Source organism: Vicugna pacos, chromosome 25 (genome assembly GCF_048564905.1).
Source record: "Vicugna pacos chromosome 25, VicPac4, whole genome shotgun sequence".
NCBI classification, from domain to species: domain Eukaryota; kingdom Metazoa; phylum Chordata; class Mammalia; order Artiodactyla; family Camelidae; genus Vicugna; species Vicugna pacos.
The window spans coordinates 10,041,726-10,113,814 of NC_133011.1; the positions used below are offsets into that span (position 1 = coordinate 10,041,726).

The 72,089-nt window shown below is 40.6% G+C and overlaps 1 protein-coding gene and 1 long non-coding RNA gene across 3 annotated transcripts; one reads left to right on the forward strand and one right to left on the reverse strand.

Moving 5' to 3' along the window:
- Window positions 1-5,911: 5,911 nt before the first annotated feature.
- On the reverse strand, window positions 5,912-22,253 carry PABPC1 (poly(A) binding protein cytoplasmic 1). 2 transcript variants are annotated; one of them, XM_072949520.1, is made up of 16 exons: window positions 22,095-22,253; window positions 21,756-21,984; window positions 18,555-18,748; window positions 18,247-18,362; window positions 16,026-16,156; window positions 14,318-14,412; window positions 13,795-13,932; window positions 13,488-13,583; window positions 10,147-10,419; window positions 9,817-9,907; window positions 9,082-9,192; window positions 8,820-8,974; window positions 8,220-8,304; window positions 7,578-7,708; window positions 6,918-7,011; window positions 5,912-6,359 (listed from the first exon to the last, which is right to left on the reverse strand). In XM_072949520.1, the coding sequence occupies exons 2-15, from the start codon at window positions 21,946-21,948 to the stop codon at window positions 6,919-6,921; spliced, it is 1,902 nt and encodes a 633-aa protein (XP_072805621.1). In that variant the 5' UTR covers window positions 21,949-21,984; window positions 22,095-22,253; the 3' UTR covers window positions 5,912-6,359; window position 6,918. The 2 variants fall into 2 exon arrangements, with proteins under 2 accessions (XP_072805621.1, XP_072805620.1); XM_072949519.1 differs by having other exon boundaries at window positions 16,017-16,156.
- A 498-nt stretch (window positions 22,254-22,751) lies between these two features.
- Window positions 22,752-29,897, forward strand: LOC140689244 (uncharacterized). The gene is made up of 3 exons (XR_012064122.1): window positions 22,752-23,431; window positions 24,691-24,764; window positions 29,589-29,897. It is a non-coding gene; the product is annotated as an uncharacterized lncRNA (long non-coding RNA).
- The last annotated feature ends 42,192 nt before the right edge of the window (window positions 29,898-72,089 follow it).

Here is a 72,089-nt window from a genome sequence, read left to right on the forward strand (position 1 = left end):
CTTCTAACAGAATCATTACCATATTTTTCTTCAGGTCACTTACCCTCTCTTCCATCTGGTCTGCCCTGTTCCTAATGCTCTCTACTGCATTCTTCATGCATCTGTTCATTTAACGCTTCAGCTACAGAACTTTTTTGGTTCTTTTTTAATAATTGAAATATCTTGGTAAAGAACTCGTGTTCGTTAATTTTATTCCTGAGTTCATTGAATTATGAGTTTTCCTGTAGCTTACTGAATTTCTTCATCAAAGCTATTTTGAATTCTTTGTCAGTTAGATGTCAATATTCTGTGCCTTGCGTTTAGCTGGTGGAGAATTTTGTGTGTGTGATACCGTATTTCCTGGATTTTTCACGTTTGTAGGTATGCACTCCAGTTTTTGCATCTGAAGCAGCAGTCATCTTCTTAACTAGGGTTTTATGTCCTCTTTGGTTCTTAAAATTCAACAGGCTGGCTATTAGAATCCTTTCTTTTGTATCCCAGGCAGCTCTATAGCTCAAGATTGTGGTTCTCTCCTTTGCCCACTGAGCTCGGCCTGTTGTGTGTGTCTACTGGAGTGGGCTCGGGATGCACTCAGGAGTGTGCACAAGGAGTTGGCAGCAGAGTGGAAATGAGTTTGGCACTTGGGGCAGTGGGGGGTGCCTACAGCCTGGCTGGAAGTGGGCGGTGGGGATCCTTGAGTTGGATACCCTCCAAAGTTTGTGGGTGGACTTTCTGCTGAAGTCCTGAAACAGACATCAGGAAATGAATTTCTTTAATGCCCTTTGATATTCTTACATGCTTCCTTACCTTTTTCCTTTCTCCATCATGAAGTTCCCGCCTCAGAAATCTGGGTGCTGCTGGAGAGAAGTGGGTTTCTCCAGCCAAACCCCGCACAACTGTGGTAGCCAGGCATTCACTCACCACTTTTGCTTCCACCTACCTCCTCTGTGGGTGAGGTCCCCACTTCCCTTAGAGGTTGCCACTGCTACCACCGGAAAGCCCAGCCCCTTGCAGTGCCCTCCTGGGGAGGGGGCTGCCCTCGTGAGTGCTTCCCTCTTCTCTGCATCCAAACTTATCTCTGTGTCTACGCTGCTCTGATTGTGTGTGGGAATCTCCCCTCAGGCAGGCTGAACTTCCTCCAGTTTGCTCTTGCTCATGGGTATCTGCCCAGTTTTGCACTCTCCTGGCTCTTTTTACCCCCATCATGGCAAGTGCTGGTGGAGAAGGGGCAGGATCACCAGCCTGTCGATTGGCAGCGCTTACTAAGGAACTGTGAATTTTGGCACAGGTAGGCTGGTGTGCCCCTTAATGTGCAGAGGCACTTCTGTTACAGATGTCTAGTTAGTTGTTATAAAAGGAGACAAAAGAGGGATGACTTAGACAACCATGATTCTTCTGACATCACTTTAGTGATCTGAGACCAAGTGAAAACTAAGTTTAAATGAGAAGGAAAAAAACAAAACTGTCCTTTAAAATTAATATCCATTAATATAACTGGTAAAGAAAATACAAAGAATTCCTTCTGTTGGATTTTTTTTTAGCATAAAGGACTAGCAAGAGAAATAAAAGTTAAACTAAAACAAAATGAAAGTTAATAGCACAGATTTTGGAGTCTGAGAGACTGGAGTTGTAGATTTGGCTTTGCCACTTACTAGCAGTATGTGTTAGTTAAATAGAACGTAGCTAATTTGTTGAAAATTTCTTCTTTGGCAACAGCAATTGGCATTTTATCTAACGTATTTGTTGATAGCTGTTGAGAAAAGATCGGTATCTTCCTAACTGGCAAAGAAGTACAATGTGTGATCAGAAGGTTAATTCTACAAGTTTTATAAAAACTCTTATGATAATTAGAAGGTCTTAGTTAAGTCCATTTGTGAATTCTGAGACCCTAGAATGAGAATGTGAATAAGCTCAAAAAATGTCACAGGGTTGCTGAAGGAAATGTCTGAGATTCCAAGGCAATCTAAGATGCTAAGAAGGGAAAATATTCTGATTTAGAATTTTTAAGCTCAGCTTGGTTAAAGACATCATTTGAAATTTTTTTCTAAGTGATGACTTTCTCTTTCGCTTAGTTTTTGACTGTCCTAAAATGTGACAACAGAAAACCATCTGTTCTGGCTTACTACCACTGTGCTTCGGTACACCTGTCATTCCGTCTCCCAGCCCTAGGCTGAAGGTAGCCCCATTACTTGAGAGTTTGTGGAACTTCACTTTTTCATAGTTCACAGGCTGTTCACACAAAGCCTAACAGCATGAAGTGCAGAGCCTGAGGATCTGGATTCAAATCCCAACTTCACCACTTACTATGTGACTCTGGGTAAGTCACTAACCTTCTTGAAGCTTTTGTTTCCGTAGCTGTAAAATGGGAATGTGTTATTGACCCAATCTCACAGGGTGGTTGTAAGAATTAAATGAAATAATGCCTGTAAAACACTTCACTGGATAAGTAAACACGTAGCACATGTTCAATACTGAAAAGCAAGCTTTTCAATGTTTAAAAAAAAATTGTTTTGAACAATGCCCCACCTGTCTGAAGAATACCTGTTGTTCACAGGTGCCCGTAACTGCCATCTCCTGGTGCACACGAGCCCCATTCCTATGACAGATGGTGTTGTAAATAATCACCAACATTTTGTAAGTGATTACCTACAAAAAATTAGATCTATTTAACTATTAAGTTTAAAGATTGAAAGGATGTATTTAGCATCTGACTCATTTTACATTACTGTAACTTTTATGCTGTTACTTCAGAAAATGGTCATGCCTTTGATTTCAGTAGTTTGGGAAATATTAGTATTTGGGGGATGACACATATTCAAAATACTTTAGAATGTCAGTCTGGTATGTTTACCCGGCAATTTGAAAATGAGAATAAAATATTCCAAGCACCACACTTACTTCACTTGGGGCTGGGGTTATTTTGAAACAAAACCCCATCACCAATCACAAATCCATCTGCTCATATATACCTTATCAACGGTTATTTTGTGGAATCTAAAAAGTACTCTTGTAATGTGAAGAGCTTTTTCTCTACAGAATGTTATTGCAGGCTAATGAATAACCTATGTTTTTTCACATTTTCTGGGGGCACTGTTAATAACAGTAAATAAATCATTTTTCTATCTTTATAGATAATCCCCCCAAACTTGCCATGATTGTGGACAGGTAAAAAAAGCAACACGTAAAATTTGAGTCACCCCCATATACTACCGTGTGTATACACAGCACTTGTAACTAGGTGATTGAGAACACAAAGTGACATCTGAGATGTATCAAAGTAACTAACAACCCTTAAATTTAGATGGTCTGGGATAGGTTATATTCAGACAAGAGTGGGTCACTAGAAAGAGGGAAACAGGAATCCATCCAACTGGTCTCCAGCAGAGCAGCATGCACTGGACCATCACAGCTGGACGGTGCTGGCCACTGTGTTGGCCAGCTCCACCCACCTTGCTTCCAACTTGAGCCAAACTTCTGGTTTTACTTTGTCTCCATGAGAACTGGTCTTACAGGGAGAATGCACATACTAAACACCAGTATCCAGATCCTATTCAAAGTCATTTACTCACTGCAAATGAATAGGGACCATAATTTTACATCAAAAGAATAAGCGAATTTAAAAGTACTCTCCAAAACGTCACTCATTTGTGATCCATTAGCTTGACAGGACAGAAAGAAGCATAATCAAAGGTAGTACCCTGTAAACAAGGCACATCACTGTAGCTTATTTCATCCACACAAGGTACGTGCTGAACTAAAGAAAAGGAGATTCTAGGCTAAAAAAGCAGTCTCCCAGTGGCCATTATACCTACTACCCACAGAAAAAATGTTTCAATTTAGTCTGTCTCAAATCTTCCAATAGAAGCAGCCATACATGTGCCTCGTAAGCTGTGGTAGTAGTGTCTGCTGCTTTATTCTGCTTCATCTCAGATGCTGCACAAAGCTGGATGGTTTAAAATAAACTATAGACTATGAGCCATATGTTTATCAGATACAACTAGTCAGTTCTCGTTAATTGTGGCAGTTATGTTTTGTGAAGTCTTGCTAACAGTGAAATTAGTAAACACTGACTCATTGGCCCTAAGGGAAATAACAGGGTTTCGTACCTGTAAGCCTGTCACATTTTCACAATAGATACATAGCTTTATGTGTTTCTAATGACACCTTATTTAGTATGTATTAAACACAGAACCCATAGCCAACAGCTCTGCAACTTATGCTCAAATGAAGCTTATCTAACATTTTATCCAAAGGACATCACAGCCTTCAGCACAGTATGATTTGGGGGCCACTTAAATAATCTGTGTCTGTCACACACACACCCACACCCACACCCACAAAACTGTTAAGGATGTGGCACTAATCAGACTTCGAAAAGGATACTTGTTTATATAAAATAAGGCAGGCTTTTTTGATTCAGCTGGGAAACACGTTCGTTTCAGGTGACACAAATTTTTCAATGCTCTCTGCGTGTTTGCAAATGACTGAAATCTATTCTTTGCACTGACTTCGGGGGTTACAAAAATTTTAGTGAGTAGCTGGATTTGCAAACACAGAATCAAGTAAGATCAACTGTTTTTTTCCTAAATCAATTACAATGTAGTTTTGTTGGCTCCTCCTAACAGTTTGCTACCTCTAAGAAAACAGACATTTCAAAAACAGATGGAGACGGTGCATCTTCGTTTTTATCACACAAGAAATACAAATTCCAACTATCCAATGTAAAGCCAGCTACTGTCTGTGCAAACCCTATCTGCAACACTGGACTTGGAATGGTTTTCAACCGTAAGAACTTTAGTCTAAGACACTTTAAAAGCTGTATCTACAAAGTCTGCTCCTTTAAAACCAGGGCTTGAACCATTTGTCCTAAAATTTTAAGAGATACAGAATATTACTTCTCTGCCTTTCTAAAGCACTGAGGAAAGCTTTCTTGGTGACTCAGAAAAATTGTTTTTATCTCAACGAACTGCCGGCCCCTTAAAGGGCAAGACTGCGGTCAGGCAAAATACAAAATGATCATTACAATGCCTACCAGGTGCACCGATTCAAGCCACGGGGTACCAGGTGAGACTTGTGTGTCTCCCAAGTTTTAAAAGAAGCCGACGTGAAAAGCACTCCAGAAACAGGAGTATTGTAAGGCTTCATCATGCAGGGAGGGCTGCCACTGTCACAGCCAAGGCTGTACTTGGATTTCTCTGCTCCCAAAGGTAAGAGTTAGTACTGAGAGAATTCTAGCATGGTGATTAGATAATCAGATGTGCAATTTAGAAACCTGCCTCTGGTAGTGTATGTGTGTAAGAATGGAACAGAGATTAAAACTAGACCATTCTCAAAAATGCATTAAAACAGCCAGGGGTATCTGTTTTATGCAGATGTCCTGGGCCCTGGGCCCCAGTCCTGATCTTCTAAATCCATTCTCCAGATGTAGACGTACTTTGGATAAGGTATTAGACTGAGATAAGTCACAATCATCAACTATCAAGTTAAAGGTCTTTTAAAAAGTAAGGCTTAAAACTAATCCTAACTTTGGTACATTTAATACAGCTAGTCTTTGGTATAATTTTTATTATTACCTACACCCTCCTCTCCAACAAATAGAGTAATTGTTACTGTTTTATACCACATAAATGAGGCTTTAAGCTAATTACCTTGACAGCCTAGAAAACAACATATAGTCAAACTGGCATCACCTCAAAAGATGTTAAGGTCATTTAACAAAAAATACATGCCTTGATTCAAAAATTCACATGGAAATCTAAATTCAGAAAATGCAACAGAGGAATTGTCCCATGCTTCTTTTCCATAAAACTGACACGTCTTTGAAAAATAACAGTACCTTTCTCATGAAAGAGGTTCTTACGCCAATTTCAGCTTATCACCTATTTACGGAGGTCAGCTACAAAGGTAAATAAAATAGCATAAAATCACTGTGCACTGTTTAAGGAATTTTTATTAAAGCAAGAATTTTATAATCCAAATTACGTTTCCTTGCTCAGTTATCAATTCTGTTATTTAAAACAGAAGTGACATTCTGAGCTATTCCACAGTAAAGAATTACAAAATTAAAGAAAGGAATGCTTTAAATTTTTGTACTCTGCTGAAAATTCTTTTTTCCAGGGTCTATAAAACATTAATTTGTTTTTATATTTTACTATTTTTTTGTAGTTTTTTGTTGTTTTTAAATCAATATGTAATCTAGGACTAGCATTATGTTTGCTAGACCTGGCATTTGCTCGGTACATAATGTTCAAAGTTTCCTTTCCTTTTTTTATTTATTTTATATTTTGCAATGTTTTTTTTCCACAATATTTAAGTTTTTCGATGTTTAGGTATTTTTCTTCGGTGAAGCACAAGTTTCTTTTTCGTGGTCCCTGATCAATCTGTAAATACGGGGAAGAAAAAGATTATGATCACTGAATTTGTTGAGACAAAACTTAATGATCCCAACCACTAAAAAGAATGGATCATTACATAAGTGATACATACATTTATATATTATTGCATACCTTAAATTTGCATAGTATTATGTCGAAGAAAAATAAGAGGACCAGTACTGGCTTGGTAGCAGTAATGCCCCTGGCCAAATCAGTCTGCAGCCCATTTCTATTTATTTATGTGTTGGCTGTGGCTGCTCTCACATAGCAACAATACAGGCCAAAAGGCAACTGTCACTGCTGCCACCCAAGAAAATGTATAAGCTATGCAAAGAGCCGACCCCGTTAAAGACATCTGATACAAATGACTATACAAAACGTTTGAAAGCATCACCCCCAGGATAACAGGTAAAATTTCCTTTAATTATTGTATTTGTACTTCTCTTTGAAAAAAATTAGCAATACATTTGGATTAATGGTAAAATGAGATGTTGCTCTATTTCAAAATATGTTCAAACTGTTAAAATAGATGAAGCAAACCAGAAACACAGGGGGAAGGCTCACTTTAAACAGTTGGAACACCAGTGGCACTGTTAACTGCTTTCTGGGCAGCCTCTTTAGCTTGGTGGGCTTGTAGTACAGCTACAGCTTCATCAACCTGAAACAGGAAAACAAATTGGTTCTCAAAAGTAGTCATTAAAAGGTAATTCTGAACTGACAACACATTGGCCAACAAAGGCAAACTCCTTTTCTCAGACGAAAGTGGAAAGAACTGTTATTAAAAAAACATTCCAACTCAATCTTTATCTTTCGTGTTCCATTCCACCACTGCTCTAGAATTGTGAGCCTCTTGTATCTTTTATTCTCTCCCCACCAAAAATCCCCCAAAGTTGAGAAATAGCAGCAAATATCCCCATCCTCCGATAAAGCAGCAGCACAGATAAGGGAGCGTGGACGCTGGAGTTAGAGACTGGATTTGAGACAAGCCCTGCCATTCACTAGTTGCTCCGTGTGCGCACAGGGCAAATTATCCAACCTCTCTATGCTTCAGTTTCCCCACCTATAAAATGGGGGTAATAGCACCATAGGTTATTATCAGGATTTATAATTAATATTTTATAAAACTCTTAGAACTGTGTATGGCTTGTATAAAAACACTTATAAATGTTCTATAAAAGAATGTGTAGTTAAGAAGCTGCCAGATAAATGATGAATTTAAATTACTTTAGAACGGAGAGACTCTGGAGACTCGAGCATATGAAGAAGTTCTGAATTATCAATCTCCAACAACATGCCAGTGATTTTACCAGCAAGAGAAGGGTGCATGGCTTGAATTAGAGGGAAGAGCCGTTCACCTAGGAACAAAAACATTCAAAAACTCCTTCAATCAAAAATGTCTTAAGGCATCTACCATATTAAAACTGGGGTTTAAGAATCTCATATATAGCAAATAAATGCTAACCCATAATCCACCACTTCAGTATCTTTCATAAGAAGACTGTTATAAAACAGATTAAGATCCACCACAAGGCAATTAATTCTTGGCAGTATCCGTTTGCCGGGGAGAAAAAAAAGGAAGCTATATTACTATTAAAGTGTTAAATCTGTGCTCAGACAAAAATCAGAGTGGTTTACTCATCTGTTTCAGATTCCTTCTTCCAAAAATGTGATGGGATTCCATCATGGCAAGTAATGCCCTATTAACCTATCCATCAAAGGCAACATTTTAATAGCTTTCTAGACTCTAAATTAATTAGGCAGGCAAACTGGTGTAATCACCCATGCCAATTCAGAGCCTGCCACCCCAGGTGTCATTTTTAGGTGCAAGTGTCTTCCTATCTGACTGGGTGGTACAAAGGTCCTTACCCAACATTTGCTTCTGCTCTTGCGGAGGGGCAGATGCCAACATGGAAGCAGTCAAAGGCTCCTGACCTTGTACATGAACAGCAGGCTAGAAAGAAAATAGGAAAATTCCTAAGTTTAAAGTACAAACAGTCATCACTGCAAAATCACTGGATATAAAGACAATTATCTGAACACAAACAGAAGCTGGGTGAGCTAAGTGCTCAAATATTATGAACACATGAGACACTGACTTTTCTTTTTTATCTAGAATATACTCTAGAACCATATTTCTATTATGATCAATGACAGTCTCAGTTCCAGAGTTCAAATAAAAAAGGGTAAGCCAAATATCACAAACTAAACTTTATTTCACCCTTCCTTCTAACTATGCCAAACAAAATTTTCAAGTCACGTAAGTACTTCAGGATGCGGACTGCTGAATGCTTGTCTAGTTCCTAGAGTCTGATGTATAGAAGACATTTTTACATACTACCAATTAACGAGACCTCAATTAACAAGATGTTCTAGCTAGCTTAATCTCTCTTGTACCATATAGCTGTCTTCAATGTCTGACTGTGATAAAGGACTGACATCTTTATGAAGAAATCATTAAACCCACACCTGCTGCATGGTGACCTGTGGCTGTGCATTAAGATGCTGCTGAGGATTGCGGACGCCCGCAGCGTATTTATACTGCGGAACTGTGCGAACAGCAGGAGTAGCTGCAGCGGCAGCAGCTGCAGGACGTGGACCCATCGTCTGTGTTGATGTGTTAGCTTTAAAAAAAAAAAAAAAAAAAAAAAGAGAAGAAAAAAGGTTGTATTCACCTTGCTACTTCAAACTGGAGACCAACGTTTACAGGAAAGGTTAAGGTAAGACTCACCAACACGCTGTGTCGACATGACTCGTGGAACCTGTGAAGAAGCTGGTCTCATAGTACTAAATGGTGGTCTAGGAGCGGCTGGGCGGATAGCACCGGGCATATTTTGGAATGCTACATTTAAAGATATGAATGCACGTTAACGGGAAAAACTCACCAAAAGTGTTCATGCTGCTTTTTTAGAACTGAGGTTTGCACAAAAGGCTAAAAATGATCAAATATAAATACCATTTAAAAAACCTTAGCCTCCTATATCTGCCATTCCCCCAGACTTATCAGATCAGAGCATCAGTTAATAAAAAATTTACATTCATACAAAAACAAGTACTTATTAATAGCTGAACACAATACATGAACCTGGCCTCAAGTGTTCTGCAATACAGCATTGTTCCATAGGATAAGGCTGAAAATGCCTGGACCCTGGTCCTCGTAAAATAAGATCTTTACAACTACTGCCTGTTTTAAAAATACAAAATTGAGTTGGATGCATTCTCAAACTTGTCATAAAGGAAAATCAAACCAGCACTGAAGTTACTCTCTCAAAATAAGACAGAAATGGTGAAGCATTTTATGCTTCTTTTCAAAATACAAAATGTTAGGATCCCCAAAATGAACACTTGTAACCATAAATTATGAAAAGCAACAGTTAACATACTGTGGGGATGTAACAGCAAATTTGCCTCATGTATTGTTTTTAGTCCAAACCCTTCACAACCTAGGGAAAAAAAAAGAGCTTACGATGAGGTCTGGCACCCTGAGCAGTCCAGCGAGGACTTGGTCTTAGTTGAGCAATTTGGCTAGGAGGATAGTATGCAGCACGGTTCTGAGTCTGCAGGAAGCAAGCAAATGTATCAGCCTCAGAAAAAGGCAAATAATGCAACCAATTATACGTTCTCAAACCATCTAGCAGATCCTCACCCAGTAAGTCCTTTCCAAATCTAACTGTAATTCACGTCTTAACGTTTTCATCCTAAGGCTTTATTAGTTTTTTTTGGGGGGGGGCACAAAATACTAGAATGACCGAATAGGAAAACCTGCATGAGGTATTCGTTTTCTTCTAAAACCTACCTGTGGGATAGCTGCCATGAAGTAACCTGAAGGAGGTGCTGGCTGGTAGGGGTTGATTACGGGGTTGGGCACAGCTCTTACACTCGCCATTCTCTGCATATATTGGTTAGTGAGGTGAGCCTGGCGCTCTTCTTTGCGCTGAGCTAAAGCTACATACAATGGCTTGGTGGCCACAATTCTACCATTCATTTCTGTAACTGCTTTAGTGGCTTCTTCTGGGGAGGAGAAACATACAAAACCAAAACCTTTGCTGCGACCACCCTCCATCATAACCTGTTAAAAGAGAAAAAAAGATTAATGCAATGGTAGGATGAGGCACAGAAGGGAGAACATTACTATTTAGTCAGTTTTAGCCATGGACTCACATTTAACTAAACTCTGTCAATGCTTTCATTATGTTTTCCGTAGTTTTTCCCTTAATACCAAAATATTAAGGGTAAACTACATGCATGCATGATCCTAGTCAAGCAAAAGAGGAAGTAAAGTGGTGGAGGTACAATAGCAACTTTCAGGTCAATCGATTTTCAATATTAAGGTTTCGTTTCTAAGCACATGGAAGGCCTACTAAACTTAAGCACCACTAGAAACACAATTAAAATCTGACTATTCTAGCAATTCAAGCTGACAAGATGCTTTATTACTCTTTAGAGGAAGGGAAAGTGGTTGAACTTTGTAAGATCCACATTTAAAAAAAATTTCACATTCAGGACCATAAGGGCTATAAATATTGGGAACATAAACAATATTCAGGAAGCTTCCAATGACTGTGAAGATCTTTTAAACAAGCAACGAGGAGAAGCAAAGACGTCACTAGCCCTGCAATGCACACAAGCATGCTATCCAGCTACCGTGATAGCATGCTGGTGGCACAGGGACAAACCAAGCAGCAATAAAAACAGAGTCCAATGATCTTACATAAATGTGGAATCAAAACAACCAAAAACTGGACTCATGGATACAGGGAACAGATTGGTGGTTGCCAGAGAAGCAGGGAGTTGGGGGAAAGGGGTGAAGGTTGCTAACAAGTACAAACTCCCAAGTATAAAATAAGTCATGCGGGTATAATGTACAACATGGGGACTACAGTTAATAATACTGTATTATATATTTGAAAGCTGCTAAGAGATAGATCTTTGAAGTCATTACAAGAAAAAAACTTTTTGTAACTATGGTAATGGATGTTGACTGGACTTACTGTGGCCATCACTTTGCAATATATACAAATACCAATTATGTTATACACCTGAAATAATGTTTTAAGTCAGTTATATCTCAAAAAAAACCCTCAAAAAACCCAAAAACAACAAAAAAACCAGAGTCCAGAAACAAACCCATGCAATTATAGGAATTTAGTATGTTGAAGCTAACACTTTAAAACAGTGAGGAAAAGACAGACTTTGGACTATCCAGTACATGGTACACAGGGATAATTTTGAACTAAGTTAGATCTCTTATTCATATCTCATTGAAAAAAATCCAATTGCCAGATTCTGAATCTGAAAACAAAATGCAAAAATACGGGGAAAATCTAAGATGACACAAGAACCCCAAAATCTTAAGTGGAAGATGTGGAGAAAATACTTGCAATATAAAACATAGGGCTGACGTGAAATTCTCCCCAAATCAATAAAGATAACCAATGCAATACAAAAACATGTCAAGAACAGGCAAACCCAGTAAACACACGAAAAGCACATCTTATTTAAAAAGATGTATACCATTTTCTACTAAATTGACAGAGCTAGTAGTAATTTACCTTGTTAAGTCTTTTGGACAATCGTATTGATTTTAAACACACATACCCATTAACCAGCAATTTCAATTCCAGAACTTCATAAATACTGACATGTGTGCAAAGATATATGTATAAGGATATTTATTAGCATGTGGGTCTAACAGTGCTTACATGCGAAGCAACCCAAACGCTCAACAACACAGATACAGTAGAGTTGTTATGGTACATCTATACCATGACTATTCAGCCCTTAGCCAAAAAATGAGAAACACCTGAAATTAGTATGTACCTAGATCTACTGTTAAGTTAAAAGGCAAACTGCAGAATATGTATACTATGATCCTTAAACTGTTTAGATGTACACAAGAACTGCACAAGCATGGAAAATATCTGGGGAGGCCAAACTACTTTTGGAGACTGAAAAAGAAGGGAGGGGTCACCTTCTACTTTTTACCCTTCTGCCTTGATAAATTTGTTTTTTTCAGCAAACATTATCAAATTACCATAATGACCTCCTCCTCCAGAATAAATTCTTGCCAAATTTTTCACCTCCTTGCCAACAGTGATATTATGATCCAAAGGACCTCTCAAAAACGACTTAATAAAGACCCTTCTTTGTAAAACACACGTGCTGCATACATTTGAAATAAACTGATGGACAATATTCAATTTAAATGATTTTCAGGGAACATACTGAAATAAACACACTCGGGAATAGATACTATCACACAAAAGCACTGGCTGAATAAAACACAGGACAACTACATCACTTTCACTTCTAGGTGTATTCCTCTACTGTGCCGACAATACTTCCTCACCATTGTAGAAGTTTCCTCTGTCAATGGGGTTGCCAAGCAGATAAAAGATAAGCCACGAGGTCATTCATTCCAGAGCACTGCGTTTTAATTTTTCCTGTGCTCTTCTGGGAATCTGGTTAAAGTTTTAGACACACTTCCCAACCCCGCCCCGAAATACACATGCATAAAACTTTATATACAGAAGGGTTCCTGGACCATGGTCACCAGAAAAACACACCTAAGCAGAGGTTCTTACATCAAAATTCCAGAATTTAAACTAGAATCTTACTGCTGTATTTCTTAACTTTTGATTTCAAATAAACCAAGTATATGAGCTCTGTCTTTACTATTAGTGGGCTTTAAGTTTGACTCCCCAGAATGAATTGTGTAAGTGAACATAAATTAACCTGATGGAAACAGTTATGGTTCCCTAACAGACTGCCTTCTTTAACCAGTAAAATAACTAGTTTAACAGAGCATAGAACCGTGCATATCATATAATGATCAATTACTAACTATGGTCATTAAACACAGCCTTCCTCAGGAAAGAATTCAGAATTCATTATCTTCAAAAAATAAATCAGCTACAACATCCCAGTCAAATCTGAATATAAGTTTCTGTAGCAATGAAACAAAAACATGATTTTCTGAAAAATGAAAGACTGATTTTTTTTAGGGAAGAAAAAACTATCTGGCTATTTATTTACAAAGAAAGAAAAACTCTCCAGGACAAAATATGAAATTTATACAAATTCATCTATGTACACGGATTTTTCCCAAATCTTAAAAAAGCACATCATATGCTTTACCTTTGCACTAGTGATTGTACCAAACGGAGAAAACTCTTTCCGGAGACGTTCATCATCAATACCATCATCAAGATTTTTCACATAAAGGTTAACACCCTAAAAAAGAGGAAAAAAAAAACTGTAGAAAAAGGAAAAAGCGAACTACAGTGGTACTGAAACACACTTCCTATTAGCTTATCCCATGCTTGGCCCACATTTCTTCTCCTTTTCTTCTCTCAAACCCCCCAGTTACCTGGCAGTAGCTGAAATGAACATAAAATAGCTGTCATCTCTGTCTTATTTTTGCTTCTTCAGTTAAAAAACGAACCTGGTATCTGGTGATCCTATCTTGCTTCATCTGTTCAAATTTGCGCTTAAGTTCCGTCTGCCGTTCCACTTTTTTCTGGGCTCGACCAACATAAATTTGTTTTCCATTGAGCTCCTTTCCATTCATCTCATCCACAGCCTTACAGAAATCGCAAAAAATTTAATTACTAACTGGCAATACAGAAATTCATTTTTTAACAATGTAGGATATTTGTTAGATTATAAAAGCTGAAGATGGACCCACCACAAAAATAAACAGGTTTTATGACAGTATAGATTCCCTATTTACACTCTCAAGACTAATATATAAGATTCAAGTAATTCAAAATACACATTGAGACAAACATTTAGAATAGCCATTGGTATGCAAGTATCTTTCAATACAAGAGCAACTCAACTTTATACCACCCATTTCTTACTATAAAATACAGAAAACTCACACTGCCTTTGATTAGTATATTTTAAAATATATTTACATTTAAATAAATATATAAATACATTTATTTTAAAATTTAAAGTCTTACTTTCTGTGCATCTTCATGCCTTTCAAAGCTTACAAATCCAAAACCTTTGGATTTTCCACTCTCATCAGTCATTACTTTCACACTTAAGGCAGGTCCTAAAAAATTTTTTTTCACATGATTCAAAAGATACTCCATACAACATTTAGTTTATACAGTTCAAGTTTCAATATATAAACTAATGAAAAATATAAAAATGGAGATTAAAATAAAATCCCAAGCCCCCAGAAATTTATTCCTCCTCTAACCACCCTCTCCAACAATGGGCACTGAATACTCTCCTTAAAGACTCTCTATTAAGAAGCTAACATTCTATTCCCTGAAGCATTCCTCCATTTAAGGAGATATGTTTTAGACAACTGTAAAAGATGCAGTTTTATTCTTAGCACTAGCACAAAACAGATGGCTTATTTTAAAACAGTCTGATTTTCTTTAACAAGGTTTTGAGCCCTGGCTCACTTGATTTTCAACAGGGAGTAGAAGGAAACACAGGGTTTGCCCGTTAGGAAGACACAGCAGAATCACCTGCAGGGAGTGGCATGTTTCTGAAGACACATCGTCCCCCAACTCTGTCAGTGAAATAGACTTAACTGAAGTGGGTACTATCTCAGGTGGGTGGGGGGAAAAGGGTTAAAAATCACATGACTACAGAGAAATTACAAGATATATGGGAACAGATACTGTTTCTTTTGAATGTGCCTCTGCCCTAAAGCTAAACTTCCCAACTGGCTATGAAAACAGCCAAGAAAATATCTGACAAATCTGCGTATTGATGGTCAACCCACACAGCATTTATTCATTAAGGATAGTTAACAATCCAACTTTAGAAACAGCTTCTAACTAAAACAGAAGAAACAAGACATGAAATATACAAAAGCCAGCAGCCACTATTTGGAGTAAGATGCAAGAAATGATGTCACTTATTTTCCTCATCTTATACAATTTATCTTTGTGCAAACTGAAATTTTTTGCTCAAAGTAGAGGGTTCAATGTGGCATGCCAGCTTGACAACAGAAAAATATCAATTTCCTAATTCTTTACAATTTGAAACACTTAAGGAAAAGAAGGACACCTGCTTAAGTTCAAAAGGAAAGCAAAGGATAAGGGGCAAGCAAATCATCTGCAAGACCACAATTTTAAAGTTCATCATCTGATCAAGTACATAACTAGAGTTTAATGAAGTTACTCTGAAATTCAAGAAAAGAGCAGTTTAAGATCCCATGGATTCAAAAGGCCATCCCAAGGAGCTATCACTGGAAAATATGGATCTTTGTCTTTGAAAGTCACTTAAAAAAACTGCTCAAACGTGATGCTGAGACTGGCCAAAATATCCTAAAGCTGGACAATTATCCTGTCCCATAATTAAAGACTACATTCCAACCTACATTGGCTGTCACAAGCAATGCCTCTGATGAGATGGGATCTGTAGGTGCATAAAACCCAGCACAATTTAACACAGCAAAACCTTTAAAAATCTGTTTCAATTACAGTGATACCTTACTGTGCTATTAACCTTTAAACTGGATAGAACTTTTATATGCTACCCTGTAGTATAATGGACTATCAGTAGCTTAATCCAAGTAACTATAAATGTTTTAAAGTACCATGTTAAGTCTCATTCATTTTTTAGTATAAATTAGCCAAAACTTAATGTTGAGCATTACTCAGAACTGACTATAAAAATTTAATTCAGACACATTACCAAACTTGCCAAAGAGATCCTTAAGGCGCTCATCATCCATGTCTTCTCCAAAATTCTTGATGTAAACATTGGTGAACTCTTTTGCCCTAGCTCCAAGTTCTGCTTCTCGTTCTTTACGAGACTTAAATCGTCCAACAAATCTAATAAAATATGTAAGAACTATAAAATTAGGTTCTATTCTATGACATTCAGGTTAATTAAGACTGACCATTGATTCTGTAATAGTTACTGATAATTTCAGATCTTTAATAAAGAGCGCACTATAAAACAGAAATAGGGCCTTAAGTGAAGAAATGAAACTATCAAATGTAAGCACAAACCTCTTAACTACAATCACATAAAGCTTTTCTTAATACACACTCCTCTCCTTCCCTTTTAGCTAACCAGGGTTAAGGAGATTTGTCCATCAGTACACGAGTGGGTGTACGCCTGCACGCCAATGAGAAGATACAAAGGCTTTCCATCATTGCCGTTTCAACATGGCTCTTACACTTTGTTTGCAATCTTCTAAAATAGAAATTTAAACTATCAGGTTCTCTACTCTATCACACAACAGCCTGGAAGAAATTCCTTTGCAGCATTATCAACAAAATGTGTTTTAAAAATTTAGGTTTTTCCCTAATATAAAAGTAGAACATGTGTCATTAAAGATTGTAATATACATCAAAGTGGAAAAAAAAAACCCTCTCATATTCCCACCCAAATCATGACCGACTTTTAATAGACTGTTTTGTTTTCTGTGTCTAAGAACACTAGTTCAGCACAATTTATCACAGGAGATTCCCATAATTTTATTTCCTTAACTCCTGACCCCACACCCTATATGGCAGTACTTTCCCACATTATTAGTTTTGTAAATGTTCTCAATGCAAACATTATTTTCTATAGTGGACAGCACGACTTTCTGCCTTGTACATAATGCCGCAACTTCATGAGACTTTGGTATTTGTTCATAGGATAGAGCTGCAGAAACAGCATTCAAGGGTATATAAATGATCTCAAGTTTATACCTACAAACTGCTTTCCAAAAGGGCTTTATAACTTTATACTCAAAACAACAACGAATCAAGTTATTTCAATCTTTTTCCATTCTAAAGCATTGCCAACAGTCGTAAGATTTTCATCTGGAAATACTTATGACGCTGAATATTCCCCTCATTTAAAGATGTACTATTTTTAAGAATTAGCCTTTGTAAACATTGTTCACACTGAGGAGCTGCTGGTTTTCCTAGACTACACGGAGTTTTTACATATTACAAAGTCTTTCCTTAATCATGCAACAGACATAGAATTCAAACAGGTTAACACCATGGGCATGACTTCTTCATGTATGGACTGACCACACCACTTGATGCAGCGGTTTATAAGAACCACACCTGAAGAGTGATGTAGCTGACTTGTAAGAACCAAGCCCACTTTGTGTGCAATCACTGCAGTTCATACAGAACATGAAGTCACATATTGCTTACAATAAGACTTTACGGCTGAGTTTGCTCAGATAATTAAGCAAAGTCCACCGGTTGTGAGGATAAAAAATTTGAGATTTGTTATTTCTTTGGGCTCATAAGATCTGTATTTTTACAACCTGTAGCAGAATCAGCCTTATAGGTTTCATCAGTGCCATGATTTTAAGTCTGCAATTTTTAAGAACAAGTTTACTTCAGGAAAGATTAACCATTCTGGTTTAATCCCAATTTATCTTTACATGGGGAAGGGTGCCAAAAGGTGTTGAAACAACAATCTTTAAACTACCATCAATAAACTGTGGGAGTACAGCCAAGGGTCACCATGGGCTCTAAATTTAGACCACTGGGTTTGCATCCCAGCTTATCTGTCATACCAGCACGTAAATACAGGCAAATTATTTCAGCCACAGCTTTGAATGCAAAATGGACTAATCACTACCTTGGGAATTATGATTAAGTTTCTGCCTGGATTCCTGGTTTTCCAACTATGCACTTATTTTAGAAAGCTTTATTTATATCCCGGCATACCTATCTTCCCCTGTCTTTTTCTTTTCGGTTTGAATGCTGACCAATCATATTAGTTCACTGTTATTTGTATGTTACACTAAATATGGAGGAAAAACAATTATAACATCCACCAAAATGTGGTATTATTAATTTTCACTCTAGCTCTATCTCCTTAAGAATATATTACCTGTAAAATGAATGAATTGATCTGAACTATTAAAAACTGATTTGAAGTATGATTAAATGTTTATACTTACACTTTGCGATCATTTAGAAGCATCCCATTCATTTTTTCAATAGCTCTTTCAGCTGCTTCTTGTGTCTCAAAATGCACAAATCCATAACCCTTGGAACCATTTTCATCACAAACCACCTAGGGAAAAATGTATACCAATTTTTCATTATTTGCTATTGATTTAACATTTTTCCAGAGTTCAGAGATAACTTGTCAGCCATTTGGGAAATAAAGATATCCATTAACAGAGAGCATAGTTGCTAGTTTAAAGAATAAACTACAAGTAGCTAAAACACTGTAAGTATGTTTACTTGTCACATTTTTGCTTACCTTACATGAAAGGATGTTACCAAAAGCAGAAAATGTATCATACAGTGCTTTGTTATCAATAGATTTGTCCAAATTTTTAATGAATATGTTGCCCACTCCACTTTTGCGAAGTGATGGATCACGCTGAGACCACATGATGCGTACTGGCTTGCCCTTTATAACATCAAAATTCATGGTGTCCAAAGCACGCTCCGCTGCAGAAAGGACATTTTCAAAGTAAACGTTATTTTGAAACTTCTACATCCAACTTAAAATTATTATAAACTACTGGAGAGGGAATGGTTGGGCACATGGTCCCTCTACCTCTTTACATTTCAAAATGGCTGGACCTTAACTCATACCAGTCTAGATTTTAATTGTATAACACAATAACAGAAACCCCAAATTTCCCAATGTTATTGGATGACATATTATTGATAACTAATGTATTTCTGAAACAATCTCTTCCTTTAACTGCCATGAAATTAAAAGCACCTTTCTGATCCTAGTCAACCTAAAACCGAGATTCCCCTTCACAATCTGCTTAATGAGCAATATGAAAGACACTCGCAGACCACCCAGAGTAGTTTATGGATTTTCAAGCATTTTAAACTTCTTCCCTATTACTTGGCAAAACTGACTGTTTCACTGCTTATCACCGTCAGTATTATTAAAAGGAAAAAAAAAAAACAGTCCATTTTCTTAAAAAAAAAAAAAAAGTCCCTGACTTACTGGGGGAATTTCAATGATTCATGGCTTAACTTCCCATGGGAAGGTAAAAAACATGAAAGGCTTTATCCATTCAGATCAAGATGTGAATCAGGCCTTCAAAAACTAGTGAAACGGGGCATACTTCACTTTAGTAAAATACAAAATTTCTGAAATACCAGGCCTACAATATTCACAATTCACTAATAATACTTTATTTACATATAAAACCAATTTTATCTTAGATCACTTATTTACTCAGGGAACTCATGATTAATCAATTATTTCTGGATAGTGCTAGAAAACTTAAACTATCCTATGATTTCAGAGTCTATGAAGGACCAAATTATGTGCACCTGTACCGTTAAAGAAATTCAGACTCCGAATGGAAAAATGTATCTTTAAGTACAAAAAACTAGTCCCTAACAAGGGCGAACACAGTCCATTTGAATGAAGTCCTGAAACACCAATTTTCACAAATTCCATGCTAATTTAACTGTGAAGTTAATGAGAGGGCAAATTTTCCGGCCACTTCTTTCTATAAATGAAAGTTTCAGTTTCTAGAAGATAGTGACAATCAGCTGTCAGCTCATTATCAACTGACCACACCTACTCAGCTCCCCTAGTTTTTTAGCTGACTTTGCTTGAGCTTCTTTTGAATGAGTCACCTCTTCCTATTAAACTGGTCACTTTCAGAAACTACTCTAAATGTAGCAACAAATAAGAGAAGGGAAAATTGAAAACCACTGGAAAATTTAAGAGAATACTTTGTATACATAAAAATGAAATAAATAGAAGGTAGAAAGATGCTACCTTCTTTTGAGCAGTTACAGTACTGGTCTACTGGCACAGACTGTTAATAGTGTACTGTAACCATGGTAACCTGAAGTTCAACTTTTCAAATCCCAAGAAATTTTAAGAATTGTTTTTTTCAGACTTATAACTGTTAAATTTAGAAAGAATAACAGCCACTTTCAAGAATTTCCATTTTATAGGCTCTAGAATTTATTCTAGTTTTCTCTGTCAACCCTAGTTTGCCCCCAAAATATCTTCCCTGATCTTATTTCATCTTCCATTCTGTGATAAACCTTGTCCACAGTTGGGAAGAACTGTTACAGAGTGACATTTGGAGCTACTGCCTATGGAGTGAAAGGGCAAGAAACCTGCAGTGCAGTTTTGTAACTTCTGGTTCGGTGTCACTAAATAGCCTGCCTACCCCAAAATCTCTAGTGAAAAATTGATCATTAAATAACTCAAGATCTGTTAATGAAGTAACTTTAAATCCTACCCTTATGGCCTTTCCTACAAAAAAAATTCCTCATATTTTATACTTGACATGTATTCAAGCAGCCTGGAAAAAGGGCAAACTTGGGCCATAAAATCAAGTGAAAATTATTTTTCTAGTCAATTGATCCAGATAGAAAAATCCTGGCAACTCATCAGGCCATATTTCTTATGTTTGCCAAAATTTGGATTTTTCTGCAACTGTTTAACTTCAAATCAAAAATACAAGGTTAGCTGCATCTTTTCCCCATAAATTTCAAGCTAATTCTGTTACTTTGTGACCAATCTTTCCCAATAATGTATAGATATTCTGGACTACTATAACGGTCCAGTCCACAGTACACTCAAAATTGATGAACATTTTAAAGTAAAATCCCTCATAACTGTAGAAACTGTTTCAGAAAGGAAAAAAATATTCTGAACAAATTACCAGTACTATGAAACTAACTTGATCAAAAAACCCAAAACGATCTTAATTGCCTGAGAAAATGATGGCCTTCAAAAGGGTCATCTTCCACATCCCCTCCTCCTACGCTGCTGTTCATGCTGAGTGAGAAATGAGTGAGAAATGCCTCAACTAGGGGAAAACCCCCAAAGCACGTTTACACTTCTAGAACCATTAGTCACTGACAAGTTAAGAATGAAATCATAAAACCTGATAGCCACCACCAGAACACCATATTAACTTTATTCTAAGTTCCCGTGGCTCCCCCAGGCGATTGGGCCAGTAGCAGGAACAGGCCTCGGGCCTGTGAGGTTACAGGGCTCAACACGTGGTATTTTTCAAGCACCGAAACGCACTTCCTCCCGGTCCTGGGGCGCCGGTAAAAGCCCCGGGTGGTGGGAGCGCCTCCACCTATTATCGGGGAAGGGGGCTCGGAGCTCTGCGCCCCAGAATCCGGCAGCTACCGGCTGGAGCGCCGCGGAAGAAACCAATCTCACCCAATCTGCCGGCGCGTCATCACCCTAAAGTTTGAGAGCCGCTAAGGCCCAGAAAATGGTCGCAAAGGAGGAAGTGGCCCGGCGTGCGAGGGGCGTGCGGCTGCCGGCTGCGCGGGTGCCGCGGGCACGGGGAACCGGAGTCCAGGCGCCCGAGCCTCTCCCTGCTGGCTCTGGGTGGGGGGTGACATGCCCTCCCGCCCCCTCCCCCCGGGCCCGCCGGCCTAGCCCGCCTGCCGCAGCCGCCTGAGCCTCATGGCCGCCCGCCCGCCCGCCGGGCCCGGCTCTCACCATCCGCCGGCTGCTGGAAGTTCACATACGCGTAGCCCAAGGAGCGGCGGGTGATCATGTCCCTGCAGACCCGGATGGAGAGGATGGGCCCGGCCGGGCTGAACTTCTCGTAGAGCATCGCCTCGGTCACGTCGGGGTGTAGGTCCCCCACGTAGAGCGAGGCCATGGGGTAGCTGGGGGCGCTGGGGTTCATCTCGGCACGGCTGCCCGCAGGGCCACAGGCCGCGACCTTTCCGTGAGAAGAGAGCGAGTGCTGGGGCCGGGGGCCGGAGCCGGGGGGAGGGGAGCGGGGGCAAGCGCAGAGGGACAAAAATCAACCGGAATCGAAAACTACTCAACGGCCGCAGAATGGGGTCGATCCGCTGCCGCTGGCTGCCGGCTGCCGGTTGGGGAGCGAGGGTTGCGATGTCGGGTCCGGGCAGCGGGAAGGCCTCGGTCTCTTGGTTCCTTCTTGGAGCTGCTGCGGGGCCGCGGGCGGGCGGGTCGGTCTCGGCTGCTTCACCGGGTTATTTTATAAAAGAGGAAGAAAAAAAATAAAAGTCTCCGGCGGGGGAGACGCGGATTTTTTGTAAATTTTTTTTGGGTTTTTTAAAAGATTTTTTTAGATTTTTTTTGGATTTTTTTAATAATAAATGTGTGTTCCGAGCCCGGAGCACACACTCCGCACTCTCAGCACTAACCGCCGGGGAGAAGGGGAAGCACCGCCTCCTGCACCCTCTACTTATACCCCCCGCCGCACTCGCCCCGCCCTCGCGCGTCTGACGCCAGGGCCCTACGCGAGCGTCAGCGCCGGAGGAGGAGGAGAAAAGGCGGCGAGGGGGAGGAGGGAAGAGAAAACAGGAGGAGGAAAGAGCTGAGAGGAAGGGAGAGGTGGCGGCGGCGGCTGCTGCGGGTGTGGGGGTGGGGCTGGGGCGGAGGGGCGGGGCCTCTGCGCACGCGCCGCGGCCGGGGCGGGGCCTGCACTGTGTAGGGCCCGTGGGGGGGGGGGGAGGGGAGGGGAGGGCCGGCTCGCAGGCGGCTCTCGGAGAAGTCTGGGACGGCCCCTCCTCCCACACACCCCGCCCCACCTCCACCCGGGAGGCGCGTTAACCCGTCACCGCGGCGGTGGGCGGCGCGCGAGGCTTCCGGGTTCCTCGGCGCTAACCACCCCCCACGTGCGCGGCCACCCGGGCCTCTTCCCACCGCGGCCAGCCCTGCGCTACTCGCTCCCGCTCCCGCGGGATGCCGGGCACGAGTGGGCCGGCGTGATCCCTCCCAGGCCCAGTTTCCGAGACGTGGGTGAAAGGAGTAGGACTGGCTCCCCGGGTCTCCTACCGGACCGCACTACGAGTCCCAGCGAGCAGCGCCGCCACGCGCCTCGGCCGCAGAAGCGGTGGCTGCTGGGAGCTGGAGTCCCCAACGGCCGCGGCGCTCGCTGACTCCAACTGGCCGCCCGTGCGAGGACCCCCAACCGTCCTGGCACTGGAGCCCGGTCGCCGCCCCGCGGTGCTGCCCGTAGCGCAGGGGGGAGGGGAGGGGCCCTCCGACTGCTGGTCCTCTGGTTTCTGAGCCCAACATCCTCATCGGTATCCCCAGTGGATGCTGTCGTTGGCCGAAGTGATTTTAATTTGGAAAAACTATTCTGGGGTCTTTGTCCGTTTCCCTTTTTAAAGTGTCGTGATCACTACTCACTTAAGGTGCTAGGTTGGAATCACTCATTAGTGTTATTTCTGCCGGAAATGTATTTGAGGTAGAAAACAAGACTTGAGAAAAATAAATGTTTTCCTTTAAAGTATGAATCTATCAGTCATAAGGGCACCACAGACTTACAACCAGGCAAAATTAGGAATAGTCTAAACGCAGTTTAAAACAAGTTTGTAGTTAGCTGTGGGCTTTAATAGGAATGCTAAATGTAATGGATTGATAACCATAAAACATAACGATAATAGGAATGACATCAAGTCAACATACAAATCCCACTTTAAGGTAGTTATGTACTTTGCAGTTTTTAAAGCACTCGCATAAACATCCTATCGTTTGTTCCCTACAGCAGTCTTGTGTGGGAGGTGGAGCAAGTGGTAATAATTTTATTTTACTTTAAAGGAATGGTCTCAAGTTAAATAATTGCTCAGTTCATTCCTTAATTCAATAAACTTTAATGCGTGCCAAATAAATTGCCAGGTGTGGACTGGGTACATTATTCTGTAATTAAAATTTAAATCTGCAGAATTCCACGTAAGTGCTACTTTGTCCCTATTTTGGTAGGAAGAGGATAATATTTTGGAAAACATGTTGCCTTAAATGCTTTATTAAACAAAAGAACAAAACTGAGGACTGTGCTTTAGGAAGGCACATCTGATACTAGATGATAAATCACCACTCAGTCTATTAGAACTCTGTGGTTAAAATCAATCCATCCATATATTTGTTGAATGCCTACCACGTGTATCTGTAAGGAAGATAGATGACAAATTCCTGTCCTCAAGAGGCTTCTGATGAGCTCTCTGTTAATCATATATATAATGACAGTCACTAAACTCCAATCCCAGTGCTTTATCTGGCTGTGACAATTTATTAGATTCTAAATTTCTTTTCTTCAGAAAATAAGAGGATGTAAATTCCATTACTGTACTTTAAAACAAAAGGTGACTTCATTTTAATATTTTCATTAAATTACTGAACAAAGACAATATGAAAAACCAAACAGGGATAAAAGAAGTGCACACATTAAAACAAATATGAAGGAAGATCACCTCCAATAACTTGGAAATTAGATTACACCAAGAGTTAAAACTACCCAAAACCATACGTAATTGCTAAGATTATCTATGCAGAGGCTTTTACATATACCTCTGGTAGGGAAAGATAAGAGTGCAGGCTCTGGCAGACCTCACTAAAGCCTCATTATATTATTTACTTATTATTTATCATTATTTTATTTATTTATTATTTAAAGGTGAAAAAGAAATGTTCTGCTTGGAGTCTAGAAAATTTTGTCAGAGAGCAAGAGTTTGGCAAGCATTCTCTAAGGTGGGTTTGGATGCGCAGGGCACTAGAAAGGGCTTACTCCCAGGTTTCACTAGCACCTTGATTAAATAACTCAAAAGACCGCTCTTTGTTACAATACATTTTGAACAAGGAACCTCCCAATTGATAAGTTCAACTAATAGCTAAACCTCCAGGGTGCCCTGACACAAGAAAGGGATACTCTTTCTTGGTATGGTAAGCAGAAGGGATGGTAAACAGGAGTATTCTAGGCACTAGAAAGGTATACCTTTTTTTTTGGAGATTAATAAATGCTAAGTGGGGGTGGGGTGAGGGTATGGCTTAGTGGTAGAGGGCATGCTTAGCATGCATGAGGTCCTGGGTTCAATCCCCAGTACCTCCACTAAAGTAATACTAATAAAATAAATAAACCTAATTACCTCCTCATCCCCCTTCAAAACAAACAAACAAACAAACAAAAAAACAAAAAAACAAATACTAAGGGAAGCAAGTTGGCCAGCAGGACTTCTAGCAGCTGTGGTTCTTGACATTCAGTGGGTGTCACTATCATATTTTAGAGATGTACAATGGAGTATGTATGAGGAAGACTAGAAGCAAAGTCCATCCCTGGGGGAGGGACAGAGTCAGAGCCCATCTCAGAAGGAAACAGGAGTGGGATCTGGAACCGAAATCAGGAACTTACTGCCTTGATCCATCATTCACCTCTTTTTCTTTCTGTCCAACCAGCTCCTTTCTCTCAGATTAGAAACCTGTCTTTCTTACCAAAAATCAAACAAACTTCTCCTTAATGACATATTCCTCTCTAATTCACTCTTTTCACAGCCAAGATTTTTATTTCCACTCCTCATCTCTTCTCATCTTCTCTTAATTCCTAAACACGACCACAACACGACCACAACACTGACTGCTCACATCTCCACAGCCCCTCTACTTGCCCTGCCAACAGTCACCAACAATCCCCCTTCTATTTGTCAAATCCAATGGACAGTCTTCAAGTCCAAGTCCATTTTGCTTGACATCCGCAGAATCTAACTCTCTTTTCCTCCCTTTTTTCCCCCTTGACTTCTGGGCTACAACTCTCCTGGTTCTGCCCCACTCTCAGACTATTCCCTGTCTCCTTGTCACCCTCCACTGACCACCAGGTTGGGCTGGGTACCCTTCCTCTGGCCTTTCCCCACCCTACCCCTGTGCCCTACCCTACCCACTGCATTTATACCACATTATATTAAAATAGTCTGTTTCTGAGCTGTCTCCCAAAATCAGTTGTAAACTCCAAATGAGAGCATAGGTCCTATTTATCTGTATTCCTACCACCAAGCATGAAGCCTGGCACATTGGAGGTGCTTTTTTCTTTTTAAGTCTAACCTCAGAGAGGCGGCCAGCCAGGCTTATAGACTGATGACACGGGATGTGGGTTTATAGGGAGGTCTCAGCCTGAAGTTTACGTGGGCAGTTAGGGCTGTGTTCAAGCTCAGACCACGTGGCCTGCTATACACCACATCCAAACACCACAGGCTACTGGCGGGAGTATTTCCCAAAATACTGGCTGGGTGGTCATTTCCAGTGCTGAGCTTGGAGGTAGCACCCGGAGATAGGCAAGTAGGGACAGTCATGGCTGCTGGGTAAAAAGAATTTCTGGACCTCCAAAGCTGAGGACACCACACCATGGCAATCCTATGGAGGTTCTGTCACCCTTCAGAGGCTATCAGACAGCTTTGCTCTTTAACAGTGTGATCATTTCTAATAGAGGTAATTAAGTTCACAAGTAAAAGGCAGAAGATGGAATATCTGTCAATTCCCTTTGACTCTTTGATTCACCACTCTCATTTTTCTCTCCCATCATTTCTTTTTGGTCTTAAAAAAATGTGCTGGCTATGTTTATCTGGCTTGCCTGTGAATATCCAATTTTAGATTGCAAGCTGTGGGACAGAATAATGTCCTTCTATCTGCAGCGTCTCACTGCGGGTGCTGGAGAATGCCTAATGACATCAACATCATTCAATTAACCTGTTTTTATCTTAGCGAATAAAATGTAAAGTTCACCAGAGAACTTGCTCACTTGAACCTCACTAGAGATTTATAAATAATTTCCCAGGATCTTTTTGGAAAATGTCCAGAATAATTTATGGTATTTCACATAATGTATGACAAATTAAAGTTGACTGGTTTTTTAAGATCTTTAGGTAATACTGAGAAATATATTTGAGCTGAATAATAAGGGAATATAGCAGCCCCCTCCCAACTAGAGGGATATACTTACTGTATATCCTTGAAACAGAAAAATATTCAACAATGTCCATGATAAGACCCAAATTATACAATATTTAAATTTAGCTATCTGCTTCTTTGGTTTGCTGGGGTGGTGAGGAACACAACATCTACTCAAATTTGTAAATTACCATGCTCATGATCTGAAGATTTCCTATAAGAGCCCATTCAAATTTTGTTTTCTCCCTATGCATTACATATTTTCCTCATACCAAAAGAACAAAGTAAGGAATTTGTCTAGAGTTTGGAAATTGGTTCTGTCATTGTGTGTCAGATGATGTAACATGACATTACTTCTGAGAAAATGGCTGCCAAGTAAGAAGACATAGATCTTGAAACAAAACCCACTTAGAGTCATAAACATAGGCTCATAAGCAGAGAAACAATATTGGGAGAAAAGGATCACTAATGGCTTTATTGTGGAAGAGAATACGAAACTCAGAGAAACGTCAGAATACTGGGGTTTCTTACAAAATGCTCTTCTAATGGCACAGACATCCATGTTAAACCAGTGTTTGTCATAATGGTAACAACAGGGCTACTATAATAACAAGTCATAGCACCACCTACCTAACAGGATTATTGTGAGACCCAAATATGATACCATATGTTAACTTAAGTTACATAACATACAGTGCTACCATTTAATGAGCAGCTCCTATTTCTGTAAATATAACCACACATCGATTTGGCAGATAATAAACTGAAATTCATGGCAGAAGTATTACACAGAGACATACAGACATACAAAAGACCCAACCGTCACAGTCCTAAACTAATTTGGAGAGCAGAAAATTGCAATGGCTGCATTGAAATCATGTTAAAATTAGATGAGTAACAACAACAACAACAGAAAAACTAAAGTCAATTGTCTATCTAGGGTGTGGATTATGTGGGGAGGGGTCAACGCAAGAACTTTGAAATGGATTCTACTCTAGGACCTTGGTTCCTAAGGCACAAATAACCTAAGTAGATAAGTTAAGGCATAATGACAAAGATATATTTCAGGTAAATAGAAGAAATTTTATTAACACTAAGAGCTAATATCTATGGAGCACTTACATGCCTCCTCTCAACGGCCCTATCAGGTATGAAACTACAGAATTGCCAGTGAGGAAACTCAGGCTTAAAGAAGTCATGTAACTATGATTCAAACATAGGCTGTGCATGATCAAAGAAGGAGATCTTTGAGCTAGGAATTCAGGTGGCTAATACTTAGGATAATGAGAAGAAAGGACATTGTAAGGTGGAGAAAATAACATGAGGAATGTCATGAAGGTGGAAATAAGCAAGATGTGTTGAGGGTATGGGAAAATCTTTTGGCTGAAAGAAACACAGCAGACAAAAGGGAGTAAAGGCAAGTGAGAGAGTGAAAGAGGGGAGCAAGTACAAGGGAAAATAAATAAGGGCTTGAATATTGCAAAAATAGATTGGGGCTTGAATGAAAAGGGAGCTCAGGATCTAATCTTCTGACCTCATGGTTTATCGGAAGGTAATTCTGGTGGCAATGTAAAAGTATTGGATTTGAAAGAGCAGAGACAAAGGGAGACCAATTAAAATATTCTTGGAATGGTCCCACTTTGCTCTTCCTGAAGGTGAGTTAAAGAAAACAAGTCCCTTAAAAAGTTGTGGTATGTTTATACAATGGAATACTACTCAGCCATAAAAAATAATAAAATAATGCCATTTGCAGCAACATGGATGGATCTAGAGATCATCATTCTAAATGAAGTCAGCCAGAAAGGAAAAGAAAAATACCATATGATATCACTCATATGTGGAATCTAAAAGAATTTTTAAAAGGACACTATGAACTCATCAACAAAACAGAAACAGACTCACAGACATAGTAAACAACCTTATAGTTACCAGGGAAAGGGGGTGGGAAGGGATAAATTTGAGAGTTAGAGATTTGCAAATGTTAGCCACTATGTATAAAAATAGGTTTTAAAAAGTTTCTTCTGTATGGCATGCGGAACTATGTTCAATATCTTGCAGTAGCCTTTAGTGAGAAAGAGTATGAAAATGAATATATATATAATATGCTATGCATGACTGGGCCATTGTGCTGTACACCAGAAATGGACACATTGTAACTGACTGTACTTCAGTAAAAAAAAAAAAATTAAAAAAAAAGAAAGAAAACAAGTTCTTACTGTCTAATGAAAAGAAGCAGACAAATTTATTCAGGAAGATACTTTTTTCCTGTAAGAAATCTTAAAAAGGATTTATTGTGTAGCTCTTTATATAAAAGATACTGAATTATAGAATTCATTCATTTGTTCCCTACAAATCAAATATTTATTTAGGTCTACAATATGTGCTTGTTTAAGGCCCTGCGTTTAAATACATAGACCAGGGAAGTCTTTATCTTCAGGGAGCTTATTCTCTAAAAAATTGGGCAAACGTCTTAGTGACGTTACAAAAAAATGCAGTCACAATTTTTACGTGAAACAGTAGGAAACTAACAAGATGGCTCTTGAGTTGTTCTGGCTGTACTTCTAGCTAAACTGATCTTATGACAACAAGCTTCCCACCCTGTGCACTCTTTTCTTAGAATAACTTATCCTTTTACCCTAGAGGTCTTGAAAGAAGGTCATAGACCCAACCTCAAGAAAATGGGCAGACCCTCCTAAACTCCACGGTAACAACAGCAAGTTCTTATCAAGATGAAGAGAATGTAACACCCTGTAAAACACTCTGATTGTTATCACCTTTTCTGTTCCATCCAGTTTTTCTTATAAACCTCAAGACCCCAATCCCAAAATGGGCTCACAGTCTTTAAGGCACTAGCCTGCTGTTTCTCCCTTTGCCTGGCAAAGCAATAAAGCTGTTCCTTTCTGTCCTCCCAAAACTCTGCCTCCGACTCTCAATTCGGCTATTAGGGTACAGAGGCTGGTTTTGTGGCAACACTTGTGGATGTTTTCCTTTTGTCAACTCTTAACAAGGGCATATTGTAATCCAGCCAAATTACTTCTGTTGAGAGCTAAATCTGGCATAAAGCTTACCAAATCTACAGAAATTGATGGTCCTGTAATCTTTAGGCAACATATCTCAAATATTGGTGGGCTTTTTTAAAAAGACAGATTGCAAAAAAAAAAAAAGAAAAAGACAAAAAAAAAGAAATAAAAAAAAACAAAAAAATAGAAGAGTTAGATTGAAGTCAGTTTCAAGCTGAGGTCTCTGGTAGGTGATGACTAAGGGACAACTATTCTGGGTTGGTGATTAAAAAGATATATATATATTTACATACACACTTTACTCATTCAATATATGTTTACTAAGTGATATATTAAGAACCTTGAAACATTGCAGATATAGAAATGGACAAGAGAATCCCTGTCTTAATGTATAATAACATTAACACCATTCAGTTCACCTCTGGTGTGGATGTTTATTTAATCTTAGCAAATGGATTGCAAAGTTCTCTAGAAAACTTGAGTACTGAACTTCCTTAGAGATTTATAAATAATTCTCAAGCTACTGCTCTCCAGGCTATACCTAGAATAACTTACAATATACTTTATTCTGTAGGATGAATCAGGGTTGACTGGTTTCATGAGGTATTTCAGCCTAATATTAAGAGGCCAATTTGATGTGAACAATGAGGGAATATAGCAACTCCCAACTGGAAAAAGGTATACTTTCTGGAGACCGCTATAATGGGAAAATATTACATGAAGAAAGTACAGTCCACTGGGGTGACACACATGATTGCCAGCAACCAATACACAACACAGTAAGTGGTATATAGCAGTTGGGTGAGTACAAGGTACTCTGGGTACACAAAGCGGGTGCATTGAACTTAGCTTTGGGTGTTTGGTGCCAGAGGCATGAGAGAAGCAATCAGGCTGAGTTTCCCTTATTAAATAATAGCCACCACTTAGCAAACCTGTTTAACTCAACACAGAACTCCAGGGAGGAGCAAGGGGAGGCCCAGGGAAGGCGAGCACAGAGCTAGACCCCAGGCGCACGAGCAGTGTGTTCAGTGACTGCGCCACCTTCTCTAGTGAGGCGCTGACAGCACTGCTGCTGGTCTGAGCCATTAGTGACCAGCCGGTCAGAGTCAGGGAAGAACATCAGTCCCAGTTCTGTGTCACAAATGATTGGGCTGCTCCTGTAACGATGGTTCATTGGTTTATTTCAGTTTTTCTTCTAGGAAACCAACCAGGTATGAATAACTCCTTTCTAGAAGTCTTTCTTTGGGTTCATCCATAGGTTAAGCAAGAAAATATATTTATGCTGAATGATAGATAACCATCTGTGTCCTCACAAGGGTACACTGAATGACTGTAGTGACAAAATTATGTGTATAGGTACCTGTCCAGTACGTCTCTGACGTGGAAATCTATAGCTGTGTAGTTTGGATTTTAAGTCGACCTTTAATTGGTGAGAATCACTTCAGGCTTACCTGGTGATACCATTTCCTCTTCACTAATAATTTTGGAACACTGTCCATTTCTTTCCATATAAAAATCTATTTTTAAAAGATAAAGTGAAGATAGCTTATCTGCCATTTAACTATTGATAAAAATAATTTGCATTTGAAAAACAAAATCCTAGTTTCTCAAGAGGAAAAAGTGAGAAGCTGAAAGTCACTCCATCCAAGAACTCAGAAGTATCAGTTGTCTGCCGACTGATGTTGACCAAGACAGGAAGACCAGATCCTACCCTTTAAATATGACACAGGCATGCAAAATGAAGCCTTACTGAGGGGCAAATAGTTGGTCTGGACATCCTCAGGGAGATACATTTGAAGAAAAAGGGAAAAAGGCAAAGAAAAGTTTGAACGGTATATAGTAGTTTCACTGTTAGTATTACTATTTCTATTACTATTTTATGCTTTTACCATCAGATAAAAGAAATGAATGATTCTGGTAACTTTATTCAGGATCCAACATTTTTATTCAGAGTGATAACTGAGTGTTTCATTGAATTATATATAAAAAAAGGAAATATAATTTAGATGAAGAATAAAAAAATTGAGGTAGCTATACTGTAATGTGAGAACTAAGTTGGAAATACTAATATAAACTAATAAAATTTAATAAAGTATGCTTTGTCTAGCTCTGTTCAATGAAATGGCCCAGGAACAGTGTGACTCCACCATCATGAGGCTCATGCTGTGCACTCCTAATTTGTGAATGTTGGGGTTTGATGCAGTTTTTCATGTAAAGAAACCAACATGCTTAAGAAAAATGACTGGCTCATGTTTGGGTCTGGGAAGGTAAAGGTGAGTCTTGAAAGATTTTATTGGTCCAGAAAGCAAGTAAGCTTTCAAATATAATGGTGTTGCATGGAAGATCACAGAAGCCAGTTTAAAGGGACACTCATTGGTTAACTTCTGTCAATTTGAGTATCAGAAGGAAAATTATGACTATAGTTAGCTGAATGTGTAATTTGTGAAAAGCTGAGGTCATAAATGAGAGCAAAATTGAGAAAAGTTGACAAATTGTACTAAAGAAGTTGAATATAATTGAATCTTATTACTCACCCTTATTATGTTAGTACTATTGACTCATTTATTGAATCAGTGCAGAATATCAAATTCAGTAAATACCAAGTATGTTAGTTTTTACTTAATCTAAGTTTACATTTAGAAACATAAGTCTTAACTCTTAGGGTGTAACTGCCAGTGTCTATACTAGTGCAAACTGATTTTCTAGAGTGACAAAATTACATCCCTGTCTGCCTTAGAAACCTAATGGTGGGAGTCTGGATTGCACCCAAAGTGCCATCTAGTGAGTCATCTTGGGGAAATTAGCATTGGAATATATTTGAGTTATTGTACTCCTGAGTCTCTATGTATTAATCAGCTAAGTTTTGAGAGCTAGATCATAACCCTGGCAGTATTTTGCATAAGTCTATAACTATCTGACAGAACTTTCCACAATGTGGAAATATTCTATATCTGTGCTGTCCAATATGGTAGCCATTAAGTTACATGTAACTAATGGCTATTGAGCACTTGAAATGTGGCTAATGGGACGAAGGAACTGAATTTTAAATTTAATGTATTGAAATTAATTTAAAGTCAAAGTTAAATAGATACATGACTTTCAACTACTTATTGAATAGCAGGGGTCTAGACTTAAAACTTCCTTTTAATTATATAGAATAACGTTAGGTTTACTGAGCAATGCAAATCCCTTCTCATCAATTCTGGGACATTGAGGATTTTAAGATAAAGATCTATATTGAAAAAAAATTTAGGATTAAAGTTTTTTGAATAGGTAATGTATTTACATTGTTTAAAAAACATAGTAAAAAATATATAAAACAGTATATAGTAAGCATTCTTTCTCACTCTGTTCCCCAGCTACCCAGTCTCTTCACCATTCGTATGATCAGTGTTGTCAATTATCTTATCCCAAAGATATTTTATGCATATGTGAGGAATGATAGCCACCTTTATTTTGCACAAGTCTTTTTCTTCCTAATATATTTTAGGGATCATTTCATATTCATACATCAGCAGTCTTCTTCCTTATGACTGCATAGTTTTAAGAATCTCTTCTAAAGGATCCCTGAAGGTGGCTCCCTGCTCGTGAGATAGCTTGCATTTGAAATGTGAAGAATCCTAATTTCACAAGACAGGTAAGTATAAGAGCAGGCAGCTCCAACCCAGTGTGCCCCACACCCCTCCCCACTATGGCAGAGGCCCAGATTTAAATATGCCTAGACCTTTTTCTTTTAAAAGTGCATTTTGAACCAAATCATGCTAGCCTTTGTGAAGTGGCCCAAGATATTATAACACTGACTATGAATTTTTTTAAAATAGTATAATTGTAATTTCAATAATACATAAGCCCCATTAGTGGCTTTCTATAGCACACAGAATAAAATCCAAACTCCTCACCAAGACCCACTGGGCTTTGCATGATCTGACTCCAGACTTCTTAATCCCTAGGCTCCAACCACCTAGGTCTCTTAACAGAGCCTGCCCTTTTCTGCCTCAGGGCCTTTACACTGACTCCTCTCCACCTGGCATGCTCTTTCCTGGGTTCTTTCTGTGGCTCTCTACTTCATCCTCCAACATCAGCTTAAATGTCACCTCTTTCCTGATGTCTTTCCTGAATTTGCCTCCTCTAGTCCCCCCTCACCCCACCCCCACATTACTACTTCCTTCATGGTACTTATTCTAATCTATAATTATGTACATGTTCTCTCTCTCCCATTGCAATGTAACATCCCTGAAACAGGAATTTGAACTGTCTTTACCAAAGTATCTCCAGGACTTAAAACAGTGCTTTAGGTGTGCAGTTGGGATACAATTTGCTAAAACAAAAAATGTTGCAAATATTGCATATAATTCAAATACAGCACCCAGAACTTGAGAGAATTTGGTCAAATGCCATGCCTTTCAAATAGCCCTGCTTGACTGAATAAACAGAGTAAATTACTCTAAAAGAAACTGTGTTTTTATGTGAGGTTTTTGATTTCATTAACATCTATCTGGAGTCCTATTTACTTCTGTAAGTCAGAGATGTTCAGTATGTCTGAATCACTAAAGCTCCTTGCATCTGCTATGATCCGTCAGCTGTGAAGTGATGCTCCTTATGTCATGATGTCATGCGCTCTTCATCTTATAATCTTTCTGAGTCACTAAGTCAACATGTATTGGTCATTACGTCAACATTTATTAGTCACGTGCTTACCTTGCACCATTACTGAAAAATATACGTTCACATGGTGCTTTAAAGTCTGATGTCAATTTATTTGACGTTCACAGCCCCCTCTACCCTGTAAGGCTTCTTGTGGTCATTTTACTGGTGAGGTTACTGGAACTTGGGAAAAATTAAATTTTGCTTGAAACAACATAACTGGTAAGGGATGGAACTAGTTAAGTGAACTCAACTCTTCTGACTCCAACTTCTAAGTCCAAATTTTTGGCTTTTTCAGTCACCTCACAACTACTCCAACATGATTTTTGAATAAAACCTGGTAGTTGACAAGGTACTTCCACATAAACTCCCTCATTTGATCTTTACAACTCTTGGGATTGACAAGGCTGGTGAAATTCCTTCCCTGAAGAATTGATACAGTTTCTTTAAGGAAACAATCCACATGCAAAACTGAAGACATTGTTACAGGGTAATAGAAACGTGAGGACTGATTATGGAAATGTATACAGATGCCAAGAAGATTGTGAGTTGTATACAGCCACATGAGATCTATTATAAAGAAGTGAATGCTAACAGGATTTAGGTAAGGAAGAATCCAGGTTCAATGGGTCAGAGGAAGGAGGGATCCGAGCCTCTCAAAACAGAGGCAATGGGCCAAGTGGAGATGTGCCTGTGGGGCACAGTGTCGCGTGGAAATGCATGGCCAGCAAATGAGCTTGACAAAAATAGAAGGGCTCGATCAAGAAATAATAAGAGCTGCGGATGCTAAGATTAGGAATAGTCCTAGTTGACAGAAGACCTTAGGTGTCAAGGAAAACTTGGATTTTATTTGACAGACACTGGGGAGTTGGTAAAAGCTAATGCAAGTGAAAAATTAGCGATGAAAACAAAGTCTGATGGCTCTTCTGGGCAGCTCTGTGTAGAAGGAATTGCAGCGGGGAGACTGACCAAAGGCTTGGCAGTAATCTTGGTGTAAGGCCACGTGGTCATACACTATGGGGGTGACTGAGAATATAGGATGCAAAGCGGACCTTGCAGGATTGGGTGATGGATTTGAGATAAGGGAGGACAGGAAAGAGTGAAAATCGGCTACAAGGTTTCTGCCTGTTGAGCTGGGCTGATTGTGGTGCAATAAACATGTTATTTCTGAAGGGAGGCCTTTTGGCTGAGGCCAAGGGTAGAGAGCTAGAGATAAAAAAGAATGAGCTAAGTTTTTGAAATACAAAGTTGAAGGTGATGCAGGACCTTTAGTGGAAGGCAACAAGAGAAACAAGAGAAGGTAAGAAGTCAGAGTTTATATTATGTCATTTTTTCTTAACCTCCCTCTCTCTTTCCCAAGCTGCCCACTCACTGCCTACTCACACAGCCTCACTCTTTTCACGGCAATTTACTATTGAGAAGAATTCACATTTATAGATTTGTATATTTCCTTGTGAACTTTCTCTATGACAGCATTAAAAAAAGGAAGAAGAAAGGATTTTAAAAATGCATTAAGACTTTTCACCCTGAAACATTTACTAAGAAGTTACTTTGGTTTTTAAAAATTAATATTCATTACTGTCAAAATCAAAACTTGTGCTTCAGCTTTTATATTACATATACCCATTTTATTATTCTATTTATAAATCCAACAACCTGATGTCTAATCCACTAGGTTAATCATTTCAAACTGCATTTATTAATTTAATCACTTGATTATTTTTTTCAACACATCAATTTTCTGATTAACAAACCTTCCCAAATTCTTCAGTAATTCTCATAAAGCTAATTCTCAAACAAATACATACAGTAAGTTCTAAGTTCTCCTAAAAGTCCCAATACAGTGTATAAACCTTGAAAAGATTTTTAACTTAAAAGTCTAAACTAATTAGTCAGTTACATACTTTACATCAAGCACTGTGAGGTTAATTTTCAGATACTTTATTAAAAATTAGAAGTGTTTAAAACATCAAACATTAGAAGCATTTAAAACACCAAATAAATTGATTTCTTAACAGAAAAATATGACACCATGAGGTTTCCTTCATTATCTCTATTTAGTTCTAAATCTTCCCAGGATTAAGAGTTACATTTTCAGTAAGAAAACAGTTATGTTACCCCAAGCAAATCAAGGAACACCTTCCCGAGACATGCCTGGGCTTACCTTTTTGGTTAGGAGGTTTCCCTGTGGGCAGAGTGTCTCTTGGCCTCTCGGTCCTCAATTCTTGCCTTTCCTTCTGGGGCATCCAAAAGAAAGGAGGTGGTCAGCTTTCTCAGTGGAAGTGTAGTCAGCTACATTTCATTTCTGCACTTTCTTCCCGCCACCTCCTGAAAGGCTGGCTCCTTTCCTCTCAGGTTTCCAGGGCGCTCGGGAAGCCTCTGGAGGCCCTGAATTCTGCCTACAGGCTGCACTCGGCCTGGTCATATTGATAATGTAGTGTAGTCTGACTATCTCCCATCCTTCATTACCCTGTAGTGGGGAGAAAAAAACAGATTGTTAGGATTAAAAGCAGTTGACAGAATGTCTTTTAGGAGAAAGAAGTGTCTTTAACTAAAGAACTGGACTTGGCAAACCACTTTGTCAGGCCATTTTGATGGTCAAAATGTAGTCCTGAGGGGATGGCAGGAAGAAGTGAGGAACCACATGGCTTGATGTGATGAGGAATAAACTGAGTTCCAGAGGGCAGTCTGAGAGGAAAGGGGAAAAAATGAGAGTAAATGGGGAGAGAGAGGAGCCAAGCTCGAGGACAAGGACAAGGTAGGTAGATGGACTCTACGGGGAGGGACCTGTGCAAACTCCCTGGTGACAGGAACTCTGCCTTCAGGAGCAGGGATGTGTCATGTTCATGACAGAATGTTCTGCAGAGTCCCTCTCCCTGTCAGGACCACAGCAGTGTCTTATGAAGATTAATCTGACAGTGATGAGCTGTGGTTAGACCAGAGCTAGGAGAGACTTGAACAATCGGGTGCCAGCCACAATTGTCCAGGAACTACGATGTTAGCTACTGTGGTGTTGACTGCAACAGAATGCATACAACCGATGGTGGAGCGACTGGGGGACATCAGTAAGAGTAGGAGGTGGAACCAAAGTGTGAGAGAATGGTGAGACCACTCACAGAAAGAATGCGGTCAGATGTTGGGGGCAGGGTGGGCAGGCAGGAATGAAGGCCGTGGTGAGCATGGGGCCGTGGTGAGCATGGTATACTGGGACTTTCAGGTGGAATCCTATAGCTGAAGTTACACCAGCAGTGATACCTGAAACAGCGTGAATGTTTCTGAGGGGCTGAATTCAGAAAAGAACAGACTTGTGCACCACAGGCCCTCTGGCAGCTTGGTATATTAGTCAGGGAGATGGGGAATGGGGAAGTGGGCCTTGGGGGAAAATAGAAAGAAATGATATGACAGAGAGGAGATCGTAGGTATTGCCAAATCATAGAGACCTAAGGAATAAACAAACTTATTATCTCAATGTGTGTAATTCAGTTTATGCAATTCATTTTAGTTCACTAGCCACGTATTAAACACCTTCAGTGTGCTAGACCCAGAGAAGAAAAAACATCAGACAGGGACCTTGAGACTGGCCCAGGTAAAGCCACTCCTCAGTGTCCGGGGGAATCCATCCAGGAAGTAGGTCTGCCTGGATATGGGTGACCCCTGTGTGGGCTGCAGGTCACAAGATGTCAGATTTTCTTGCACATCACACTCACCCTGAGGGCTTGTTAAAACACAGATTACTAGCCAGACTCCTAGAGTTTCTGGTTCAGTAGGTCAGGGTGGGGCCTGAGAACCTGCGTTTCTAACAAGTTCCCAGGTGATGCAGCTGCGGCCGGTTCGGGGGCTGCACTTGAGAACCACCACCCTAGGTGGATGGCGGGATGGTGCCGGAGCTGGGAAAGCACAGGAAAACCAAGGCTGCCCTTAGCCTCTCTTCTCTGTAGGTCCCGAGGTCTGAGCACCAGGTTCTGTCACTTCCTCTATAGTCTTTTCACCACAATGTTAACAACTGTAGAGGCAACGTCTCACTCTAAAGAAAATGTTTAAAAGGCTGCTGCCTTTGGAAATTGTGCTGGAATGAAGGTGGGAGAGGGGACTCGATCCTTAAACCTCTCCCCATTCCCCCCCCAGCCCCTCACCCCACTTCTCCTGTGAGGCTCTGGCCATCTGTTTGTGACAATGACAGATGAATGTTAACGTTTCTAGTATCTATTTGGCTGTTACAGGGAGGCCTCCATCAAGAACCTGGACATAAGGTTGAGTTCTAAAACTATAAAATCCACACTCAAAGGATCAAAGCCAAAGCCCAGAGGATGGCCTCAGCTAACAGGCCTCTGCGGTGACTTCACTGAGGGATTAATGAGAGAAGCGCCCAGACCGGGGGCGGGGGGCGGGGTTTGGTCAGCCAGGGAAGTAAACGGGGAGGACAGAGATTAGCACTGGCAGCAACTGGCCAGGCTTTGGCCTGGGAAGAGGGGACATTAGTTAACAGACTTCTAACATCACGGTCCCATTGGCAAGCCCTTTCCTGGTGTGGAGATAGAGGCATCAGACTTTTTTAGCCCGATTCTGTGAGTTGTTGGATTCATTTGGCTTCCATCATTCTGACTGTCATTCGTCTCTATGGGTAGGTCTCTCTGCAGGGAAAGAAGGCGCTGGTCTCACATACTCCAATATCATAGTCCTTAGGAAAGGGGTGAAAATAAAAAGATTATTAACTTTGAGTTCTCTGTGGATCTCCAAGTGGAGATGTTCAGCACTTAGTAAGACATAGTTTCTGGGTGCTCAGAGAAGTCTAGACGTAAAAATGTGGAAGGTCTCCACATAGATGTGGTAGTCAAAGTCTGAGACTGGATGAAATTGCCCAGGGAGGACAGAGAGGGACTATGGTCCAAGGGAAAATCCCTGGGCAGCAACTTTCAGGGGGCAGGCAGAGGAAGAACCACACAGAGGAACAAAAGTCCTGACCCCAGAGACGAGAAGCAGGATGGGAGAGTTTCTGGAGCCAAGGGAACGGTTTCAGGGAGGAGAAGTGGCAACTCCCAAGAGAGATCTAAGAAATAAAGGCTTAAAAGTATCCACTGGATTCTATGCAAAGGGACTCTTCAGTAGCTCTGGAAAGGGTAGTTCCAGGGAGGCGGCAGGAGTGAATGGGAGGGGAGGAGGGGAAGACGGTGAGTGTGGATCGTTCTTTCATAAGCCTTGCTGTGCTTCTCCACCCTGAGTTGCTGGTGTGGACCACAGCCATTTCGACGGGTGCCCTTTTCTTTCTGCTCTCCCTCTAGCCTAGGAGCCAGGCGGCTGGGAGCAAGACAGTTAACGTAGAGAGGAAGAACCCCTGAGGCTAATACTGGTAGAGGATTCAGGGCTGTTCTCTTTCCCCAACATCACTCCACTGTCACCAGACAGCTCTAACCTCCATCTTTTGTGTCCCTCCTCCAGTGGATGATGGATTCCGGTCTCCCATACCAACAGACATCTGTCTCACGGGGGAGCAGCAACCCAGGGGGCTCTGCAGAAGAGACTACGGCTCTCAGGGATGCAGTACAGCAGGAACGAGAGGAAGGCCATCTGTCGACCCTCAGAATCAGCCCACTTTTCTGAGCCCCCTTCCCTTTAGTTAGTGCCCCTGCTCTGATGCCCAGGCCCCCCAGTTTCAGGGTCTAGAGAGTCAGCACATTACGGAGTATCAGATTCCCCATCATTGCCACGGGACCCAGGCTTGTTTCACTGAGGATGTGACTTGGGACTTATTAAACGTGTGTTCCTCTAACTTCCGGGGGAAGGGGGCACCCTAGGCTGCCCTCCCTCCTGGGCAAATTTGAACTCAGTTAAAGTGGTGTGTATGACTTCGCTGGAGGAAGGCTGGTCTTTCACCCAGAATCTCTTAAGAGCAGGGAAGGATAAGGAAGAACCGGGCTGCTTCCCTTCATCACTGTTTAGTCCTCCTCACCCTGCTCCAGGCCTCGGCAGGGATCCAAAGGCTTCCTCATTTACCATCACCATGGAAGCCAGCTCTGTGAGGAGGACGGATGCCTGCTCAGCCTGCAGCCTTGAGCAGATCTTAGAAGTTCTGTTCCAGCCAGAGGGATCTGACCGGTCACCCAGGCTCTTCTTCAAGTTTGCTTATTAAGATTTTTCATAGTCAGAAAACAAACTTGTTGAAAGAGAAGGCAAAAGAGTAGGAGGTAGTGGAGGACAAAAGATTCACTGATGGGCTTTCTGTTTTAGCATAAAAGACTTGAGCAAGACTGAGAACAAAGAGCCAGTGGACCAGAAACACTTAAGATATAGGAGACAAAACATCAATGACGGAAGCAGATCCTGGAGGAGGCAGGGTGAGGGATAAGATGGGATCACCTGTGGAGGTTCCGGCTCCAAACAGGAAGACTGAGACACATCCCTAGAGACCAGCAGATGCTGATGCTACATGGAGGCAGATGGGCCGGTCACAGAACACACTCCTGGATTTTCAGCGGATCCTAAGTTATTTAAGAAACTAGGGAAGGGCTACTTGATGAGAGTCATTTGCACATATCATTTCATTTCATCCTCACAACAGCCCTGTGAGGGGTAGATACTGTTCTGATTTTAAACCAGAGGAAAGAGCCTCAGGGAGATCCAGGTCACACAGTTCACAGGACGCAGACGTGGGCTTTGAATCCAGGCCTATTTAGCACCCATTTCTTGCATAACCCCACATCGTGCCATGCTGCTCGGAGTAGAGGAGAGGGAGCTGTGGCTGTCACAGCGGGCCCAGGTGGGCCGTACTGGGGGACAGTGAACCCTGCCATCTCAGACATCAGCACCGGGGGGTTATCTGCCTAGGTGTAGGGCTCGTCCTAGATTCCAGACTTTCTAGTTTGTCTGGAAATCTGTCCAACTACAGTAAACAGCACAGGCCCACCCGGGGCCTTGGAGAGTCAGGTGACAGCCTGGTAAGAATCTGAATTAGAAATCAGCAAATGGTCTCCTGATTTTGTGTCTGATACTCATTACTGAGTATCTTTGTGATTGTCATAAATATGGGAAGGGCTGCAGAAAATATTCGCTGTCCTTAAGTTTCTTAACCAGTAATCTTATCTAAAACCCATGAATTAGATGCCCATCTATCAGAGGCTAGTAGTGGCTGCATCTAGAAGGGACCCAGGGGACCGTCCGGGGCATATGTACATACATTATTGAATCAAGCACGTTTAAAATTGCACCTTTACAGAAGGGCATAAACTGACTTACCAGATGCAAAGTAGTCAGCTAACTCCCTGAAGGCAGGACTTCTGCTGGACTAGTTCTCCTCGAGTGCAGTTCCCTGGAGAAGAGCCAGGTGCCATGTGTGTCTCTGCTCTACCACCCAAAGCCTGCAGGCTTCGCCCGTGTGGAGCGGTAGGGCAAGGTGGGGCAAGGAAGGAATCTGTCTCTAGGAACCCTGAGTGTTCTGAGAATTAGCGTCAGAAGGGCTGATATGGTTGTTATAGAGCTTCTCTCCTGCAGCTGGGCTAGAGATCAGGCTGGTGACAGGGGAAGGCAAGAATTTAGCGATGGGATAAAGGAAGGATACTGTGGAGAAAGGTTTTTGAGAAAAGTGTCTGGACAAATGGCCAATAGGCACATGAAACAATGCTCAATATCTCTAATTATCAGAGAAATGCAAATCAAAACTACGAGGTATCACCTCACACCACCCAGAAGTCCACAAACGATAAATGCTGGAGAGGCTGTGGAGAAAAGGGAACCCTCCTACACTGCTACTGGGATGTAGTTTGGTGCAGCCACTATAGAAAACAGTATGGAGATTCCTCAAAACACTAAAAATACAGTTGCCATAGGATCCAGCAATCTCACTCCTGGGCATATATCCGGAGAAAACTCTAACTTGAAAAGATACATGCACCCCAATGTTCAGCAGCACTACTTACAATAACCAAGCATGGAAGCAACCTAAATGTCATTAACAAATGATTAAAGAAGTTGTGGTATATATACACACAATGGAATACTAGTCAGCCATAAAAAAGAACGAAAGAATGCCCTTTGCAGCAACATTGATGTACACAGAAATTAACACATTAAGTGAAGTAAGTCAGACAGAGAAAGACAAATATCATATGATATCACTTATATATGGAATCTGTGAACTTACTTATAAAACAGATAGACTCACAGACATAGAAAACAAACTTATGGTTGCCAAAGAGGAAAGGGGGGATGGATAAATTAGGAGTTTGGGATTAGCAGGTACAAACTACTATATATAAAATAGATAAGCAATAAGGTCCTAATGTACAGCATAGGGAACTATATTCAATATCTTGTAATAACCTATAATGAAAAAGAGTATGAAAAAGTATATATATGTGTAACTGAATCACTAGGCTGTACACCAGAAACTAACACAACATTGTGAATCAATTACACTTTAATTTTTTTAAAAAAAGTGTCTGGAAATACTGGAAAAGATGGCCAAAAAGGTAGGTGGTGGCCACTCTGTGGGGCTTGTGAACATCCCCAAAGTTCCCACATTTTCCATGAAGCCTCAGAACTGGTCAGAGAAAAGAACTGTGCTTTCCTTTGCCTTGATTAACCTAGACTTGGAATTCCATTAGTCACCTTTCCCCTGAACTCTACCCTAAAATAGTGGGCATGTCCTACGTGCTGGGCTCTGTTCTAGGTTTTTAGGAACACAGAGGGTGAATAAGAAGGACAAGACTGCTCCTCTTTACTTTCTGGTGCAAGCAGTTAGAAAATATTGGGTGTCATGCAAACACCACTGGAGTGATGAGTTGGGGAGGACAGGCAGGCTGCTTTAGAGGAAGGTAGACATGCAAGGCCTCTCTGAGGTGGTGATGTTTAAGCTGAGACCTGAATGAGAAGAAAGAAGTAGCATTTGAAGATCTGTGGGGTGAGCATTCTAAGGAAGAGGGAACTGCAAAGGCAAGCTCTCCTAAGCTGTGAAGCAGAAAGAACAATGTGAGTGGAGTGCAGTGATGAAGGGGAAGAGGTGGAGAAGAGGAGGCTGGAGAGATGGGCCAGCTGGGGGAGGAGTCCGGATTTTATTGTAAGGGCAATGGGGAGCCATTGAAGGTTCTAGGCAGAGGATAGACATGATCCTATTTATGAGTCAAAAGCTGTCCTTGGTTATGATGTGGAGAAGAGATTTTATAATGCAGAGAATGTAATCAGAGAAATCAGGAGGTTATTGCTGTATAATTCAGGTGATAGGCTTAAATCAAGGTGGAGATAGAGATGGAGAAAGAGAAATTACAAGATTCTGAGTATGTTTTGTAGACAGACTTAACACAGCTTGCTGATAAATTAGGCGCAGGAGATAAAAGGGAAAGGAATCAGGGATCATTTTGAGGTTTGGACCTGTGCAACCATGAACTTTTCCTTATTTCCTACTGCTATTATATATCATAAGAAAACCTAAAATTTTTAATTATGAAAGCAACATGTATTTGTGTAGAATATACATAAAGTAAAATTAAGAGATAGAAAAATGAATCAGCCCGTAACTCACAGATAATTACTATTAATCTTTAGGTTCATTTACTTCTAACCTTTTCTCTTTTTTTAAGGAAAACATTTTCCAGGTAATAAAATAATACATATCGATTAGAAAAAATACAGAAAAAACAAACATAGAAATTAAAATCCCCCAAGTATAATCAGAATTAATATTTTTGTGAATATACACATGTATTCAACTAATTTTGCACATTCTTAATATATGGCTTGTATTTCGCTTTTTGAAAAATCTGCCATGAACATTACATCCTTATCATCAGAATTATTTTAAAATATTATTTTGTTGGTTGTAGCCACTTATTCTTGATCTACACGAAACAGTCACATCAGCCATGCCTTGCTGAAGGTCCCTAGGTTGCTATATTTTACGAATTTTGCCTTTATATGAACCTTCTCCCCAACCCCGGCCCAAATCCCCCCAGCCAGAATCTTATACTTGTCCAGAGGTCCCTAAGGATGAGACAGGGTCTTCTCAATGACTTGTCTTAGCCCCCTCGTACCACTGTCGACCGACCACCACAGCCTGCCTGACATCACCTTTTGCAACACAAAAGGAAAACATACCTGAATGCATTTCAGGTGAATCACTGCATGAGCTCCCCCCACCCCCGGTGATTTTTCTTCCCAGGAATGAATTCCAGGTGGCTAGTTTTGAGGCCCCCCCTCTCCAAACTCCTGGGACCCTCTGCTATGACACAGGCTGAGTCATGCCCACTCACCATGTATAGCTGCTTAGATCAACCCCCCAACCTCGCCCAGCCACCCCACTCCCCACCCCGCCCAAGAGGAACATGTGTGTTTTCTGCCTGGTCTCAAGCCTGCCTCTGAGCTGCTTTCCGAACTGCTCTCACACCTACCCTGCTTCTGAGCCTGCCCTCCCTGTGTGAATCTCCCCACCTTCACACTGGCAGGAGATGATAAGGCTGGTTATCACCTGCTCATTTGGAGACGGTAGATAAGACAGCCCAGTGCCACCTGGAGAGACATACTCAGTGCCTGCTACTTGACTGATTGATTGAAGCATATGCCCTTTCCATTTGCGTCATTATCATTAGTTTCTTACCACAGGCAGAGTGCCACAGTTAACACCCCAAAGAGAATTTGGTTTCTTTTTAAACCACCGATGAATCGGAGTTTTATCATCATCAGAGTCTGAGCAACCACCACAAGTAAACGTGCTTCAACTGCATAAAGCCGAACCGGGGCAGAGTGGAAAGCTGGACGATAATAATACTTTGTATATGTACCACCCGCTACATGTTTCCACGCTTTCTCCAATTATTGCATTTGCTCATTACAACAACTTCTTGACACAGACAGGGTTGATATTTCCATTTCCATTTTATAGGCTTAGTTCATCAAACACTGATTGATTCCTTTTTATATACCTGGCCCTAGGCTGGGTACTGGCGATACTGAGAGCAAGATAACACAGTTTCTCTCCTCAAATTGCTCACCGTCTGGTGGGAGACACAGATAGAGCAACTAATTAAAAGTCTGTGTGGTGAGCATTAGGCAAGTGGTAAGAACAAAATGTTATAGGCACCAAGAGGAAGGAGTAAAGCCGGGGGTGGGGAAAAGCAAACATCACTGAGCATCTACTAAGCGTCAGGTACCGGGCTGGGGACCACCAACATCTACATCCCCTGGGTGCCTGTTAGACAGCCTCTCAGGCCCCACCCCAGACCCACTGATTCTGAATCAGCATTTTAACAAGGTGTTCAGGACATCTCTATGCCCGTTCAAGGTTGAGGAGCAGATTTTATTTAATGTACAACCCAGCAAGGTAGTTATTATTAGCCTTGTATTATGGATACGAGAAGGAGTTACAGAATTCTCTCTAGGGCACACAGCCATGGCACAGAGCTGGAATTCAAACACGGCCTGATGGACTCCCAGGCCGCAGTCACTACCCTATGCTGTTTTTTACCTTCTGGGGGTCTTGGAGAGGCCTCACAGACAAGAAGATGTCTGAGCTAGACTTGGAAGGATCTCATTTTGTGGGGGAGAGCATTCTGCTCAAAATACTACTTGAGCAAATGCTTGACATGGCAATGGAATAGGGCCTGTGATGGGGAGTGTGCGAAGTAAGGTGAGGGAAGAAAACTGGAATCAAGTTATATTTTGAATGCCACCCTAAGGAATGTGAATTTATCCCACGAGTAGGTTTTGCAACCTGCCGTGGAATTCTGACTGTGGGTAGACTGCCGGTGTCAGAAGCCCGGCCTCACTGCTACCACTTACCAGCTCCGTGACTTGAGGCAGTGTCGCTGGTGGGGTTTTCTGGAGGCAGACACTGAGATGGACTTGGGGGTGCAAAATGGCTATTAGAAATCAAATGGTGGGGGGAGGGCATAGGTCAAGTGGTAGAGGGCGTACTTAGCATGCATGAGGTCTCAGGTTCAATCCCCAGTACCTCCATTAAATACATAAATAAACCCAATTACCACCACTCTCCCCACAGGAAAAAAGAAATCAAATGGTTAGGAAGAGGGAGGAAACAGGGTTGGGCAGAGTAGGAAATCAAAGAGTGGTGGAAAAAAACCAGCCTGCCAGGGAGCTCTAGAGTGAGGATGGCCAGTCCATGTTGCCCTGTGTCAGGCTGAAATGGCCAGGCCTTTCTCCCTCACCTCGCCCGGGTGCCAGGTGCCCAGGCAGGGCATGACCTTGGGTGAGGAGGGTCTCTGCAGCTGGGCTGACAGCTGTCCTCCGCTGGAGGGGCTCTGACCCCTTCACTGACAAAAGGGAAACGGTAGTAGCAGATCCGCTGCAGGGCAATTGGGGGATTATATGCCCGGCATACAACCCCAAGGATGCGAGTTATTATTGCTGTCTGCCTTGACAAGATAGTCACTGTCTGCTTTTGCCCTCAGAGTACTTCGATTTTGAAAATCCCTCACTGTGGCCTGAGGAATATGAGGCTCACGCCCAACTCCTGGCTCGCCCGGAACCCTGCCCCTTTCTCACAACATCCCAGGTCTCATCACTTGCCAGCAAATCCTGGTTGAGTTGAGCTGTGTTAGGGAAAAGGCAAGATTTGAGGAATTTAAAGCAGGGGAATGCCATGTCAGATCAGAGGTTTGAAAATACTGTGTAAGTTGAATTATAAAGGATGGGCTACAGGGTGCATCATTCAGGTATAGGCCGAGCTTCTGTAACACAGAGACTTAAAGTAAGACCCAAGCAGGAGGGTTTCTTTCTTTCCCATGTAACAGTCTAAAAATGAGTGGTCCAGGGCCCCAGAGGTGGCACTACTCCAGGAGACCACCTGAGGACGGAGGCTCCTTTTAATCTTGCTGTTAATCTACTCTCCCCCAAGACAGTGGTCCTTCAAGCGTAGTCCCTGGACCAGCAGCGTCAGTGTCACCTGGGAACTCTGTTACACATGCATATGCTGGGCTCAGCAGCCTGTTTTAACAAGCCTGCCAGGTGATTCTGAGGCACACTTAAATTTGAGAAACACTCACCTAGGATTTTTTCCTCATCTCTCAGGTCAAAACTGTGGGATGAGCAGGTGGAAAGGTGGAAAGAAAGCAAAAAGTGGGCAAATCATTTCCTTTTCAAAGAAAATGCCTGCAAGGTGAATGCCTCACTTCTTCTGACATCCTATTGGCTGACACCTAGTCATGTGGTCATGTGGTCACATGGCCACCTAGCTATGAGGAACCTTGGGAAATGTAGTCTCTAACTGGGTAGCCTGAGTCCAGCTAAAGCTTTGGTTTCTTATACGAAAAGAAAAATCAAGGAGTGAATACTGGCATAAAATTAATAGCCCCTGTCACTACTGCAATAGGACAGGCAAAAAAGTGAGGGGCAGAACTAAAATAGTGGGCATATATTGGAGAGGAAGGGATGTAGATTTTGTTTTCATCCCACAGTGAGGCAGAGGAAGAAGTGACAGCTCCTAGATTTCTAGGTGAGTGGATGGTGATGTTACCAGGGATAGAGATTCTAGGGGAAAAGAAAAGAGAGGAGAATATGATCTTTGACCCTAGACATAATGTATTTGAGTTGACTGAGGAATATCCAGGTAGAAATACACAAATTTTTAGGCAGTTGGAAATACTTGTCCGAGGACCCTGAGAAAGATTGGTGCTGGAAATAGAGGCTGGTAAACACCATTGTGATCAGAGCCTGAGTGTGAACAGGATTGCTCCGAGTATGACATGGGAAGAGGGGTCAGTGTGGGGGAACCCTGGCATTTAAGGTGAATGCTGGAAGAGAAGCACATGAAGAGTGGTAGAGTGGGATTAGGGCCAAGACCAGGTGATCAGAGAAGTCAATGGAGGGAAGAGGGCACTTAAAGATCAGGGTGGGTACCAGTGTCAAATACTGCAGTGGTGACATAGGACAAACTCTCAGAAGTGGTCTTTGGTGACAAATGAGAAAAACTGTGACTCAGACAACTTAAGGGACATACCCAAGGTTCCACAGCTAGTAGGCAGTGGAGCCAGAACCAGCCACGCCTTCTGGCTCTAGTCTTCCCATAAGAAGGTGCCGAGGCAGCCATGGCTGCTCTCCTCCTATCACCGTGTCTGTGCAGGAGACCTCGGCATTCTCCCCGACACTGAGCTGGGGTATAAAGCTGTTTTCTCTATCCATCTGTAGCTCTGGTTTCCAAAATTGTCATGGTTCTTTCTGTTTCCCATTTGCTTGCACTGACCCACCACAAGTCTAATTGTGACACTGGGTTGGTTTATGGGCCTCCCTTTCCTCCCAAGAACTCCACAGTCACGTTGCCCTTGTCCCTGCGGCGTTCCTCGCCCTGCACCCAGCTTCAGAGCAATGTGAAGCAGTTGTTGTCCCACCCTTACCCACCGTGCTCTGTCAGCCCAGTGCCGGAAAGAGATGCCTGATGACTAAAAAGCAGGACTCAAATCCACTGCACTGCTGATCCCACCTCCCACACATTTTAAAGTGCAAACAGCTTAACTTGCTGAAGATGCTGGACACCTGGGTCAAAGACAAATCCCAGCAATGTGACCTTATTCTCTAGGCTGCCTGTTGGTCTGGAGGTTGATCATGGACTTGGCACCATACAAAGTGGCTTATCTCCAAAGTCCTCAGTTTGTTTTTTTCCCTACATTCCTAAATCTTCGACAGTCGTGCACCAGGGTACTTTCAAGGCAGCTGAATATATGGCAGCTTTCCACATCCTGGTACTGGTGAATGTTTTTGCCTGTTGGAAGGACTTTGCAGGTACAGGCAGATTCCCACCACATCAACGGGCTCATTATCAGTCCATATCTGTGTGCTGACTGTGAAGTGGCCCCAGGTTTTTGCATATCTTGTGAGATCACTATGGGAACACAGTCATTATGATACAGCAGTTCTTGTCTTGAGTACTTTAGATAGATCGTTTTTCTCCCCCATGGTTTCATTTCCTATTGATATGAAAGAGACTCTTGATAACCAAAGATAAATATACTCACAAATTCCAGGTTCCTTGTGTCATATATGAGCATGACTTCATCATCTAAATTGCATAAACCCACGACTGTGATGCAGCTGTGCATTCTCATAGAAGGTGAGTCAGACAGGACTCCGTCAACTCTGACATGTTGTATGACCTTGAGAATGCAGTGATTTCCTATGATGTAGAACAAACCAGGTTAGTTGTTGCCAGAAGAAACCAGGTGTAAATATGCCTACTGGTTCTAAAACATATACCTTATCAGCTCCTGCTTTACTTTCTGCTGATCCCACCAAAGTCCAGGCTATCACGACACATTCACTAACCTGGGCTATGGGTCAGTCTCCCTGCTTTCATTCTGACCCCTTCATCCATTTTCCACACTGAAGCTGAAGTCATCTTGTGAAACTGTAAATTGTGATGACTGTAAGAACACTGCATCATGTCACTCATCTGCTTAAAATTCATTTGTGTTCCATCTCATCTTAGAATAAAACCCAAGCTTACTACCGTGGTCTGAGGCCCTTTGTGATCTGGCCCCTGCTTGATTCTCCCATTTGTGCCTGACTCTACCACTCTCCTCCGCTTTGTAATTATCGGTCTACACTGGCTCTCCTCTACCTTGTAATGATCTATCCACACTGGCTTTCCTGTTTCTCACACTCAAGACCACCATGTACAGATGTGCAGGTTGTGCACTGTGTAAGTCTGGGAGGGACATTTGGTAGGCTGCAGGGTGAATGATGGCCCCAGAAATGTGTGGCATGGTGGCCCAGCTCATGCAAGCCAAGCTCCTCCCCACTGCAAGGTTTCAGTACTTGCTGGTCCTTCTGCCTCGTACATCCATCTGCAGGTTCTTTCCACAGCTAGTTCCTTCCTATCATCTATTCAACAAATATTCCACAAAGCACTATTCTCTCCCAGGCAGAACTGCTTACATAATTTGCAGAGCCCAGTGAAAAATGAAAATCAGGACCTCTTATTCCAAAATTACTATGAATTTCAAGATGGTGACAGCAGAGCATTAAACTGAGCACAGGCCCTGCTGAGTGTGGGGCCCCGTGTGGCCACACAGGTCATGCCCCCATGAAGTTGGCACTAACCTCAGTCTCAGCTTAAATGTCAATTTCCCAGAAGGGCTCTTCCCAACCACCCAAACCAAAGGAGCCTTCTGATCACCATGCAAGGGCGAGCTAAGGGTTCTCTCTCCTTTCCAGGTAAAGTCACAGCATTTTGAATTGCAGATAAAACAAGGCTCTTTGGTTCCACTGCCACTGTGTTTTTAGGCTGACCATCCAATCAGCTTAAAAGGTTTTGTGTTTCTCCTAATGAGGTCTTGGACATGTTCTCATTTTTCTATAAATTGGCCTTGAAGTCACTGATGGGCCTCGTAAACTGAGGAGAACTTTGGAGTATAAAGATCAAGAAGGATCTATTATAAAATTAAAAAGGATACTATGGTTGGATTTTTTTTCTAATAAAAAACAACAATGCACATTTTCTGGAGCTAAGGATTTCATGGGTAATAATGAACTCAATTACATTCTAAAGTTTAACAGAAACTGCAGGTACTAATTGGCTAGCATCTATTTCTCTCTACTTTTGGAAGTTAAAGTTTTTGCTTTCGATGAAATAAAAATGAAGTATACATTCATCCTCAAAAAGTCAAAGTTTTGTTTTGTAACACTGAAGTTTCTTATATAAAATATGGTTTATTAAAAAAGTATGTACTGCTTTATTCATCAAACATTTATAATTATTGGGCTATAAAGCCCCCCATATGGTATTTGACTCAGAAAAAAAGGATGCAATAAAACAGTCTTTTTAAATATAAGGTTTTCTCATCTTGTTATGGGTTCGCTCCTACTCCTAGGAATCTAATACTCTCAACCTAATAACATGAGAAGCAAAAAGTTCAAGGTTCTGTGCCAGTGAGATAAGGCGAGAATGTGTAATTTTCAGAGAGACTGCCATCCCTGCCACCCTCCTCTGGCGAGGATGTGCCATCTGGGGCTTTTAGATACGGTTTTCTGTAGTGGATTACCCTTGGGTTACTGCCAGAAGCAAAGCAGTTGTAAAAAGGCAACTTCCTAAAAGCATTTGCAACCAAAGGAGAAAACAGTTTCTGCTCCAATTTTTGCTAATTTTGTAAGCAACCATTAAAAAACATAAGAAAGAAAGAGGAAAAAAAAGCAGGCCAAGAACAATGTGAGTTTACACCTGTGCAATGCAAAGAATGAAAGTAAAAGCTAAACATACATAAGGAACCTCACTCAAGAAGTCTAGTCCTAGACTCAATTACGAAGGAAGCAAACCCTGACTTCCTGCCTTCTTACCCCACTTGCTCTCAGAAAAGCAGTGATAAACTAAGGTGTAAATGACTAATAAATATGAATGGATTATCTTTTATAGGAGCATTTGCTTTAGAGCAAGTAAAAAGAGTCTTCGCCAAAGAGCTGAAAGTTTTAGGGGCAGAATTTCAGCAGAGCCCAAAACGCATGCACAGATAAACTGCTCTATCTTGAGAGAAGACAGTTGTCTATATTTGCTAGTTCCTTTTAATCTTCTCTCATTTCTCTCTCTCAACTTTTTGTTTTGGGATAATTTCAGATTTACAGAAAAGTTGCAAAGATAATAGAGTTCTCATGTATTTCTTACCCAGTTACTCCATTTTGGATTACTATGGATTAGTTGATATACTTGTCAATGTCAAGAAACTAACATTGGTACATTCCTACTTGTTACAATCCAGATTCTATTAGGGTTTCACCAGTTTTCCCACTAATGTACTTTTTCTGTTTGCACCGATCCAGGACACCACACTGCCTTTAGCCCATTCTCTTTTACACCCAATCTAATCAGGCTTTCATCCCCAGAACTCCACGGTAAGTTTGGTCATGTTACTTCTTTACTCAAACACTCCAATGGCTTCCATTCCCACTTAAAGTAAAATCCAAAGTTGTCACCAAGACTACGAGATACTACTCAATCTGGCCCCTCCTCCTGCTCTCTGTGTTGACTGCCTACCGGGCTCTCTCCTGTTTACCCCATTTCAGCTACACTGGCCTCCTTGCTCTTTCTTTTTCTTACAAAGCATGTTTTGCCTCAGGGCTTTGTACTTGCTATGGCCTCTACTTGGAATATTTAGCCCGTAGACATCTTCCTGGCTTGCTGGGAAAGGAGGTAAGGTTGAATGAGCAGGACTGGATGACCAGCTCCTTGGGTTTACCAGGGACTGTCCTGAAAATCCTTCTACTCTGAGAACCCCCTCAGGTGTCGGCAAACCAGGACAACTGGTCACCTAGCAAGGGTAGGTGTGTGTAGGGGGTTTACCAACATTTAACATGGAAGTCAGAGAAGGCCTTGTGGTCAAGGAGACATCTGGGCGAAGCCTTGACAGAGGTGAGGGATTGAGTTTGCCATTTCTTATTGTTGTATGGTTCCTGGGGACTTGTCTACAGAACTCACCGAGCACAGAGAAAGGAAACACCATGGTTATCAAAAAATACATTTTAAAGTGTTTTTTTTCCCAAATGATACGAATGAACTTACAAAACAGAAACGGACTCACAGACATAGAAAACAAATTTATGATTACTGAAGGGGATAGGAGGGGGAGGAGGGATAAATTAAGAGTTTAGGATTAGCAGATACACACTATTATATATAAAACAGATAAACAACAAGGACCTACTGTATAGCACAGGGAACAATATTCATTATCTTATAATCACCTATAATGGAAAAGAATCTGAAAAAGAATATATATATATACATACACAGAATGGAATCACTATGCTATATACCTGAAACTAACACAACATTGTAAATCAACTACACTTCAATTAAAAAAAGAAAAAAATCGTTTTTTCTTCCATATTTACTGGAAGATATAATTGAATACAGCACTGTAAAAGTTTAAGGTGTACAGCATAATGATTTGACTTACATACGTCATGAAATGATGGTACAAACTTTCAGTTATAAGATAAATAATTACTAAGGATGTAACGTACAACAAGATTAATATAATTAACAGTGCTGTGTGTTACATATGAAAGTTGTTAAGAAAGTAAATCCTGAGAATCCTCATCACAAGGAAAAAATTCCTTTCTTTTCCTTTCATTTTGCATCTCTATGAGATGATGGATGTTCACTAAACTTAATGTGGTAATCATTTAAAATGGTGTTTCTAATAACTGCACTCTCAGATTTAATGAGGTCTACAAGTAGTGGCCAAGGAGTCTTTGGAGCCCAGCAAGTTTGGAGTCTTGGCTCTGCTATGTGACCTTGAACAAGTTATTTCATTTCTCAAAGCCTGATTTTTCTCATTTGTGAAATCAGGGTTATAAAAACCTCAAGGATTTTTGTAAAGATAAAAAGAGCTATTATATAGAAGGTGCTTTGAACCAATCTGGCACATAAACACTCAGTTATAATCCATTATTGTTGTTCTTTTCTCACCACGTTTTTTGATGGGGTGTAGATATTCAGTGTAAGTGTTGTCGGGAGCAGGACACAGGGATGTTAGCAAGACCTGTGGAAAGGGAGTCAGGGAGAAAGAAGGCCTTAAAAGGGGGGGTCATGAAAAGTGAGTTAATTTAGGTAATTATTTGTAAATGATTTTTATTTTGAGATAATTACAAATTTACATGCAGTTATAAGAAATAATTTAAAGACATCCCTCTCCCCTTCACGCAGCTTCCCTCAGCAGTAACATCTTGCATTACTAGAGCACAATATCACAGCCAGGAAATTGATACTGATACGACACCCAGTAAGTATTTCTCATTTTGTTACTGAAACGGACTGTCATCTTCATGGAATTCAATCACCAGTGCTTCCACCTTGAGGAAGGAGGGCGGGGCTGAACAGGGTAGGCTGACCGTCCTTATTGCTTCAAAGATGGACCACTGCAGCCGGTGCCTCACCTTGCTCTCTGCTCCAATCCACTGCAAACCACAGCCTGCAATTCTGATAGGATCACTTCTCAGCAGTGCTCTCTTCTGCCTCGAGCACAAAGCTATCACTTACTGAGTGTTTTTTATGGCCATGGGCTCTGTGCTAAAGACTTTTTATGCATTATCTCAGTCTTCACAACAGCCCTATCCAGTAGGTGGTAATATTGTCCCCATTTTATAGCCGATGAAACTGTGGTCTCCTGAGGTTAAGCAGCTCCCCCAGGTTCTATATCTAGGAAGTGGGAGAGCTGGGATTAAAATGCAGGACCACCTGATTCTGAAGCTGTCCTTACCCACCCAGCCACTCGTGTCCTCCTCACATTCATGACGGAGCACAGCACAAAGGGACTGGATTAGCAAGTAGTTTCTTTCCTTCCTCAATGAATTCACAATTGAGTCGGGGGATGGGGTGGGGGGAGGCGCAGAATATAAAACCTACATGATAATACAAGGCAGCGTACTAAGGTGACCCAGGAAGCGGGGGGGGGGGGGGGGGGGGGGGGGAGGCCGGGCTCACACGGGTGTGCCGCTCCTGTCTGGTTTCACCCCACCTCCTCAGGGCTCCCTCCCACCCTTCAACCAAGTGGATCTGTGGTAGACTTTCTTCCAAATACATGATAATCCCAATAGCTGGCATGCACAGAATGATCACATTGTGCTAGTTACTGTTCTAAGTGCTTCATGTATGGTAATTCATTTAATCCTCAAAATAACCTAGAGCATAGGTACGAATATTAACCCCATTTTACAGATGAGGACATTGAAGCACAGACAGAGAGGTCAACTAACTTGCTCGAGGTCACCCAGCTAGTATGTGAAAGCCAAGATCTGAATCCAGGCAGTTTGGATCTAGACTCCCTGCTTAGGAGCTCTGCACTTCAGCATAATTTTTGTGTTCCTGCATCCAAGCCTTTTCAGAGGCCCTGCCCTCTAGTTTACAAGTCCTTTTCACACATCTCTATAAAGTCTCACCCAGTCAAAACTCAAGTTAAATAGCACAACAGTCATCCCCAAAAGGGGAGCAAACACTTTCTGAACAACAAACTTCTGTAACTGGCCCTGGGCCCAGTGATTCACATTTCTTTTTCACAACAATCCTGCAAGGTTTGTATAAATGAGGAGACTGAGCTTCAGAGATATTAAGTAACTTGCTTGAAGGCGGAAAGTCCCACCTGAAACCTTGCCCTCCTCTCTGTGGCTCATGTCCCAGACTCCCCTTCTCACGGAGGCCTTCCTCCCTCACCACCAGCAGCCACATGTCAGGCCCTGCTCTGCACTGACACGCATTCTGCACCTGCTTACAAATTTGCACATGTGGCCTTACTGGTTTTCTCAGCAATGCTCCTCTCTAGCCAAGAGTAGCTCCAAGTGTCAGGAGACACAGGGCCCACTTTGTAGGGCTTATAACATCCTCAGATTCTAGAGCGGGAAAGGACACAGAGATAATGAAAAACACTTATCATGTATTCATTCAGCAATAAATGCATACTACGTGCCAAGCGTGTCCTGAGTGATGGGGTGGCAACAGACGAACAAATTCCTCATCTCAAAGAAGTTCCCTTCTGGTTGCTGGAGGCTGACAATAAACGTGATTAAAAAGTAAAAGCTAGAGGAAGTTAGGTGCTGACATAAGGTAAGGAGAAAAATTTTTAAATAAAAAATAAAGTACAGAAGGGAGAGGTAAAAGAGGTCTGTGTGTATGAGTGTGAGAGAGAGACAGAGACAGAGACAGAGACAGAGAGAAAGAGAAGGATCTTAGGTCGGCCAGTGGTAACCTCTCTGAGAAGGATTTCTCCCTCAGTCTTTCATCCATGATTTGCTCAAATCTGTCCAGCTACAGAGAAGTTATTCCCTAAGAGGCACTCATTCCATTTTTGATGAGCTCTGATCGTTCTGAAGTTTATCAGATCTTCTCCCGGTGACTTGTACCCTCTGTCCTGAGTTCTGCCCTCAGTAGCTCTACCCAGCTGTATCCAGCTGTCCCCGGCAAGCCTAACTCCCTCTCCCAGGACAGACCGCCCTCCACCTGTTGGAGGACATCTGTTTCCTTCGAGTAGTTTCCCCATAACCCTAACATCCTCAATTCTTTCAGCTGTTTCCCGAATGACGTGGTTTCAATATATATCACCCTGGTGGCTGCCCTCCTGTGAACTCATAGCCCTTTATCTCAGGAACAGAAGATTTCACTCTACAGTGAGTTGATCAGTGCAGAATATTGCTCCCTGGATATGAACCTAGGACTATAGAAAAACAAAATGAAACATTTTAAAGCTCTGTCCTCATCAGAGCTCAGTCCCCCTGGGAGGAGCCAGTCTAAAATCATCAGAACCTGGAAGCTACTGGGAAATCCTGGGGCCAGTGGAGGGGCAGTTTTTTGATGGGCTTACATCCAGTGGGGGTTCCTAGAAGGAGGCAAGACAGGGAGCCCAAGGTGAAGAGAGGCAGTGTGACGAAGACCCTGCACTTAGCGGACAGAGGTCCCGGCAGGTAGGCAGGCAGAGCGTCTAAGGAAGGAGGCAGAAGACAAGTGGCTTATTGTAGTTTTGACTTGTCTACTCGACTTTACTATGAGTGATGTTCAACATCTTTTATCTGTTTAAGAGCAAGCTGTATTTTTTTTAAACATCCTTTGCAAAACTTTCGATTAGTTTATGGGTCTTTTCCTTATTGATTTCTAGAAGATCTTTGTCTATTAATGAAATTAACCCTTTGGGTTATATGGTACAATTACTCTTTCCAGTTTGTCATTTGTTTGTTTACCTTATGGCATTTTTCAATGACCATGGAGAAAAGTTTTATGTCTTAAGTAGTCAAAAGTATCAATCTCTTCACTCTGGGCTTTTTTTCTTCTCCTCCTCCTTCTTCCTCACATGTATCACTAAGAAAAGCCTTCTCCATTCTGACATTCTAAAAATAATCTCCCATGTCATCTTCAACTATTTTTACTGTTTCACTTTTTACATTTAATCTTTGATCCATCTGAAACCCATCTCTGGCGTACTATTTATTGTTCATTTACTGTATGTGCCAGGCATGGTGTTTAGCATTTTAAGCACATTATCTTATTTCATAATAATAATTATGACAACCTCTATTTTACCAAAAAGGACACTGAAGTTTAGCAAGGCAAACTCAGCCGAGATCATACATATAGTAAGTGTCAGAATAGAACCCAAGTTGGCCCAAGTTCAATTTTTATGCTCTTCTCTATAAAACTTAGAAAAGAGTCATCCTATGTTGTTTAGAAATCCCCAACTTCATGACTGCTATTTAGGAAAGATTGTTGTTGAGTATGTGATGACTACTGACCATTCCATGAGATGTAAAGGACCAGGAAGATGCACTGAGGTGGGCTACGGTATGTCAGCTAGCCAAAGTCACTCTCCAGCTGGGTAACTGACTCATGTCCCAACCTGGGAACTAAGGATTCAGGTTCTTCTCTTAGCAAAACTGTGGATGATTCGATTACATTACACCAGACTAGATGGAATTGTGAGTATTAAATCCTTGAATGTAAGAGTCTCTTAAACCTCCCCTGTCATGGGGCAACGTAGATTCCAAAGTTTGGATTGGGTTCAGCCTGCAAGCAGAGCATAATTACTGAATTTTATCGAGTCTCAGATACAGATCTTTTCACATTTAACATTTCTGAAATCAGGATGCCTCTTCTGATCAATGGTGTCTTATAATTGCTGTTGGCCAGGTGACAGAAAACATGTAGTGGTGGCTGCCTGCACGTGCGCCAACTTGCTTTATATTTCTAATGGTATAAATGGACAGCAGCAACTCATCAACTTTTCACTCAACAAACAATTTAAGACCATTTCAGGAAGTCTTGATTATTTTCTGGAATCTTCTGTTGACATCTTCTGAAAAGATCAAGAAAGGACCTGAATTAAAACTTGGGGGTAAGGGGTAGAAGCATTCCTTGGGAAAAAATCCTTGAAAGATCTGTTTAAAGAAATCCTGCACAAATGACACCCTGGTGGCACAGAGGACGACTGTGTTTGGAAGAAAAGGACATGGAGACTCCACTCTGAAGTGAAATGTATTTCAGAAGTTTGATTCTGAATGAGAATTCTAGGGAATTCCTTAACCTATTTCTTTATCTTTTCCTTTTGCATCATGCACAGTTGATGTGATAAAATCTGTGTCTATTAAATCTTTTTTTAGCAACTTGTAATCAGTTTATTAAAATAGCTGATTTAAGCATCAGCAATAGTGACTTCAACCTATACCCCTGGCTCTATATTGATAGAAGTAATCTGTTGAACAATCTCAGAAGAGCTGTGCAAATCAATGGTCACTTCTGGCCTCTCATCTGGAAGCAGACCTAAGTCCTAGAACCTTCAGCATGCAGAATTTTTCTTGAAGTAATTCTCAGAGTCTTGGTAGAAGAGCAAGTCCTTTCCCTTTGAGGTTCTTTTCTTTTGTGCCTCTGATGAAGATGCCCACTCCTTCCGCAGGGGGCTCTGGTTAGTGGGACTAATTCAGTGAATCTGCCTCTCTGGCTCCGAGGGTGTCCTTCCAGAATCCTTAAAAACTTCCTGACCAGCTTGTTCCTGCACAAAGCAAACAGCTGAAGGTCAGAAGCCTCAACAGCCACTGTGTCTTCCTCAAGGGGCTGGTGAAGTGTAAAAAGGTCTTTTGATCATTATAAAATAAAAATGCTAAGTGTTAAAAAAAAAGCATTGTGTCCTAGTTTAATTGATGGCTTTCCTTGCCCCACTGCCAGTGGTACTAAGCCACTGTGCATCCTGCAATCAATGGCATCTCAAATTAGATGAAATATGGTAGCTTCAGCTTTGGAGGGGTGTGGGTCGGGGACCCAGTCAGACAAAGAACTACGTGAGGTCATTTTGTTGTTGTCACATATTTATCATCTTGAACCAATCTATAGGAGGCTGACTGTATCAATACATCTAATTAATCTCCTAGGTTTCTACAATTTGTCTTACGCACTTCAGCTGGGTGTTCCTAATTGTATTTCCTTGTGTAATCAGAGTACAGGATTTTTACCATGGTTCTTCAAAAATTTTATCTTTTTGGCTCTGGTCTGTTATTCTCATTTGCGAAGATCATTCTGGATCTTGATTTTCTCATTTACAGTTTTAGCTATCCCTCCCTCTAGCTTTCTGCCATCTGTAAATTTGATAAGCCCAACCTCTATATTGTTATCCAAACCACTAATAAAAGTGTTGCGCAGTTCTGGGATGATTTTATAGACCCACCAGCCGTTAGTGATTCCTTCAGGTTGGCATGAACCACAGATCAGCTCTGTCTGGATGTGACATTTTACCCAGCTCTGACTCCATCCAGCTGAAACTGAGTGCTGCTGGTAGACCTCTCAACCCTAGCTCCACTACATCCTTACTATACGACCCTGGGCAAGTTAACCTGATAAATTTCTGCTTAGTTTCCTCATCTGTAAAACGGGACAATTGTTACTTTATAAGGATGGGTAAAGGTTTCAATGATTTAGTACTCACAAAACACTAGTAGAGTTCCTGACATAAAGCAGGCTCTGAAATATAAATCGTTAGTTCATCAATTGCCTCAGATTTCTCCAACTTGTTCAATACATATCATGACACAGTTTGTTAAAAGCCCAAGAAAAACTCAACATAAAATAACTTCATCATTCTGCTGTGCTAGCAGACTTATCAAAAAAAAAAAGAGATCAGCTTAGTATGTGTTGTTTTTTATTTATTACTTGACCATTTTCAACAAGGGGTTTGATGCAGCTTAAAATAAAAGACACATATAAATTTACCTGTGGTGACTCCAGGCTGACTGTTAATGATCAATATTTCATTTTTAAGTGCTTACAAACACTGTTTGCTAACTCTTTCCAAAGTTTTGCTAGGAATCCATGTAAAACTGACAATTCCCTATTTTATTGAATCCTCCTCTCTGCCATGCAGTGGTAGCCAGTATTTGCCTATCTCCAGGTTTCCAGCAATTGGGCCATTCCCATGATTTCTTAAAGATTGATGTTGAAGTTTGTATGATCACATCTGCAAGTTATTTTATTATCCTGGATGTATTTCATAGGATTTGCAGAATTAAACTCATTTGAAGCAGCTGGTACTCTCACCGCCTTCTTGTTTATCTTGGACTTCATTTTCTTACAGCCATTGTCATTCTGTCTTCAAGAGTAGTGGTTTTAAATCTTTAGGGTACGGCTGAATCACTTGGAGGAGGGAGAGCTATTAAAAATGCACATCCCCGAGGAGAGGGTAGAGCTCAGTGGTAGAGCGCGTGCTTAGCATGCATGAGGTTCTGGGTTCAATTCCCAGTACCTGAACTAAAAATAAATAAGCATAATTACCCCCCCCCAACTCCGGCCAAAATAAAATAAATAAATTAAAAAATATTCTAAAAATTAAAAATGCATATCCCCAACCTGCTTCCAGAGATTTAGGCTTAGTAGATCCAAAATGGGGCCTGGGAGTGTATATTTTTACAAACACTCTAGGTGAGTTTGATGCACCACCTGTGAGAAACACCTTATGCAGAGAAAAATAATGGGAAGTAATTTGGTAATTATGATTTTTTCTTATAATTTCTTATATATATTAGCATTATACTCTCCCCCAAATTGATCATTCTTACATGGCTGCTTGTTTTGTTCCAAACATAGCTTATAAATACCCTTTTTACTTAGCATTTTTAATCAGCCTTGGATTACTCTGGATTTTGACCATCCGGACACTCCTCACAAAGCTTATGCCTTTTAGAAATAATTGTTCTTGGTTATGGGCCACTCCTGTCATTGTTAGCATGTGTGCTTTGAAAGCCTAAATCCATTGGTGTGCTTTCGGTGTGGTCCTACCTTGGCTCCTTCAGAAGCTCACAGGGCGGCAGTCCATCCCCTTGTGGCATTCAGCTGGGATTCATTGATAATGAGATGAAGGCTGTACACGACTGAGAGAAAAGTTATATGGGCTACTTATTAGAATGCTTACAGGAAATCTGTCCAGAAACTGGTTGTATAGTGGTGCTCTGCCATTTGGAAGTGGTTGAGGTAGGAAGCGGGGGATTCAGACCAAAGCTGAGCCCATCCAGCCTTCTGAAATTGCTGATGTCTCTCCTTCTCCCAGACCCCTTCCTTCCCTGATGTGCTCACCCCATTTCTTTCTCTCTGACTCTCTGGACCTTGATATGCTTTCATTACTATTCTGTGCTGAATTTTCACGTGTCTGCCATTTATCACGATAAATAAAGGAACAATGTCTTCTTTATTTAAAACAAAAACAATACAAAACCAATAAACAAAGAGCCTGCACTTTGCACACTACTTGGCATATACTAGGCATTCAATGAATATTTGTTGAACTAAGCCAGGGATAACAAATATCTGACAGGCACACTGTAGTCCCAGTCCTGTGCTGGAGCAGACATTACTCATGGATCTCAGAGCTCTTTCCTCCTGAACCTGGAAGCAGTTTTGATATTCTTCAAAATATGGCTTTCCACCCAACCAACCAGAATTGTCTTGCTAAATGAAATCCATTTGCCAGTTTTAAACAGAACAGAAGTCCTTTGCTCCCACTATAGTTCAGATCTTAGCTCCACTTACGGAATTAAAAAAAAAAAAGAAAAGAAAAGAACCCACAAATACAAATTAAGCACTGAAAAAGTCAAGTTGATAGGATAAATACTAAAGGGAAGGTACAGGGAATTACACTGGAAGGATACGGAGAAGCCAGCATCTTGCAATAAGCAGGTGTCTGTGTTTTCCGGCTCGTGAGACTCTAGAATGATACTAGTGATATAATAATGAGAATGATACTAAAACTCAGCATCTCCTCTTGTGGGATCAGCAAAGCCTGAAACTTCTCAAGCAATGATTCTCCTGTACCACAGAAACAGGCCCGCCTTTCAGTGGGATCCAAAATCAATGTGCGACGTTGAGAGCCGTGTCTTCTAAGTTTCATCAGGAGGCAGAGAGGGCATTGTTCATGGTGGGATGTCTGGGGAGCGTTTTCTTTCCTCCCACTTCCTTTACCTCTCCTTCCCCATGCACCCTTTGAACCCTGGTAACTACCTACCACTTAACGGTCTTGGCAGTTCCATTTTGCACCTATGAAGTTCTCTTTTGTGTACCTATGTAACCTGCCCAAGGTGAGGCTGCTCTGGAGTAAAGCCAACCCCCTCCATTTTGACTCTTTCTCTCAAACGTGGCCATTCTAGTTGATTTCTCTTTAAGTTTCTATTTCAGAGCTCAGTGACACTGAGAAAAACACCCCTTCTTTCAACTGCTAGACTGAAGGTTAAAAGACTTAAAGGTACATGGAGGGTATTTATAAGCTCTGAATTTTCTTAAGTCAGTCTCAGGGGGAACTTAGATTTTAAGAGGCTATCATATAGAAATGCTTATTTATCAGACCCTGCTGGTGAGTGAGATTCTCTAAATATGAAAAAAATTACCATAAAAGTAATTTTTAGTTTAATAAATAGAGAAGATGTACTGAAGACACCGCATCCCTGGATGTTGCTGCGGGGTCAGCACCACGAGCGTAGATGTTCGTCCACTAAGCTGGGGATGGTGCAACGAGCCTCCCACGGGCTTCTGTAGAACGTTAGGCTAAATGTCTGCTTCGTGCCTCTTCTTGACCTTTTTGGACAGGTTTTACAGTCCAGTCTACCCTCCACTTGTGGAATTGTCAGAAACCATTCCTAGCTCTTACAATAAGCCTGCCTTTCAAAATGCATGTTTTCTTTCAAGTTGTTCTTCCTAAGGATTTGTGGGCTAGAAAAACCAGAGTGAGGTTTCTTTGAACTGTGTATAAAATAAGAGTTAATCAACTCTGAATGAGGCCTTTAGGACTTTCTGATGAATAAAGTACATTAAATAATGTGACAACCCTTTTGCCATCTAATTGGACTATGTAGAGTCATTTTATTTACTTTTACTCTTGGATTCTTGGGTGGTCGAGTTTGCTGGAAAAGTAATTTCTGGATAAAGTATTACAATTTTAAAATAATTTAGTAGTGGTTAGCAAATTAATTAATTTTTTTTTTTGGAAAACATTTCTTAGAAAATTTCAGATGTGTTCCTGAAAATTTTTATGGAATTCAGTTTTTGTCTTCTATTGAAGGGAACCTTGCAATGATTCTTTTCCTGAAGTATAGGAGACTTAAAAAACATATGCTTGCTTTTTCATATGTTAATTTGCTTAGAGTAGATCATGCTGATTTTTAGTTTCTAAGCATATAGTTTAACCAAGCCTAAGAAGCAGGGAGGGTACAGCTCAGTGGCAGAGAGCAAGTAACATACACAAGGTCTTGGGTTCTATCCCCAGTGCCTCTGTTGAAACAAACAAACAAACAAACTTAATTACCCCCCCAAAACAAACAAAAACAAACAAAAAACAAAAAAGTGAGTAAGAATAAAATATACAAATTAAAAAAAAAAAAAACAAGCCTAGGAAGATGAGGGAAGGGCTTCCATCTCCAGGAATAAGGAAGGACACAAATCAGACCAACCTCCTTCTAGAAACAACCAAAATCACTAACTTCAAAAAATATTATACTTCTTATAAGCATCAAAGATCTGGCAAGATAGTAAGAAGTTAAAGTCCAAAATCAGAGAGAAGAAAAAGTCTCTGAAAGTTGTGTCACCTTAAAGCTGTTTAAGGACATTTGTCAATTAGGGCAAACTTGAACTTTGGTTCAGAGGGCTTCTGAGGACAAGGAGGACAGAATCAAAGCTAGGGTCTGCTCCTCCCCTCACTAATACAGGCAAAACTCTCAGGGTAAGGGTGAAACAAAAGTAAATGTGCCTCTTCCCTCAGGCCCAGGAGATTACAAGAAAAGTTGCCCTTATGATGAGCAGGGAAAGTGGTAAAAGCAGTGAACTGCCCTGAGAAGTTATAACTGCAAGTTGGTACTTTCACAGCTTCCAAATCTGTACCAGTTAGATGATGAAAAACAAAAACAGAAACAAAAAACAAAAAGAAAAGGAAACCATAATATATTAAACCCTCTCAAGTTGTAAATTTAGTTTAAAGTGATTTAGCTTAAAGTGTCCCTGTGTGCCTATCACAGGCAAATAAAAGTTCTTTCTGGAGAAAATTAATGTCACCCTAGGCTTCAAAGAATCTTTCCAAACAAAATCTCAAGGACAATAAACAATGTACAGTAAAAAAAAGACTAAGCCTACAAGGAAGTAAGCCGTCAAGAATGAGAACTGGAAGAAAGAGACCTCCAAAGACTGCAGATTTTGAAATTACTAGACTATCCATAAAAGCAACTATGCTTACTAAATTCAAAGGAAAAATAGAAAATACATGTATAGAAAAGGCTATGATAAAAAGTGATTTAGCAGATTTTATAAGTAACCAAATAGAATGGCTCTAAATTAAAAAATGCAACAACCCAAATTAAAAACTCAATAGATATGGTTAAGCAGTTTAGACACAACTAAAAAGAAAAATTAGAGAAGTGAAATATAGATCAGAAGAAATTATTCAGAGTATAGTATAGAGAAACAATATAGAAAATGCGAAAGAAAGGTTAAAAGACAGGGAAGCAGTAAAATGTGTAGCAATCACTGAATCAGACTTTCAGAAGGAGAAGAGAGAAGGGTTTGGATAAAAATAATTTTAAAGAGATAATGGCCAAGAATTTTTCAGAACTGATCGGAGATATCAATCTACAGATGCAAGAATGATAAGCAGGGAAAACAAAAAGAAATCTACACCTAGACTCATCATTGTGAAACTCTAACAAACCAAAGAGAAATAAGATTTTGAAATCAACCAGAGAAAAAGATGATCTCCAAAGCAGCAATGACTATCCTAGCCACAGCAATCAGATAAGAAATAAAAGGAACCCAAACTGGAAAGGAAGATGTAAAACTGCCACTATTTGCAGATGACATGATACAAAATCCTAAAAATGCCACCAGAAAACTATTAAAGCTTATCAATGAATTTGGTAAACTTGCAGAATACAAAATAATATACAGAAATCTGTTGCATTTCTATACACTAATGACAAACTATCAGAAAGAGAAATTAGTGAAACAATTCCATTTACCATTGCATCAAAAAGATTAAAATACCTAGGAATAAACCTACCTAAGGAGGTAAAAGACCTGTACTTGGAAAACTGTAAGACACTGATGAAAGAAATTGAAAATGAGACAAACAGATGGAAAGATACACTGTGTTCTTGGACTGGAAGAATTAATGTTGTTAAAATGACCATACTCTCCAAGGCAATCTACAGGTTCAGTGGAATCCTTATCAAAATACCAATGGCATTTTTCACAGAACTAGAACAAATACTTGAAAAATTTGCATGGAAACGCAAAAGACCCCCAAAATCAAAAACAATCCTGAAAAAGAGGAACAGAGCTGGAGGAATCATGCTCCCTGACTTCAGACTATACTACAAAGCTACAGTAATCACACTAGTATGGTACTGGCACAAAAACAGGCACATAGATTAGTAGAACAGACTAGAGAGCCCAGAAATAAACTCATATACTCAGTAGATTAGTCTATGACAGGGAGGCAAGAAGGTACAGTGGAGAAAGACAGTCTCTTCAATAAGTGGTGCTGGGAAAACCGGACAGCTGCATGTAAAACATTGAAATTAGAACATTCTCTAACACCATATACAAAAATAAACTCAAGATGGATTAAAGACCTAAATGTAAGACTGGAAACCATAAAAATCCTAGAGGAAAACACAGGCAGAACACTCTTTGACATAAATTGTAGCAATATTTTTTGGATCTATCTCTTAAAGCAAAGGAAATAAAAGCAAAAACAAACAAATGGGGCCTAATTAAACTTAAAAGCTTTTGCACAGCAAACGAAACCATCAACAAAATGAAAAGACAACTTACTGAATGGGAGAAAAGATCTGCAAATGATAAGATCAATTAGGGGTTAATACCCAACATATATAAATAGCACAAACAATTCAACATCAAAAAAACAAACAACCTGATTAAAATAAGGACAGAAGAACTGAATAGACATTTTCCCAAAGAAATGCAGATGACCAAGAGGCACGTGAAAAGATGTTAAACATCGCTAATCACCAGGGAAATGCAAACCAAAACTACAGTGAGTTATCATCTCATACTTATCAGAATGGCTAACATCAAAAAGAACACAAATAATAAATGTTGGCCAGGATGTGGAGAAAAGGGAACCCTTGTACACTGTTGGTGGGAATATAAATTGGTGCAACCACTGTAGAAAACAGTATGGTGGGTTCTCAAAAAACTAAAAATAGAACTACCATATGATCCAGTAATTCCACTCCTTGGTATATACATAAAAAAACCCCCAAAACAAAAACACAATTTGAAAAGATATATGCACTCCAATGTTCATTGCAGCATTATTTATAATTGCCAAGATATGGAAGCAACCTAACTGCATGTATCAACAAATGACTGGATAAAGAAGCTGTGGTATATACACATGATGGAATACCACTCAGCCATAGAAAAGAAAGAAATTTTGCCATTTGCAGCAACATGGATGAACCTGGAGGATATTAAACTAAGTGAAATAAGAAACACAGAAATACAAATACTGTATGCTATCACTTATATGTGGCATCTAAAAATACAACAAACCAGTGGCTATAACAAAAGAAGCAGACTCACAGATACAGAGAACAAACCAGCAGTTACCAGTGGTGAGAGGAAGCAGGGAGGGGCAATATAGGGGTTGACGATTAAGAGGTACAAACTATTAGGTATAAAATAAGCTACACAGAGAATAGATATACAAGATTATACTGTATAGCACAGGGAAATATATACAAGATCTTATGGTAGCTCACAGAGAAAAAAATGTGACAATGAATATATATATATATGCTCATGTATAACTGAAAAATTGTGCTCTACACTGGAATTTGACACAACATTGTAAAATGATTATAAATCAATAAAAAATAAGCTACGCAGGTATATTGTACAACACAAGGAATATAGCCAATATTTTTATAGGAACTCTAAGCTGGAGTATAACCCTTAAAATTGTGAATCACTATATTGTATGCCTGAAACTTATATAATATTGTGCATTAACTATACTTCAATAAAAAATTTAAAAAAAAAACACACAAAGTAGTGACAACTAGACAACAGCTGCATTCTCAGTAGTAACAGGAAGTAACGAAGAAAACAGAAGCCAGTGGAATAAAATCATCAATGGTTGATACACGTATACAAATCAGTGGTTTATAAATTCAAATCATTGCCAACGTAGATTCTACATCCAGCAAAAGTATCTTCCAAGAGTGAGAGCAAAACAAAGTTATTTTTAGACACATCAAAGATGAAAGTTTGCCATTAGCACACTCTAATTTAAGACCTTCCTTTAGGCAGAATAAAAGTGATCTTATAGGGAAGATCTGAGATAGAAGAAGAAAGAGGAAAGAAATTGATAAATATACGAATACATCTAAGTGAATATTAACTGCGTAAAACAATTATAATAATGTCTTGAAGGGCAAAACTTACAACAATAAAAACAAGACACAATTAAAATATCTGATAAAAATAACATGTCAGGAAGGATAAAGGGAATTGAAATGTTTTAAGTTTTTTGAATTATGTGGGAGAGTGTAAAGGCATTGATTAATTTCAGACTTTAAGTTTAGAATGCATATTAATTCTAGAATAATAACTACAAAATAAAAAGTATATAATTTTCATACCAGTTGAAGGAAAAGAATGAGATGATTAAAAAAATTTTTTTGAATAATCAGAGAAGGCAAGAAAAGAAAGGCAATACATAATACATAGGACAAATACAAATGAGATGGTGGTTTTAAACTCCAATATAGAAATAATTACATTAAATGGAAATGGATTATACGAGCAAAATAATAGATACCATATGACTCCATATACATAAAGTTCAAAACCAGGTATAACTCAAGGAAATTATTTAGAGGCTGTGAAAAACTGGTTAATGGCCCCCCAAAGATGTCCTTATCCTCATCCCTGGAACCAGTGAATATGTCACCTTACAAGGAAAAAGGAACTTTGCAAATACGATTAAGAATCTTGAGGTATTGAGATTATTCTGCATTGTCTAGCTGAGCCCAGTGCAATCACAAGGGTCCTTTTTAAGAGGGAGGTAGGAGAGTCAGAGGCACAGAGAGAAGAGAACAGAAGCAAGCAAACGGCAGAGAAGAGAGAAGAGGCCGTGCTGCTGACTTTGAAGACGGAGGAAGGGGCCCCAAGCCCAGGAGTGCAGGCAGCCTCTAGAACTGAGAGAGGCAAGAGGACCGATTCTCCCCTAGCGCCTCCAGAGAGAACACAGCCCTGAAGACCCAGGCAGGACTTCCGATCCTTAGAACTGTAGGACACGTGGCAGCCATTGAGTTGGTGGCAGTTTGTTACAACAGCAGTAGAACACTTGGAATACACAGCTATATAGTTATATATTCTATCTACATGGCCAAGCAACAAATAAAAGCAAGGCAATGATTATCACAGAAGTCAGGATGACCATTCCCCCTGTGCTTGGGAAGAGGGAAAGGGCTGGGGTCGGGGGGCAGGTTCTGAGGCCCTGGCAGTTCTATTCTTGATACGGGTGGAGATTACACATGTAACAATTATTCTTAAACCATACATGTGTTTTATGCACTTTTCTGTAATAACAAATATTTCATATTAATAGAACATGTAAAAGTAAAAGTAAAGACTAAGAAGCCTGGAATTTAAGTGGGATTCAGAGAATATTTAATTAGTAGTGAGTTTCTAATAATTGAGAGACACATTATTCAATCTCTCACAGCCTCCTGATGTCTGCCTCTCCTCTGCTCGTCAACATGCCCATCCAGTTGACAATGGAGAGAATCTGGAGAAACAAATGCCATGTGTGGGCTCTATCACTTATTAATATGTGGACTTATGTAAGTTACTTAAACTCTTGGTTTCTTAATGTATAAAATGAAGGTGGTAGTAGTATCCTCCTCTGTAAAATTGTTATAGGAAACAAGTGAGATAAAGCACTTAGCACAATGCCTATCTAAAAAGGCCACCTCTTTTTTATTTCATTTATCCATCCATCCCCCCTCCCCCCAAATAATGTTTATAGAGCACTTGCCTTGTTCCAAGCCCTTCTCTAGGCCCTGGGGATGCAAAGCCAAATAAACCACAGCCTCATCTTCGAAGAGCTCTCGGTTTAGCAGAGGCAGCAGATGAAAAGTGTGTAATTGAAAAGCACAGGGTTATTGTGGGGAAGGAGCCACTAACTGGTTGCACGGTGGAGTCAGGGAGGGGGACTAGGCAGAGAAGCCAGCCCACTGGGGACCCTTGAACGAGGTCTTGAAAGATGAGTAGGAACTGGCAGGCTGGGGTAGAGGGGGGAGGGGTATTTCTGTAAAGGGATCAGCGTAGGCAAGGCCTAGAAGGAGATAATGGACTGGAGAAGTGGCAAGTTTGGGGTGTTGAGTTCCGAGGGAGATGAAGTTGGAGTAAGCAGCTGTGGTCAGAAATCAAAAGGTCACATTTAGCATGTGAAAGAGTCCGGAGCCTCTTCTCCAGGCGGTGGAGGGCTATTGTGAAGGAGGGTTAGGGTGATCTGAGCCTTTTTTTTAGAACTACCACTCTGCCTCTGTGCAGATGGCAGGGAAAGGTTCCGAGGACTACTACCAGCAGTAGTCCAGGCAAGAGGACTTGCACTAAGGCAGTGCTCTCAGAATGGACACAGCGTCAAGAGGCACTGAGGAGGCAGGATTGAGTGGACTTGGTAACCTGTTGATTAAGGGTGGAGGTAATTACCAGATTTCTAGCTTGTGCTAATAATGATGGTGGATAATAATACCATTAATTGAGTTTGAGGAGAGCAATAGAGCAGGTTGTGGGGGAGACAGTAGGTACTTTATTTTAGATTCACTGAGTTTGAGGTGCCTGTGGGACATTTAGGTGGAGAATTCTAGTACGGAGTTAGAAATTTGGTTCTGAAACTCAGGAGAGAAATAAAACGTGGACATGGAGTTTTGAAAGCTGTAAACATATAAATGGGATTGGAGCCAGAGGAGTGTGTGGGATAGTCCAGTGATCAATACGTTTGTTGAATCTACTTGAAAAGAACGAGTTCTGTGCTCAAAAAGTGCTTTTTCCTTAACATGTATTTTGTGTCTTGATGAAGAATGTTTCTGTAAAATATCTTCATTTACCCAGGATCATATTGATCTCTCTTTAGAGTAACTGCTAATGACCTGAGTTCTTGTTAGAGCTCTAATTTAGAATGTTGGATTTTACCAAGGTCATTTAAGAACGAGAGACATGTGGAAAATTCTATTAGAGCAATCTGACAGGCAAATCTTGTAGCTGGATACTAATTAAGTAGAGTTTGCACAAAATATTTCTTGTAATAGCAAGAGTTCTGAGGAAGTCAAGATATGTACTCTTCTCAGAAATTTGGTAAGTAACTTATTAGAAAATTTCATCATAAATAAAAAAATTCCAGATGTTCAAAAAATTTTTTAATCTAATATTGTGATTTTTCAATAATATACCTCGGAAGTTTTGGAACTTCTGAAGCCAGAATTACAGAATAATTAGCCCTGGGAAGGGATTTTAGAGGTCATTTAATCTAACTCTTAAAGTTTTCAAACAGAGACTAAAGAAAGAGTGCGACAACCATAGCCACTTGGCCTGGGATGAGTGACCAAGTCTCTGGATCTCTAGAACATTCTTTCCTCTTTACATCATGCTTCCTTTCAATAGAATCTAGTCTTGCTAAAGTTTCAGGATAAAATGAACTAAACTTCAGCCGTCCAAATGAAAGGTTTTAATTTATTTATGAATTGAATGCATATCTGTGACACTTGGGACTCGATAAGAACAAAAAACCAAGTGTGATTAAGATTCTTCCTTTGCCTCATGCTGTCTCAAGCTTCTTGGCAGAATGAATTATCGGAGTCTCACAAGGACAGATCCAGAGGATAGGACAATGACAAGAGTCTGATCTTGAGTAGAGTTGCCAGGTTTAGCAAATAAAAACAGGAGGCTGCCCCACTGCATTTGCATTTCAGACAAATAATGAATCATTTTTTTAAGCATAAGTATGTATGTCCCCAGTATTGCATGGGACATACTTACCCTAAAAAAAGTATTCATTGTTTACCTGCCATTGGACTTTAACTGGGAGTTGGAAACTTGAATCTTGAAGTCAAGGGCACAGACTTCCAAGCATTTAGATGTGAGTAAGGCAGATGGAGTTAGCCCCACTAGAGGTAGCTGATGTTTTACAAAATTGCAACTTCAAAACTAGGATCCGCTACTCTTTGTGCAAAAAGTAACGGGGTCATGCTATGGCACTGCCATTGCCACCAAATTGTGATATAAAGTGAGACTGATCTTCCAGGAGATTAGCAGGGGTGGTGGTGGAAGCGATGGGACATACAGACACAGAGTCTCTATTTCTGTGTGTTCTAAAGCAGCTGTATCCTCCCCTGTGTCTTTAACTGTGCAGGCCGATTTTGCAGGCACAGAACCAGAATTCATTATATAATCAGTGATTACAAAACCAAAGCTAAAATATGGAACACTACAATGTTCCATCACAGAAAACCATCAGAAAGA

Coding starts and splice junctions, on each gene's coding strand:
- PABPC1 (XM_072949519.1), bottom strand. CDS start 21,948: ATGAACCCCAGCGCCCCCAGCTACCCCATGGCCTCGCTCTACGTGGGG. Junction 18,749..21,755: donor CTTCCAGCAGCCGGCGGATG/GTGAGAGCCGGG, acceptor TCCTTTCTGCAG/CGGAGCGTGCTTTGGACACC. Junction 7,709..8,219: donor AGAGCAGAAGCAAATGTTGG/GTAAGGACCTTT, acceptor TTTTGTTCCTAG/GTGAACGGCTCTTCCCTCTA.